The 72,089-nt window shown below is 32.9% G+C and overlaps 2 protein-coding genes across 2 annotated transcripts; both read right to left on the minus strand.

Annotated features, from left to right (window-relative positions):
- Positions 1-6,840: 6,840 nt before the first annotated feature.
- LOC139489753 (uncharacterized) lies at positions 6,841-34,445 on the minus strand. The gene is made up of 8 exons (XM_071276522.1): positions 34,339-34,445; positions 23,762-24,031; positions 21,525-21,794; positions 19,314-19,364; positions 18,454-18,504; positions 15,911-16,216; positions 10,946-11,017; positions 6,841-9,212 (listed from the first exon to the last, which is right to left on the minus strand). Exons 1-8 carry the CDS (start codon positions 34,412-34,414, stop codon positions 8,281-8,283), a joined length of 2,028 nt encoding a protein of 675 aa, XP_071132623.1. The 5' UTR covers positions 34,415-34,445; the 3' UTR covers positions 6,841-8,280.
- A 6,519-nt stretch (positions 34,446-40,964) lies between these two features.
- Positions 40,965-54,095, minus strand: LOC139488532 (uncharacterized). Its single transcript, XM_071274235.1, has 4 exons — positions 54,072-54,095; positions 53,305-53,610; positions 52,401-52,472; positions 40,965-42,207 (listed from the first exon to the last, which is right to left on the minus strand). The coding sequence occupies exons 2-4, from the start codon at positions 53,537-53,539 to the stop codon at positions 41,276-41,278; spliced, it is 1,239 nt and encodes a 412-aa protein (XP_071130336.1). The 5' UTR covers positions 53,540-53,610; positions 54,072-54,095; the 3' UTR covers positions 40,965-41,275.
- Positions 54,096-72,089: the final 17,994 nt, after the last annotated feature.

The following is a 72,089-nucleotide window of genomic DNA, read 5'->3' on the forward strand; positions in this document are numbered from 1 at the left end:
TATGTTTCGTATTTGCACAACTTTTGAAAGTGGATTATGCATTCGTTCTAAAATAAAATTAGACCAGATAAAAGTTAAAAGATTACATAACTCGACAATCGCAATTGTTAAATCCGAAAAAAGATAATCAATCAATACATGCATTCAGTAAGTCATTCTTTTTTCTGAAAGAACATGGCTTTGCGATATCTTATTATGAAAATTGATTGTCGAAACATAACAAACACACAAGTAAAGGACGTTTAATTAATCAATATAAATCAAAACACAAATTCCTGATTAGTATTTCGAATTATTTTATATAGGCGTTGAGAACCTTTGGTGACCCCACGGTTTAAATGTTTATATTAAGGACGTCGTGAGCAATGGGCGTTATAGACGATCGATCACCTAATCTGTCCCAGTCAATGGGATATTAAAGTGCGCCAATCAATGTCCATAGCCACACTGTTATGAATTCGATACTATTAACGTTTAGCCCTACGGCACCTTTTTATTAAGAATGATGATGAGAGTAATATAGGTATGTACTTTCTTACGTTATGGATCAATGATTTTGTTACCTGTTGACCCGGTTGATTACTAACACGTGCCATTGAACTCGACCATTTTAACCAAAACAGATTTTGTTTTTTAAATTAACGCCATATATATATATATATTTATATTTATACTAAGTACTGTATATATATTATATAGATTAGAAAATAAATATTAGAAGGAAACATTGTTCGAATGAAAATTTGTATACGGTGATACTTTAACACCGTCCCGGCAGAGACTGACTGCAGTATTATGATCAGCTTTCGGAATCCGGAAAGTCTTTTTCGAATTTCCGGATGTCGGGAATATTTTTTTCCAAGTTTAATAGAGTAACTCGCACGAAAAAAAAAATAAACATACGGTAAACTAGGATTAATCAACAGACAACGAATTAAAGCAACTGTCATATACATAAAACAAAAATATGCATGTGTTAATTTGCCTCCGCTGCATTTCTGTGGATTGTCTCATTGGCAATCATACCACATCTCCTGAAGTAACTTTTTTTAGGTTACGTTAAGGATTTTCCGTTACTAATATTCAAATACGAAAAACTATTTCACCGGTGTTCACAACATTTTAAGGTTAAATTTATGGCATACATATTGGAGTGTATACAATTAACATACGCCCTTGCATTTAATTTATTTTCAATATATATTTATATAAACTAACATTTTATATTAAAAAATAAACAACATGTATAGACGAATAATTTATTTGTTCCTCAACAGAACAAGAAAAGAAATAAAGAATCAACAGAAGATTTAATCTTTTTTATTAAATAATCCGGCAAAATATACTTCAAATTCTAATATTAAAATACATATATACATATTAATCTAAAATTCATTATCGAGTAGAAGGGGCGCAACTCGTGGTATCAAACCGGTATACTGAACGATCTAAACAGGGTCTGAAAATTTTGAACGTAATTTTGTATCCATGGTCTGTTTTGGTCTGACACGCTCTTAACGGATCTAAACAAGCCGCTAGACGATTCAGTCTTTTCCGTCTTGACATGCCTTAACGAACTGATTTACCTGGTGAGGCTATCGATCTGAACGACGACTGAACGACCTTAAATATCTTGACGAATTTCTCTAGCGGTAAATCCAGTCAATCAAGATGAGATCAGACCAAAATGACCGTTTCAGACTGAAATCGTGCTACTAGTGATGGCTTGAAGACGAAATAAATCCATATTTATAATGTGTTTTGTGTAGCTTCGGAAGCCAATACATAGTTGGGACTTTCATTGTTTTTGGTTCTGCTTGTAAAGCTGTAGCTAAAAATTTATGTTTGTGCCAGATGTCGTTTTCTGAAAATGGAGTCGGTTGGAATGTTGGTGAATTGGTGATTTCTGTTTGTAAAACCTCAATGTAAAATTTACTCCAAACAATTATAATATAATTTGCAGCTTTATCGGCCTGGGGCCTGTTTATCGAAGCTCTCTTAGGATAAGGACGTGTCCTATTAAGACCAACTTAGGACACATCTTAGTCCTAAATGGGTTTATCAAACATGTCGCCACTTAGGAAAATCCTAGGAATTGTCCTAACTTTAGGATACCAATTTAGGTGTCTTAAGATGGTCTTAGGATGGTCCTAACTTTAGGATACATTCGAATTTCGTCTTTTGTTAATTTTCACGCGTATTATTTTTAAAGCAGTAGTAAAAATAGTTGAAATTCTCCGTAATGATTTGAATAATGCACGAGCTTTGCATTTGAACTGTTAAAGAATGAAAATGTGACACTTCGAATTCAACTCACTCAAAAATCTGTTATGATTTTTACGTATTATATATCTTGTTTACAGTTAGTTTGTTATTTTTTTATTTTTGTATCATGTTTTGTTTCATACAGTTTAAATGTACAATTATTTTACAAAAATTATTTATTACCTTTAATTTAAAACTACATATTAGTTATTAGATTCTAATTAACCATATTTGAAATAAAATTATTGATAAAATATGATACCATAATTATTATTTTTTTCATATTCGGTTTGATTTTTCTTTTCCGCTAATACTTAGGACATCAGTTAGGACGTCCTAGCTAAGATAATCCTAAGATAGCTTCGATGTGCATGCTGAGACGTGTCGTAAGTCGGTCCTAACTTTATCCTAACTTCTGTCCTAAGAAATTCTTAGGACCGATCTTAGGACATTTTCGATAAACAGGCCCCTGGACAAAAACAAATTCCTTGGCTAGTTCTTTTATGTTTGATACGCGAAGTAGGTTTATTGTTGTTATTGTTAAGAGATAAATGTTCTTTAAAATGTTGAATACGTATATCAACTATATTTAGTACTGAATTAAAAACAAGAGTCCAAAGATTTTCTGTCAGCTTTTTCCCGTTTTATCCATTTCAAACAGTAAGTACTGAGTAAGTCGTGGATGATATTACGACACTAATTCCAATTAACAAAAGGCAACATTTTGATACTCATAGGTTCAGTTTCTGCTCCATTGCTTGTCAGATCATCTGGATTTTCCCTGTTACTATTAAAAAAGAAAAGATAGACCTACATGTACAATCGGAATCGACTGTTCAAATAATGCAAACCAAATTATGTCGCGAATACTTTACTTCGAGTTTATAGCGCTTTGCAGCGATTTAATTCCTCAATTATGAAATATACTTGATATAGTCTGGTAAGAAAATGATTTACCTAAAACAAAGGAGTAGGTCCGGTAAGGACCGATTTTGGCCTCAAATTTCAGTTTCATCTGACGAAAGATTTTGACCACTTTTTAAACACTTAAGTGTCTATTTCATATGATGCAATTAATTTATGTGAAAGATTTTAACTTATTTAGTAATTAAAAACGATCCGATTCTGGCTCAAATATGAGAAATCTACCAAATATGCGAAAAAATGTCACTTTTCAGATGGTTTTTGTCAAAAACGAAAGTGGCCGCATCCGTGTTCATCCTCAATCTTTATATATGTTATGTATTATCATTAAATACAACTTCCATTTCAATATTTTGGATGAACACGAATGCGGCCACTTTCGTTTTACACGGAAACCGTCTAAAATTTAACTAAAATGCTGGAATTGTGAAGATTTCAGTAATTTAGCATGAAATAATGGTGCTAGTTCTCAATATATGTGCATTGTATTGGCAAAAAGAGCCCATATTTATGTAGCAGAACCTTTCTACTATCCAATAAATGACTAAAAGTTTACATTTTAACAATTTTGTAAAACTGCTATATTTTGGGGCCAAAAAGGGGTCTTACTGGACCTACTCCTTTAGCGACTTTATAAATTCGCGAAATGTTTCACTTACGAAAGTTCAAAAGATAGATCGCGCAGGACAATTAGTTGGTTTACAGTATGTCTGTCAATATGTCAGGTTTTTGAAATTGTATGTGCGACGAATAGTCGTGTCAGATCTGAAGATATATGACCGCTGTTGGGATGGTGCCTAATTATGTCTTCTCCTGGCACTCATTTGAACATGTTAGTAGGACGGCAAATGTAAGCAATAAGGAAAACAATTAATGCATTTTTTTTCCCGCATACATTGAGAATGTCAGCGTTTCATCTCTGTATTCATAATATTGAACAGTCACTAGGGTGTGTAAAACGAAACTATTAGGCCGCATCATCCAAGTACATGTACCAACACTGACATGACTGAATTCATTTGTGATATTTAATAAAAAATGTATTTGAGGTTTTCTTCTGGTAATAGTATACTGTTAATCTATTATGTCGGTTGATTGATTTTGTTTGTAGTTAAACGTCAAGTGACAACTATTTCATTCATGTGTACAAATCTCTCGACAAATCTGACGAATTTGGCGAGATTGTTGGTAGTTTTACCACATCGTACATATCCGGACACTGTACAACTGTACAATTTTCGTTAGAATATTCTGCGGAAAAAGAATAGTAAATCCATCCAAATAAGTAGAATAACAATGAAATATCCATGCATGTATAAATGCGTAAATTAAAAATTATGAAGGGTCAGGTAAAACACGGGGAACGAAGTAACGTCGACAAAGATGTTGATATCCCATGATATATGAATGTTGTTCCGATGCGTTGGATAACCCTAATTTCTATCCGCCTTCCAATTAAAAAAATATGATAGCTCTTTGTAATTGACTAATGTTTATAAGAATATATAAAAATAATAAAAGAAAGAATTGTGTTGTTATTAATAATGTCTATAGTAGAGTATATATAGCGGTCGAGTAAAGAAATTTGCTATCAGAGGCCTTCTTGGGAAGAACAATGCGAATGTTGTTTATACATATTTTAATAAAGCTCAAGTCTGATATGAAAAGTCGCAAAAACGATAACATTTCATAAGCAGACACGTCCCAGGTCTGGTCAATAGCAGACTTGTCCACAGGTCTGGTCAGAAGCAGACCTGTCCACAGGTCTGGTCAGAAGCAGACCTGTCCACAGGTCTGGTCAGAAGCAGACCTTCCACAAGGTCTGGTCAGAAGCAGACCTGTCCACAGGTCTGGTCAGGAGCAGACCTGTCCACAGGTCTGGTCTGGGGCAGACCTGTCCTCAGGACTGGTCAAAAGCAGACTTGTCCACAGGTCTGGTCTGGAACAGACCCGTCGATAGGTCTGCAAGGTCATAAAAAAGCGGACCGTAGGTCTGGTCCACCGTAGACGAAGTTAACTTGCTGGTCTGCTTAAAAATTCTCAAGTTAACTTAAAAAGCAGTCAACAAGTTAACTCTAAGTTAACTTTTGTCAAGGTTAGGACCGCACCCATCTGTACTTTGTCTTAAATTTAGCTCAACAAAGTTTTGTCTGCAAATGTTTGTTCTTCCCTCAGTGGGATTCGAAACCCTGCAGCTAGAAACATCGTTGAAACTCCGCCTACACGGGGAACAGTGTTTTAGAACATTCGACACACTAGGATATGTACATATAGCTGTAGTTAGTCATGTAAGTTGAGTAATGTATTTTCCTGTTGGCATTATCTAGGGTTGTTTCACAGTTAATGATGTATAGTGATCTTGCAGATGAAATATATATGATTGTTTGATTGAATTATAAAAAAAAATCATATATGCCATTAAAACCTTTGTCGTAAATGCATTACAACTATGGTGGCCTTCTGCTGTTTTCTGCTCTTCGGTTGAGTTGTTGTCTCTTTAACACATTCCCTATTCCCATTCTCAATTTTACTTACTAGTGTATGTTTGTTAAATATTAAAAAGCTTAACTATGGTTGACATAGATATAACTTTGGTAAAACTAAATGATAGGTTACATCTTTTTTAATTAAAAAAAATGAAAAGGATGGAGAATACGATATATTAGTTGCTCAACCATACTACGTTGTGATGTTGAACTAATATTTCAGGTTAGGATGCGGGTTGGCGCCTGTTGGAATGTTTGGACCTGCTGCGTTTGTTTGCACTGTCCAAAGTCAGAAGTCTGTTGTTCGGTGGTTGTCCTTTGTTTGTTTGATTCATAGGTGTTTCTCGTTTTATATAGATTAGACCGTAGGTTTTCCTGTTTGAATGTTTCTTTTCACTATTCGTTTTATATCTTGCTGTTCGGTGTGAGCCAATATTATTTGTTGAATGCTGTACTTTGACCTATAATTATATACTTTTACAAATTGTGACCTGGATGTAGAAATGTCTAATTGGCACTTATACCACTTCTTCTCGTATCTTTTAAGAATAGATTTTAATCAGATGATGAGAAATCTATGTTTCTAATCAGTTATGTACGCCACTATTGCTACGTATATACTTTGATTAGTTAAAAGGACAAAAGTTACTGGACAAAAAGTAACAAAAAACTTTTTATATAATATTAAAAAAAATAGATGTGATAAGATTTACAATGAGACAATACTCCACAATAGACCGGATGACTCAGGTCACCATATAGCCTCCAATAATGAATTACAAAGCCCATACAGCATAGTCAGCTATAAGAGATCCCGAAATGACAAAATGTAAACAAAATTCTAATGATTGTTTCAATATATAAGATAAAGTTCTTGAAATAATTTCTTTTTAGTATTTACGTGTAAATTTATTTTACAGTTTGAAAATTGTTTACATATTTTTTTTACATGCAAAGGATTTTTTTTGTGGCATCATAAAGTCACTTTTCTTAATGAATTGATCACTAAAGTTGTTTTTAAATCCATTGTGTTTACAAAAGAGCTTTATATATACATGAAATTTGAGTCTGCGGAAGATAATCATTTGACATACTTAGCCTCCTAGAGCAACAACAATCATTGTGGACAAAGGGTACTGGTAGAAATGATGACCCAGACTGGACATAAATTTGTACATCTTTATTAGTGCAAAGCTCCAGTAAATGTCAAATGAAACTCACATCATCGATATCAAATACTACATTATCAATGCAAATAAGGATAGAGTTTTACAAATCGATTGTACAATTGTATTATATGCAATATTAATTTATAAAAAAAACAGTAATGAAAATGTTGCACATTGTTTTATATATATAATCTCTCAAAAAAACTTTAAGGTATAAAAGAAAATAAGACTTTCCAAAAAATCTTGGCTATAAGACTTACAAAGGGAAAACGCTATAAAATAATTGACTTGTTAACTATTTTTCGTGTTTAAGCTTCCGGGGAGTAGGAGCAACCTCATATGGAGTATACATGTACATCCTTAGTAATTTTAATCAATTGTCATTCTTATGTACATCATATTGAAATATAGCATTTTTGTTTGCATGGCATAATTATAAGAACTTGTATTTATTAATAATAATTTATCATGCCCATTTTATATAAATTTTAATGTTTTATCAATGTTAATTTTTCAAATCTTTTTGTTTTAAAAGTTTTAAAAATGGGCTTTTATATTTTATTGTTAATACTTATATATGTATATGGAAATATATTGTAAAGCGCTTAGGGTAATTTTAATATTATATAATGCGCTGTTATAAATATTGTATAATAAATAATAAATAAATAATAAATAAACATAATATATAATTCAGAAACTGATGTCAAATGTCAAATGTCAATTGTGTATGCATGTATATCCAAGATGATGACCTCGGTTAAAAATACGAATTATTCAGATGAAATATTCAAATGAAAAGCAATGCATTTATGTCGTATTGGATATTAAGAGCATTGGACGTACTGAAAAGGTCAAAGTTTTTGTTAACTATATGAACAAGGGGACCAATGATTTTTTTTTATTTTGAAGATGCGCCACTCTGCTTTAATTCACAAACACAGAAAATAATACTTTTTAAGAATAACATACATGCACGCTTTCTCAAAAATATAATGAATCCCTATCGTACTTTGATATAGAACAAAGTATTTTGATATTTTACGAAAACACACTAAATACAAACATAATATTAAAAAATAAATGTGTTGTAAAACACATAAATCAGCAACAAGCACACACAAGGAATGCATCTATTTACTTTACTAGATAAAGGTTTATTTTAATTTTCTAACTAAATTGTATTTCTTTCTTAATATTTTCATAATGGCTGACAATTCATCGTCTATGTTGTATCACTATCTGTGATACAATGAATCATTTAGTATACAAAACCGTGCAATATATTGAAAGACTGCATGTTGTACATTTTTAATGCATATATAATGAATATATATTCAATAACCAATTCCATGTTTTGTTTGAACACATTAGTGTGGAGACTCTGTTGACGCATACACGTATTTATCTGATTCTTGCAGGTTAGTAGGAGATTGCTATTGGGATACCAGTAATGTTTGTTCTGTAGATTCATAAGTATGTTCAACTGAGGTTCGATTGGTTGATAATGATTCGTATTTGTTGCAAAAATTATCTTCCTGATCAGTTGAAATTTTAATGTCATGTGGTTGTGCATGTTCTGTAGACTCATATGTATGTTTGTCAGATTCTTGTTGCTTTTTCAATGATTCATATTGATTGGTATGGGTTGATTCATAGATATGCTTGTCTGAGTTTCTATTGGTTGATAACGATTCGTATTTGATGCAAATATGTTGGTCCTGTTCAATGTCATGTGGTTCTGTAAGTTCTGTAGACTCAAAAGTATGTTTATCAGATTCCGGTGGCTTTGTTAATGATTCATATTGATTTGTATGGATTGAGTCTGATTCATAAATATGTTTGTATGTGTTGGTTGACAATGTTTCGTATTTGTGGCAAATATTTTGGTCCTGTTCCATTGAAGTTTTAATGTCAGGTGGTTGTACAAATTCGGTTGATTCATAAGTATGTGTATCTAATTCCTGTTGTTTTGTTAATGATTCACATAGATTGTTTCGCATTGAGTCTGATTCATAGATATGTTCAAGCGAGTTTTGATTGGTTGACAATGATTCATTTTTGGTGCAAATGTTTTTGTTCTGTTTAATTGAAGTTTTAATGTTTTGTAGATGATGTTGTATAGTAGGAATTTCATTTCTTTTCTCATTTATCTTAATAATGCTAATATCTGACATTTCATTATAGTTTATTACGTTATAATTTGACGAATCGGTCCTCTCTGTTGTAGCTGTATTCTCTTGAGTTTGACATGGTTTAAAACTTTCGGCTGTCTTTTTTCTGTAGCAAACAATTAAGATGATCACTAAAGCAGCAACTATTGTGACAAACAGACTGAGTGCAGATACGATAGTCACATGGATACCAGCTGCAAAAACAATAAATAAGCCTGAATCAAAGACCATGTCAATTGTAAAAGAAAACGAGCCATAATGAATTCATGGAAAATGCATTTTCCAAGTTGTTCTGGCCTTATTCGGTAATAATATATTGATACACATTTCGTATTCAACCGAAACCAATACATGTTTTGTGTTGCACGCTTCCCTAATACCTTGGTAATGGTTATTGGTAGTCTGTCAGTAGGCAACCAGACAAGTAAAGTTAGTTGGTTACTCTATCAGCTTAACTAATTATAATTATTTCAGAGAATAGAAATTTTGAAAACTATTAAATGAGTGACCGAACAATAACATTGATGATGGAAATGGGGAATGTAGCAAAGATACAACAACCAAACTAAAGAGCAGAACACTTCCAAAGTAATGTTCGTATTTTTGTTTGTTGCTATTTTGTGGTTACGGCATTCATACAGCATGCAGCTATTGCTTTTGGCTTTGTTAATTTGCTTATGTTAAAGTTTGTGTTAACCGCTTTAGTTATTTTTCGTATATTAGAATTGTTTATTTAATACCAGTCGTTAAGTGCATATGTACTAGACTTTGTCAGTTACACTCAACAATATAAGCATATTGTTGTAAATACATGCAGAACAGTTTTAATTATATTTCAAATAGTAAAACATTTGTTTATCATAATACATGGATAGAAACCTATGTACCAGATTATTTATTTGATAAACGGTCAGAGACTTACTATTGTATTTATTTTGTAGGGTATCTTTTTATATATTTGTTATTATCCTGAAGTTAGTCCAGAAATAAAAGGAACCACCTTCAACAAACGTATTGTGTTTTAATAAGCCCTTGAAAGTGCTACTACAATAATATCAGTATTGTTTGACGTAAATTATACATAGAGGTTCTGCAAAAGGAAATCACGAATTCACCAACATTCCACTTGACTCTATTTTTAGAAAACGACATCTGTAACAAACACAAAATAATATCTACCTCTTTACAGGAAGAACCAAATAAAATTAAAGTTCCTAATATTATTGACTTCCGAAGCTACACAAAACTCCTTACAAATACAGATCTATTTCTTCTTCAAGCCATTGTTCAACTACTAAACTAGTGTACTTGGTACAATCAAATTTCTGGTAAATAAACTCATCATTGATACTAGGACTAAATTTAGTATATACGCCAGACACGCGTTTTGTTTACAAAAGACTCATCAGTGACGCTCGAATCCAAAAAAGGTAATAAATTGTTCAAATAAAGTCTTTGGAAATGGAGGATATAATTGCTTTTGGAGTGTAAAAAAATCGTTGGAAGTATTTGACAAAAAAAAATGTTTGATAAATTGCATGGTTATCTTGGGCATTTCGAATCTGTTCACAGTTCTGATTTTTCTACCGTATAGTAGTAATAATATATAAAAAAGAAAATAACTGTAAAATTTTTGAATAGTTAGGTTTATTAGAAATTAATTTGTTTCTTTATATTGTATATGGTTTGGATGTTGATTGTATCAACATTCGATATTTTGAACTGAAAAATCGCATTTGTTTTTGTGTGATTTATAACACCTTTCACAAAATATTATAATGAAAGTATATTTCAAAGTGATTCGTCAAAACCGAACTATACTTAGGACTTTCATCCGAATCATAACGCTTAAAAATATCCTCTATGCTAAAACCAAAAACATTATCTCGATCGTAGACAAGACTATGTTGTAATACGTATTACAAACCTATATTTGAAGATTCATTTGAAACCTTATCAGAAGAGGAATTCATGACACATTCTCCTGGTTTGTCTGTATCTAGAGAAGAAAAAGAAACATACCAAATAAATTCTACAGGCAAATGTGTGCCGTATAAAATTTGATTCGAAACTAATAATATAATAATAAGCATACAACTAGCTAGGCTGTGACTTTTAACATCTTACAAATCTTACAACAATTACCACATGCATATAACAGACAATCACATTAACAACTAGGCAAAATTAGTATACCGCTGGTCAATAGCAATAAATCGATTGGGAGAAAACAAATTCGAGTCACAAAACCAAACCAAGGGAAACACATCACCTATAAAATAAAACAACTGAACGACACTGAGCTTTTGTAGTAACATACTAAATAAATCTTTTAAAAAATTCCGAAAGCCGACAGTAGCTTTCCTTAATTTTGGACTCACCAATCGATCGTGTTTTTGACTTCGTTTCGTCTTCTAGATAAGGTTGAATTGTTTCAAGTTTTGATTATCTGCATTGTAAGAATATTGTCTGGGTGTGATACTTTTTTTATGGATCCGGTCCACTTTATCGAGTGCCGATCATTTTTTCAAGGAATATTACATATAATCGATTAACTGTTTACCGAGTATTATATTTTCATTCTTTGCAAATTTTGCTTACTTTATATTTTTTTAGCACAAACACAACTATTGCCTTTAGTACATTTGTCATTTCTGGGTCTATTATAGTAGTGAGAGATATTAGCAAGCAAAATCGAGGGAATTGTGCAAATGATGATACAAGCATGAAAATTACCACAAAGCATCATTATTATATACTTTTTAAGAATTAACTGCTGGCCTTTAAAAAAAAATGATTTTTTCAAGATGGCCACGGCCATTTTCTTAAATGGCTGGTTTTTTTTAGTTTGAAAATACTGATTTTTCTGGAAAACTTTTCGTTGAACTTCTTTTTAGTAAAAAACAATTACCAGGTACGATTGATACATTCCTTACATCACATATTAATTAAAAATGAATGTTTGACATATCTAGTATTTGCGCATGCGCTAAAATGTAACAAAATTCTTTCGAAAACATTTGAATTATTTACCATATATTTAGTGTTTTTGGATTTCTAATAATGTTATGAATTGGTTTAAAAACATTTTTCAAGGTTATGCTACACATGTGTTTAACACTTTTGCGCATGTGCAAACTATTTATAGACATTAAGAGCGATTTGTATGTACTACCAGGCAATTCTCAGGTATTCGATGGTTAAGGCGAAAATGTTGTTAATCCCGGAAAAACATCAATTGTAACTGCAGATCAGCCACTTTTTGAAATTCAGTAGGAATAGCCTGATTTGTACGGAAAAGAAAAGTGTATCGTCATGTTTGGTGAATTGCACATTGAAATGACTTGTTATAAAACTCTGGGTGATATATAGGGGATGGACATGTTGTCTTACTAAAGCCAATATTGCAACACCAAGAACGGCAGATTCTTTTTATGTATGTTCAAATGTATCTAAAACTAGACAGGCCCATCAGACAACCGCATGTAGTTTGCTTGAATTGTTAGTTTCAGATTATGAAAGCTTAACTCAGAGTATATAATTATGTCATGACTCTGTGGCGTTTAGTGATTTAAAAGACTGGTGTAAGGAAATAGAGTCATCTCGACCACATTTTAATTCCTGGCGTTCAATTATAAATTAAGAACTTCTTTTGATTTTGGTATTATGCTCATTTCATGAGTGAGACTTTGTACTTTTCAAACAGTCCATATAAAGCATGATAGCATATTGTTTTAGGTCTTGATCGTGTGAATTATGATCGATCGTTACCGACCCGTCTCCGAGATATGACTTCCCTTCCCGAACATCACCCACAGGTAGAGATGGACTTTGAAAATGATAATTTCACTGTAAGTAAGACCAGCACATTTCTTTCTTATAACACAATTGATCAGGCACAAACACAGAATAATGCAATTGTGAAGGGAGATATTGGTGCCATAGGATTAACCAAATATCACTTTTAGACAAATGGATGGTAGCTGGACCAGGAGTCAGTATACTAAAATATGAATTTGAGAGATCTAGTGGTTTGGGTCATTCTACAACAGACGAACGTCATAATGAAGACTCTACGAAAACACAAAAAAAAATCTTTAAACAGCTTTAAAGGATTTGCAAAGTGATGAACGAGTCTGGAAATTCATTTCTAGAAGAGTCGTTAAATTTGTAAAAAAAAATATTTAGGAAATTGTTGATTCGTAAACAGGTAAGATATGTAAATAAACTGCAAGATATTGGGTTCAAACAATACGAAGATCTTTTGAAGTAAATGCAAAATGTCTTTGTCAAAAACAAAGCTAGAAAACCTTTAAAATGATTGCGATATCTTTTCTAGACTTTTCATTTCTTGTCACAGTAGACAGTTTTACTTGGAATATTTCTTTATCCATAAAAAGTAAACTGCTCCTCCGTCTTTACCTCAGGATGTCACTTGAACTAGTGGTATTAAATCGCTGGAAATGGGTTTACTTGAAACATTCTGCGATTTTCTGATCCATTTCGGACGCATTTATCGTTGGTGGGGTAGCAATGGTTAATTCCAGGTCACAAAGTTGGGCAAAATATTTGATGATTAGACTAATGATGTCATACTGCCTTATATAACATCTTGCATCGATAAATATTCAAAAGTAGAAATGATGTTTACTAAAGGTTCTTGTGGCAGATGGAAAGGTGTTGGTTCTGGTAGAACACCAAGGGTTTGTAGTAGTGAAGATGACAATGAAACGAAATTTTTCAAGTTTCTTGATGACAACATTGCTTCGTGAGAGACTAATACAAATATGTATGTTACTCATGGTGAAAATATTCTTTGCAATTTCAATAAAGATACTTCATATCTATCCTCTTGTTATCATGAAGAAGCAGATACACGAATGTTTGTCCATGTTCGACATGATTATGAAAAGTGTTGTAAAATGTAATTTTAGGTAGTACTGACACATCTGTAATAGTATCAATAATTGCAGCAATCGGAAAATTAGGTAGAACAAATTGTAGATAGGTTATGGAAGGAATAACGACTTTTGATGGTTTTCTGTGCGTGACATATGAAATGCGTTTGGTCCTTGTGAAGCTGCTCCTACTTTCGTCCATGCATTCAGTGGATGTGGCACTTTGTCGAATTGTCGTGAGAAAGGGAAGAGGTCAGCTTGGTTAAAAATGAATTTTTTTCAGATGTAAAGGACGTTTTATTTTTTGGCTTAAGTATGAAGCGAGGCACGATGTGAATTGTTTGCCAGGAGGCAGCGGCATTGTGATGGAATTCCGTCTGCAAGAGGTTCTTTTCCAGAGCATACCAAAATGAGAAGTATATCAAGAAGAAGTTCTTTGGGCTCAGCCTGATTCATGTATTCGACAGGTACATGTATCAAGTCATAAACATTGGTATTGGATGAAAGAAAGAATCAATGACATTTGGAAACCAAAATGGACTTCTTTGACTGCTGTTGCATCCTTGTGTCATGAAAGTTGGAAATGCGGAGGCGAAAATCCAGCTGTGTTGGTAGCTGTAGATTCTACCGTTCTGGTCTTCCTTGTACGGGTTGTTGTATAGACAATTATCAGATAATTATAAGATAAGCAACCTGTCTTTCTAACCAAACTAGGCATTTAAACTTAAGAAAGAGTGTTATCACTTGTTAAGTTGATGGATATTACAAAAATATTTTCTACGTTTTTATCGCCATTTTTTAACCGGAAGTCACTATTTTTTTCATTTATGTGTTGTTTTGTCGATCTTAGGAACTGCTTTTAACGTTTTATCATAACTTACATTGGAATATACCTATAACACAACTTTCAAGGATTTACATCCCTTGTGAAGTTGCTTGAAAGTATAAAAATTGAAATTGTTGACTTTTTTGCCGGCATTTTGAAACCGGAAGTCACCTTTAGTTTCATTAATGTGTTGTCTAGTCGTAATTTAGAAACTGTCATTTACTTTTTTTTTTATCAAATCTAACATTGGATTTTACATATAACACAAATTTCAAAGGATTAACGAATTATTGCCAATTGTAATGATGCCATTTCCAAAATGTGTGGTGGCCATTTTAAAAAAAAATATTTCTTTTTCTGGCCAGCAGCGGATTTTTTTGAAGTATCATTAAGTCAACCTTTATACCAAATTTCATGCTTGTATTACGATTTGCACAATTATGTCCATAATATCTCCCACTATAGCTGAGCATGCAGTATCGTTTTTTTATTTTATTTTGGAAGGCCGTACAGTGACCTTAAGTTGTTAATTTCTGTGTCATTTTATATCTCATGAAGAATTTTGCTCATTGGCAACCATATCACATCCCATAATTGTAATTAAATCGAAACGTTTTATAACATGTCTAAATAACTCAAATTTTCTTTTTAACAGGAGATACAAAGTATTGCACTTTACTTGCACTTTACTTGCAAAAATGTTTAATATATTCTTCAGTTCTTGTTTAATAGAAAAACAAAGGTTATGTGGAATTCACCGAAGAGACAAACTCACAATATCAGTTCATGCACAGCCAAAACAAACCAAACAAAAAAGAGTAAATTAACACCACTGTTATTGCTGTTCTTCATTTCAAAGTCACAGTGACATCGTAAATATTGCCTCTTTTAATATGTTGCTCCATAACTATTATTTATTTTGATTTGCTTATGAAGAAACCAGTGAATTCTTGTAAGTTTTATTCATTGTTGCAATCTAAAGATTTGACAATTTTTCGGATGACCTTATATAAATTAACTTTGATGAGTTCCGGTTAAAAAAATCCTAAAAGAGCTTTGAAACCACTCGACTAAAGTATATTTAACTTTTATGTTTCATAGTAATACTATCGGTTCCTTAATGATAATTGACCAATATTAACATCAAAAATAGGCAACGTTTACGTACCTTCACAACATATGGCTCCAGCTACTTTTCCTATATTACAACCCTGTTCATCCTTCGTATAATTACACTCAAACAAGCTTGTTTCAAGTCCGCCACATTGCAGGGAATAAGGAGCAATCTTCAAGTTTTGTATGTTGTTCACAACTGTAGCTTTTCCTATCCAATTTCTGTTCAAAGATTTACAGAGCACTCCAGCATCGAAATTATCCCATCCTAGACTACACATGTACAGCGTTCCATTGAGTGATTGGTGATTGATTTCTATACGGTGTCCTTTATCAAAACTAAATACAGGCAGGTTGTCGTCTATAAGTAGAAAAACAAGCTTGAGGAAAACTGTGATATCTCAGACATACTTACAGCTCATGTAAGAATCCTTGGTTTTGATTGGTTGATTGCCAGTGAATTTTTCACCAATTTACTGTTATCAAATGAACATCGTTTTTTAACGCCGCCGGGGTATATGCAAAAAGGATATGCATTTTTTATCCTCTCTTCCGTGGTATTTGCAAAAAAAATACTCTATGCAACTGGTTGCTTGTAACGTCATGATCATCAATGCGTTTGTGATTGTTAACATTCCGAATGATTAAACAGATATAGCATGTTATTGAGGGGTACTTGCGAAACAGACTAGTCTTGAGAATGAATTTTCATCGCCTAAAGCCCCGGTCACAACAGATCGTACGATTGTTTGTCGTGGATGATCTATAAAATAATTGTTGTGGCGCTGTCGTGCAAAATGTCAAAAAAGTCTTTCGAGTGGTCACATCAGCTACGACATGTTCACGATGGTTCCATGATCGGTACAATACAGAAAAGAAAATAATTGTAATTGTACTGTCGTGGGTTTGTCGCAAGTCGGTCTAGTGACCGTCGTGCGACAGTTATGCGATAATTGTACGACAATCGTGAGTTGTTTGAAGCTATTTTTCAGGTTTTGATGTCAATGGATGCGCGTGTTACTGTCGTGTCACTGTCGCGACTCTCAACAAAAGCTCTGGAAACATATCAGGCTCCATACGCATGGATCCAACGAAATCATGGGCAGAATCCCGCTCCAACTCTTACATCATTGTACTATACTGCCCAACATCAGGAGCCTGTCGATCCATGGCCTAACCCACCAATGTCGGGCGTTTCACTGGTTTCTATACTGTTCACGGGCTTGAATCAACGCTAACATGTTACATGACCATATTTTGCTCTTGCTGTTGTCCGTCAACGCGCCTATTTAGCAGGGTCAAGCATAGTTGTTCTGATGAAATAGCCATCCTGTTTAAACGGTAGTCGGTATGTTTTTCCAAACATTCATTTCCATCGAATTGTATTCTTCTAAATACAACGAAAACATGTTGCACGACGAACGTACCACTGTCGTACGACGGACAATCAATGTTGTGCGATCATCGCACGAAATTTGGTTTATGTTTGACAATCGTGCTACCGTATCCCAAGTGTCTTGCGACAGTCGTGATATTGTTGTACGACAGCCGTGCGAATTGTTTGATTAAAATGCATTATATTGATACCTACGACAATGTGTTTATCGCACGACAGTCGCACGACGATTGTAAGACACTTTCACGACAGCCACAAGACAGTGACACAATAATGATCGTAGAGCAAAAAAGGTGCATGTCCAATTTTCGTCCCACGACACACGACAGCGCAACGATGCTCAAAATATCGTGTCGTGCGATTGTCGTACGACGACCACAGATGATCGGCGATGTAAACAAATTTCGTGTCGTGGCGCTGTATAGATGTGTCGCAGGTTCGTTGTGACCAGGGCTTTACGGCTCGCGAAATTTAACATTCTCTCGACTTGTATTTTTCGCAAATACCCCTCCTTAACATGATATATCAGTTTAAAATAACATTTCCTTTTAAATTATATATTTTGACAAATACTGCAAATAGTTCATTAACATAAGCATTTAAGTACATTTGTATCCTTACAACTTGTATGTACCATATTCTAAACAATCATATCAATACGACCAACAATGACCACGGACTGTTTTGTTTTAACCAATTAAGCATTCAGTATATAATTCTGCCGGGTAAAAATAATAAAAAAAAAAAACAACCATTATATTACCAATATATAACTATGTGTACATCGATGAATACTTATAGATAATCGTTGATCATCTCAACGAGAACGATTTTTCTCACATAAACCTTGTTTATCGCTATAATTTTACCTATACCGACGTTGTCAATTTCATTTCAGTTTCATTAGCAACGCCACGTACCTCCTTAGTCTCTAGCGATAATTTTCCATCTCAAGCGAGTAGCATGATATGAAAAAAAAAATTATTACAAAAAGAGATCAATGGAAAAATGCACAACATAGCGATAAAGGTATTTATCAGCTTTGAACTAGCTAAGGATATAAGTTAATTTTCCAGAATTGTAGTATTTGGTTGTACATGTTGTAAGATAGATATATTAATTTGAAGACGATTATTACATTTATATTATAGGACTGTTATTAACAATCTCATAGTTGAGATAAGAATTACATTTTAACTTACTTTCAGTAGTAGCATTTACAGCGGGGATTGTTGTAATATCTAATTCATGATCTGCAACGAAATGACATATTGTATTATAGATTTAAGTTGTATTGTCTATTAATAAGATAAAAGATAAAGCAACATAATCGATGCTTGTTAAAAGCACGATGCCATTCATCTCTGTACTAATCTGAACCCAACCTTTATAAACATGACATGAAGAAAATATCTCTTCAATCAATCAGAGTAATTTTGTACAGGATTCAGATACAGAAAAAAGTATTACCTCAACCAAACTGAACTACATTAAAATCAAATGTTTATTTGTTTACACAATTGATCAAAAATATTTATTATATGACTATAACAGTTTTGTTTAAACAGATTTATATATGTGTGTCTGACAAATGAAAAATATACAACATTGAATTTCAAATGGTTACAAAAACTAGAGAAGTAGAAAGAAAACAGACATAGGTGAAAGTGTTAAGGTTTATATCTATCTGTCAAATAATCGTCAGACCAATAAAACAACATATTTTGTGGTTACACAATGTACAATCCAGAAAAAAATAATTTTTTTTAGGCAAATTACAGTTTTTGGTTTATGTTTCATCATTAATATTACTATAGTAAGAGAGAAATTAAAATGACAAAATGGTTCAGCAGAGTAAGATATATAAATAAGTAAATTGTCTGAAACTGAAATTAAGGTGAGCGAAATCAGGCTCTCGTGAGCCTCTGGTTTGTCAAATATTATGTTTATGGTATAAGCAGAAGAAAACAGATCATCGTATGTTATATCTGAAGTGAAAACAAGATTGAAAACAAGATTGAAAACAGTCATGAAAAACACTATACAATACAAAACTATTAACCTGATGATGTGCTTTGATGTATTGTGTCTGTAACTGGGGACTCGTTTTGTCCTGAAAAGGAAGAAAAACAGATTATCAGTGATGACTCTTCGAAGAATAATATCATGCAAATGAGACAAAAGAATCAAAAAAGTTGCGTTAGCCTGACATATGAAGACAATAATTCACTTGTTTAATAAAATATGTGATATCCATAACGTTGCATATACCAATATTTTGACTATCTTACCTATTATGTCTGTTTTGTTCAATGCCTGGTTGTATATCTAATGGAATTTGATGCGACTGTCATACATATGAGAGGTTCAGCGCTATGTAACCAGGTTCAATCCACCATTTTCTACATTTGAAAATGCCTGTACCAAGTCAGGAATATGACAGTTGTCGTCCGTTCGTTTGATGTGTTTAATCATTTGATTTCGCCATTTTATTAGGGACTTTCAGTTTAGAATTTCCTTCGGGGTTCAGTATTTATGATTTTACTTTTTGCATTACAACGATTGGAGAACGCACCAGTCGTCAGTCATTGACTTTGTTTAACATAAGAAATCATGTGCATGACAAAATGGTAACATATAAAGAGGAACCACAAAGACCTGATTTTTACAGTAAGTACTGATAAAGACACTTTTCAAAGATTATTAGGAATTAGGAATTAGTTTGTTCTAATGACATTTAAATATATGTAAATGTCTATGGATCGTATCTGAATAACGATTTTAAAATGAAAATCGCCGTAAAAATGCGAAGAGATATCTGTGTTGTTGTTAGATTTCTAAAGATATAACAAACTTCCAAAACAGTCGTTATCTTTCAATCAGCTTAATTTTGGTCTGGAGCTGGCATTTCAGTAACTGCTCGTGGTCTTTTGTTAATTTATGTATCCTTGTCATTTTCCTTTCCATGTTAGTGATTTACCGAATTAGACTATTTATTGGGTTTGTAAAAACATGAGCAAAACAACGGGTACTACATGTGGAAGCAGGATCTGCTTACCCTTCTCGTGTACCTGAGATCAACCCCAGTTTTTGGTAGGGTTCTTATTGCTCAGTCTTTAGTTTTCTATTTTGTTTCTTGTATACAATATTTGTCTGTTTGTCTTTTTATTTTAGCCATGGCGTTTTAAGTAAACACCTTCTGATGAATCTTCGTAATATCATTAAGAAAATTATTGATCATATGTTTGAATATTAATTTAATATATAATAAATTTAAAACAAGTCTGATATCATGAACACCTGTATAAAAATTGACCAAAGGATCTCAAACATTTCACAATACTTGATTATCAAAATGTCGACAATCACAATCATTAAATTAAATCTTAATTGTTATCCCAATCAAGTCCCGATAAGTTACCAAACAAATGCATGCTTTTAATCACTGGTAGAGGTTTTAACCAAATGCTATTTTCATAAAGATTTGTCTACGGATAATTATATTGTATTTAAGTGAGGTGATTAAATATAACTGTTAAATTAGATAGTGAGAGTAATTTTGATCAGCAAACACATATACCATTATCTTCACTGCTAAAAACTTCTATTCAATTATTTCAAAAATAAGCTGTATTACAAAACTAAGAGTGCATTTCTTTCTAACCTAAATTATGTAAAAGTTGTGTGGCGTTTTTACGTATATGAATCAGATATGTAATACAACTTAGAATGGAAACTGTAAATGTGTCAAAGAGACAACAACTTGACCAAAGAACAGAAAAACACCCCAAAGCTATCAATTGGCCATCAACACAACAAGAACATCCCACACCAAGGGGTGGGCTTTAGATGACATCTAAACTAACAAGTGTCCTATTTTAGTTAAAATGAACGTCACACATAACTCCATAACCCAAAAATGAACTGCAATTAAAAAAATACAACACTCAAAAGAGCAAGAGGCTCCGCCCTTAGGATAGGCGCAACAATTGGCGTTGTTTCGTGAAAAAGACTGGTACACACGTTTATTATGTTCCAGCTTGTATAACAAATTGCAAATACCTAATTATATGTGGTTATATAATAACACCGTTGACAAAACAATAACAGCAGTATACCAGTGTTAAAAATTCATAAATCGATAGAGAGAAGAAAGTAATGCTTATGGTGTTTTGGATATTTCTTCCATAATCATTGGTTGAAACTACCGAAACACATGTTTATTGCTGCCGTTTTAACATGACGAATCAATATAAATATGTATCATGCTTACCTTGACATGCATACTGAATGCGAGCAAATCTTTTATGATAAAGACAAGAGGTCTTAGTTTCATCAGATATGCAACTCCGTTTTTCATCACAGAAACCTTTAAGTGTATTTGAAGCACACTTTGTGTCAATCATATCACAGCTATTTGGCGTGCTATAAAACATGGCACCTTTAAAATGAATATAGTAATCAGAAGGACAATTAACCTCTGTTAACGTATTCGCACAGGTCTCTACGGGAGAAGGATGTCTATTTCTCTGCCACCAACCTCCTGAAGATAAATATAAAAAAAATGATTCGCGAATCATATTGCATCCATCATGTTCATGTTTACAAAACAAACCTGAAAGATAAGGATCATCAATAAATACATTCAATTGAAGTTATATGAAAGTTCTTTGTCCAAATCAAGCCATTAAAAATACATCTGTACACATTTCAGTGTAAGGCTGTGAAAACATTCAGGACGTCAACACTGAAAGTATTGCCCTTTTCTAAGGGAAATGCAGATGTTTAAAATCTAATTTCAAAAACATTTCTCTGATGTTGTAAAAATCAAGATGATTTGTTATTAAGTTAACAACATATTGGTAATGTTTGGTGGACGTATTGGTATGCGAACAAATTGCTCTCCACTCGCAAATCTATACCTTATACCTGCTTGACCTGACTCAATTCATTTAGTATAAGATCTTTTCCAGAAGAAGGAAAAACAGATTCCGTCATCCGCAATCCATCGTTCTGTTATAAAAATGTTTACAAACTATAAGATTTATGTTTAAAGGGATTAACTCAACAGATCAACATAATACACACATATCAACTAATAAAAACATAACAAAATTAAAGTCCTTGCAGTTACTAAATTTAGGTACAAAACAGTTATTCTAACACAGTAACAATGTAATAGTAGAGTTAAAAATGTATACATTGATCGTATTGGTGATGAATGGGAAAAAATCTTATAAAAACTTAATTGGTGACTAATCACTGACGCACGAATCAAAACAAGTTAAACGGGCTTAATAAAGTAGAAATTTATAAATCATTGACAAACCAAAATGCAACACGGAACACAGCTAGTTAGTGCCAATGTTTAGCTCAATGAATTAAGAATAGATCTGAACATTTTCAATGATTGCTTGCCATTTCCTTGCAATATTTATATTTCACGTGTCCTGAAATTTATTACTGACAACGATGCCTAGGTTATTTTCTCGGAGCATTGCGCTTTAACTCCAAAAGTAAAGTTCAATCTGCATCCTGATCTAATTCAGATGACCTTCGGTAATTTAGCTGAACACAAACCTATTTTGGGGGTATAGTTAATATTAATAGATATTTTGTTTTATTTACATACGGTTCCATTATGTATAATTGTGATCTTTTTGTTACATCTCATAGAGACACAACTAAGAAATTTCTAAGTAAAGGTTTAAACTCGAAGAAGTCAGAGGCATATAATTGTTTAACATGTACCACAGCAGCATATGGTTTCAGATTCACAAACAGTATAAGTGCATGAGAACTTTCCGTTCTACGGAATAAACATTTTAAGCCGTAAAATGAGTTCCTATTGGCATTTACATCGTCTTCATTTTAAGAGGGGCAATCTATATGTTTATTTTGCTGCCAGATTGGTTTCGATTGGATCCCAATAACTCTTGTTTATGGTATTTACAAAGGAAACACAGACGTTTATGACTCATAGTTTTTATCAGCATCAAAACAAGTTTGCACTACTTTTTAAAAATATACACATATTTGCACTTGTTGACAAATGTTGCATCTCTTAAGCTGCATGCGTTTTTGATTTATTATAGATCTTGATATGATCGCTAAAAAAGGGACAATTATTTCACAATGTATCATGAAATATCACAATGCCTGTACATTTTTTTTAGATAAACCATGGTACATATAAACGAAACTAATCTTTTTAGCATGATTTTGATAAAGACAATTTGAAAGCAATGCCTATTAACAAATAACAAAATTTAATATGCTTAAAGTTCAACATCTGATAAATCATCTTAAATGTGTTATTTTGTTATACTTTTATCATCGTGATAGCTCATGGATTTTTATAATTTGTAGATATTAGTTGCAATATATCAATATATCATATAACATGTACCCAACATCTTGTACATGTTGTATAAAATAGACAAATTTTAAACAAATATTTCAAATTATTTGCATTTGTATATTCTTTAAGTTCCAGTTTTAAATACTCACCAGAACACGTAAAGGATACTGTTACACGTATTGGGGATCTCTCGCAGCTATAATTAGACAAAATGTCTAAAACTGGAAGTGTACAATTATTTTGTCCAAGACAATGGTCATTAAAGAATGTATTTATATTTGAGTGACACATTGCTCTGTTGTCGGCATTCTGACATGAAAATTCGCCGTAAAGAATTGATTTCCAAGTTATTGTTTTGTTTTCTGGACAGAAGACTTCTGCATTTCCCGAATTTTCACATAAGGTTACGTCTAAAAGTTCTACAAGTAAATGAGAAAAATATCATATCAGCATGTACATTTACGCTTGAGAAATAATTTTATTGCCAAGTGTCCTGTGTTTTGCAGTCTCATAACCGAAGTTACCCCAAAAAATCAACTCAAATGAAGGTTTACAGATTGTGTTCTATTGGTTTATTGTTTATTGCTAATTCTGGACAAGACACTTTTGCATATTTTTGTACAAAATTTTCTCATTTAGCTGCTTCTTAATTTCTACAAGTAAAAAGATAAACATCGTACTAGTATGCTTATTAACAGTTACGTATAGTTTTTAAATGTGTGCTAACTTACGTCTTCTTAATTCGGTTCTTTTGAATTTTGTTTTCGGGAGCTGTCAAACAATATCAAGTTGTTAGAATATAAATACCCTTCCGGAGCATATGATATTACCTTCAGTTAGTATACGTACAAACAAATGTAGTAGTGGGTTTTTATTGCTACATGTAAGTCTTAGATTAATAATAAGGTATCTTAAAAACCCTAAAATGCTTCAAATGCCAGAATATTGTAGGATGTTTTTTCGTTTATTCCTTGATAGATACATGTACCAGAGAAATTAAACTGATAATCGCAAAAGGCTACCTACTGCTCAGATGTCAAGGCTTTGGGTCGATTTGATTGATAATATACTTTTTATTAACATTCTACGACGAAAACATACCAACCATCAATGATTGGTGCTTAAAAATATGGATTTAAAAGAGTGGTTTTTATGTATTTCTAATTGCTGTTTCCTTCTGAAAAAATATTGATCGCATCCGATGACAAATTACAATTGGAACAATATCAAACCTATTGCATGCTTATATTTCTATATATGAATACTAAAAGAACAAGTGAATCTTTATAAACTTCTATATAACATTTCGCTCTAAGACTTTAAGTTCATATTAACAATAGTTATCATATCAGATACTTTTCAATGCATTAAATTTTAATATACATTAAGCATGCATATACCTAGACCAGATAAACGCTGCGATCAATTTTATTTGATACTAATTATGTCAAAATGTTCTTGAATGGGCAGAAGCTGTCAAATCCAAGTTCCCGGATAATTCTCATATGTCGTGTATGTTAGAAACGTATATTCTTATTATAATTACAATGTAGTCTATAAAAAAATTAACAAGCAGTTAATCGGTAATATACACATCAGCATTCCGTGTGTATTTTAGTCTCCGACAGTTATGTATTCCGACAAAAACATAAATATTAATATATAGCGACCACGTGCAATAAGATTATTCTAGATGCGTTTGATTTCATGCTATATCTGTATCAGAATAATGTGTGTGGATCGAAGTCATCAACGAAATGTTTCACCCTTGTTTCATTTTCCATGTTTACCATATTTTCCTTTTAATAGCCGAACATTCCTAGCACATGTGAGAACCATGTATAGCTAAAGGGTTAAACTAAGTTTTACGAAAGTACGGATTATCATGTGATCGAAATATGCACTGGCAAGTCCATTATACATCACTGATATTTTTTAATCTTATTCTGACTAAAATTCCGTTTTCAACAATACTTGAAACACAATATTTGTATTTTAGATTTGTGTCCAAGTCGTAGCTAATGTCCTTGACAATGAAGTTTTTCGAAGTAAAGATCCCCAAAACACGATTATATTCTCTTGTTGAATGTATCTTATTTGGTCAAAGGCAAATACAACCTTTTTAAAAGTCACGTACCATCCTCTTTCATCCATCAAATTTTGAAATGAAATAAAAGCTTTAAACAGATTAAAAAACTTAGTTCACAATATACAATCAGTTTTGAATACAATAATAAGTGAGTCAAGTGAATTTTATATTAATTCATAATACTTACGTAATTGGAAATTACATTAGGATTATCTCCCCCTAATTAGTATTCACACCGCCGATCGCGCTTTAAAATATCAATAAAGCGCTCAGGTATATCGACTCCCACCACGCATGCGTGATTCCCCAGTCTTCTTCTTCGGCGAAAAGTGTTCACACGCTTTATTTTTTCCTCTCGGAAATGTAACTTTTTTGATTTATATATCGTGTATTTTCAAAGTTTAATTTTAAGTTTTGAGATAGACGCTTTTCATTGTCAACATGGCAGAAGCTTTCATTACGGCCATTAATTCGGCAAGTGAAGAAGCAAATTCTCCTAAAGCTACTCCGTCTCGCTCTGATAGTAAAAACGAGAAATCGTCAGGTAAACAGACCGGAAGTCGTAAAAAGACGACAAGTTAGTCTCGTAAAGCTAGCAGCACGTGTGCTAAAGAAGTATCAGAGGAACCGGAGACAATGTCAACAACAGGTTTGTCTGTAAACATAGAAAATGAATTGAGGGCAGAAATTTCTAGTGTCAAAGAGACCGTTAATTCGGTGAATTCTCGAATGGACATTTTTCTACCTCTTTTCGAGAAGTTCGTTTCTCAAACTGTCACTTCAGGTGGACAAATAGAAACGGACAGAGAAATTGCCACTTCAGGTGGGCAGAACATTTCTCAGGACTCGAGGGACATTGCCACGTCAGGTGGGCAAAATTCTCTCAGACATGCTAGTGTTGCAAATCATGATAATGGCATTGATGATGCAATTTCCCTTCAACCGGATAGAGACGAAAGAAGGGGTCTTGATTTAGATTTAGATTCTGACAATGAATCCCAACATTCTTCTGTGAAAAACAGTACACACAACCGTTTTCAGAGATATTCGGTAGTTGATAAGGACTGTCTTGATACTGAAAATGTCAGTAGAGATATCCTTGGTGACATTTTTGGTGAAGATGCCAAAACTAAACCAGACAAATCTGAAGCTGGTATTGTTCTGGATCAAAGTCAGATTAATATTTTGAATCAATCATGGCACTGTGATAATCCTTTATTATTGTCAACCTATAAAGAGGAATATAGGGCTAGTTATCCAGTGAGTGATAAATCAGCTGATATTCTTAACTTACCAAAACTAGATGACATTACTCAAACTTTACTGTGTAAACGACATGGTCCTAATGCTGGTAAAGCTCATAATAAACTTTTTTCTAAACCCGAGAAAATTTTTGAAAATATGGCTTTCAAAGGTCAGTCAGCAGCTAGAATGGGTTTGATTATAACGGCATACATGCAACAAGCCTTGGGTTCATTAATGGAAAAACTCAATGATTCTGAACCAAATATTGATTTACTTGTACAAATGGTCAAAGACATTTTTGCCATGTCAGTGAAATCTATGGATCAAACAGCTAGAACAGGTGCATTTCATCATCTGATCCGTAGGAAAGCTACTTTGTTAGATACAGGTCTAAAGGACATAACTGAGCTTAATGATAAGTTTTTATCTCTTAAATTGTCAAGTGATGGTGTTCTTGGGAAAGATTTTGAAGAGAAACTGAAAAATCGTACAGAGACAAACAAACAAATCAAAGATTTACTACCAGAGTTAACTCGTAAATCAGCTACCTCAACTTCAAGTTTTAAGAGGAAGAGTGCTATCATTCATACTAGCCAAGACACTAATGGTCCTAAAGTAGCTAAAAATGACTTTTCCAATTTTCGCATTCCTAAGGTAGCAGCTAAACCTAGTGAAAACAAAGGTGGATTTAAACCTAATTTCAGACGCTTTGGTTCTGGTAGAAAAGAGGCTGATGGTGAAAAGAAAGGTTCTTTTCGTGGCAATGGTAGATCTAAATGACTACAAAAAGCAGGTAAATATTTTATGTCAGAATCCAGAGATACCTGTAGGAGGTCGTTTAAAACTTTTTTGGCAAAATTGGGCAAAAATAACAAACGACAGTTGGGTTTTAAAAATAATAAAAGAGGGTTACAAATTGGAATTTTCGGGGAAAATCCCAAAAACAGGAATAAAGAAAACAAATGTTCCTGCGAAAGATTTACCTATTCTGTTAACAGAAATAGATCAACTTTTTGGAACAAACGCTATAGAAAATGTACCTGTAAAAGAAAAAAACTACGGTTTTTACAGTATGTTTTTTCTAGTACCAAAAAAGACAGGCGATTTGAGACCTGTCATAAATTTAAAACCTCTGAACAAGTGTCTCCAGAAAAAACACTTCAAAATGGATTCTCTAAACAGTGTCTTAAACTTAGTACAAAAAGGAGATTGGGCAATTTCTCTAGATCTGAAAGATGCTTATTTCCACATACCAATTCACGAAACACACAAAAAGTATCTAAGATTTTGTGTCAACAATCAGTGTTACCAATTTCTGGTGCTGTGCTTCGGCCCAACATCAGCACCACGAATTTTCACAAAAGTGTGTTCTGTAGTGGCAGCTCATTTACGAGCCCAAAATATTCGTCTAGCAACTTATCTAGACGATTGGTTTTTGCTAAATCAGACCAAAAAAATGCTGATTTCAGATCGAGAGAAAACGCTAAAACTCCTAACAAATTTAGGATTTGTAGTAAATCTAGAAAAGTCAAGCCTAATTCCAACACAATCAATAACATACATAGGAGCACTGTTTTCTCTAAAAGAGGGAATGGTTCGTCCTACATCAGAAAGGGTGTCAAAACTCCTTTCTGCAGTAGAACTTATCTTAAACAAGCAAAATCAAGCAACAGCAAGAGATTTTCTACAATTATTAGGTATTATGGCTTCATGCATAGAATTAATTCCAAATGCAAGACTCTTTATGAGACCAATTCAGTTACACCTCCTTTATCATTGGAAACCAGTTTGTCAAAATCTAGGAATAAAAATTCCTTTTTCGAAACATCTAAAAGGTCACCTCAGATGGTGGTTAAAAATAGAAAATTTGGTCATAGGCAGATCAATAACACCTTGGGAAACGTCAATAACAGTAACAACAGACGCATCAAATTCAGGGTACGGAGGTCACATCAACAACAGTCTCATAGTTCAGGGTACATGGTCAGTAGAAGAAAAACTTCTCCACATAAATTCTTTAGAAATGGAGGCAGTTTTTCTTACTGTAAAACATTTTCTCCCAAATTTGATAAACAAAAATGTTCTTATTCGGTCAGACAATTCAACCGTTGTTCGTTACATAAACAAACAAGGAGGCACTCGTTCTCCTCAGCTGTGTATGAGAACTTGGAAACTTTGGCAATTAGCGCTAGAAAATCAAATTTTTCTGAAAGCTGCACACATTGCAGGAAAAAAGAACATTCTAGCAGACCATTTAAGCAGGGTAAAAATTCAACCAACGGAATGGTCATTAAACAAAGAGATAACACATGCAATGTTTCAGATTTCGGAGACACCTCACATAGATCTTTTCGCCTCTGCGAAAAATCGACAAACACAGATCTATTGCTCCTGGAACCCAGACCCTCAGGCTTATGCAATAGATGCTCTAACAATTCCTTGGAACAACATGTATGCATATGCTTACCCTCCAATTTGTCTAATACCAAAAATACTACAACACATGACAAAGTACAATTGTCAGTTAATTCTAATAGCCCCACATTGGCCGAGCAGACATTGGTACACAAATCTTCTGAAGTACATAATAGATTATCCAAGAGGGAGGATCTATTACACCAGCCAAAAACAAACATATTTCATCCAAATCCAGCAGTATTCAATCTGACTGCATGGTTTTTATCGACAAACAGTTTAAAGAGAAAGGTTTTTCTAAAGAAACTAGAAAATTACTCAGAGCCTCATGGCGCTCTGGGACTCAAAAAGATTACTCTGTCAAATTTCGAAAATTCAATAGCTGGTGTAGTAGACGGGAAATTGATCCCTATAGTGCCTCTTTGACGGAGGCGGCTGAGTTTTTGACATATTTATTCTCAGAAGGTCTTCAGTATAGAACCATAGCTGGTTATAGATCTATGTTATCCTCATTCCTAGCTCCAATTGGGAAAATTCCAGTAGGACAACATCCTTATATAACTCGTCTTATAAAGGGTGTTTTTAACTCGAGACCTCTTTTACCTGAATGGGACTTACCCTTAGTTTAAAAAAAATTAAAACAAGCACCTTTTGAACCAATGAAACATGCTCATTTGAAGTTTATTTCTTGGAAAACTGCATTTTTAATTGCAATTACTTCTTTCAGGAGATGCAGTGACTTACAATCTTTGTGTATTGGAGAAGAGTCGATTGTTGTGCAGAAGAAAGGGGTGACTTTTGTTCGCCATGGACTATCAAAACAGGATAGACCAAAACATTTTGGCAGCAAGATTTTTATTCCGTCTTATCAATCAGATAAATTATTAGATCCGAAGCGGTCTATTTATTATTATTTGAAGAAAACTGCACCTTTTAGAAACTCTGACAGTGAGTTTGAGAACAAGTTGTTTTTATCTTTTATTGAACCGCATAAACCGGTTACATCACAGACTATTTCGTCTTGGATTGTTAATGCAATTAAATGTGCTTACAATGAAAAAGACAAAAAATTTCGTGCTCATTCTACAAGAGCCTTGGGCCCATCTTGGGCACTTTTTAACGGCGCATCTGTGAAGTCTATTATGGACACAGCAGACTGGACAAAGGAATCAACCTTTACTCGTTTTTATTTACGTCACATAGATGTTTTAAATTCTGTGTAAATAAGAATTTTGTATATATATGGAAGAAAATTCTGAAAAAAAAGAAAAAAAAAAAAAAGGAGAAAAATTTATAGAAAATGGAAGAAAAAATTTTAACTGTATAATGTTGTGTTATTTATATCTGAACTGATGTGAAGAAAATACAGTATACAAAGTACAGAAAGATTCTTCAGCTGTGGATAGCTTAGAAATCTCCTAATGTAATTTCCAATTACGTAAGTATTATGAATTAATATAAAATTGGGAAATTTGTTCTCAAATTTTAATTTTATGATAGAATAATACTTACGTAATTGGCTCCCACCCACCTCCCCTTTTGAATCTTTTTTGGTGAACACTTTTCGCCGAGAGAGACTGGGGAATCACGCATGCGTGGTGGGAGTCGATATACCTGAGCGCTTTATTGATATTTTAAAGCGCGATCGGCGGTGTGAATACTAATTAGGGGGAGATAACCCTAATGTAATTTCCAATTACGTAAGTATTATTCTATCATAAAATTAAAATTTGAGAACAAATTTCCCAATTTTTCATATACCTTACATAATGTTATGATCATTTAATAATTATACTTTGTGTCTATGCATAATAGATCCTACAGCAGACTATATTCAAGCTAAATTTGCCAACGATGTAAAAACAAACCCTCCGTATTTATAGTAATATTTATCTACCTAGGTATAGGCAGATGTGGTATGAGTAACAATGCGACAACTCTCCATTCGATTAACAATGTATAGGTCAAGCTACGACCTTCAACACGGAGCCTTGGCTCACACCGAACAGCAAGCTATACAGGGCCCAAAGAATTACCAGACGAGTGTAAAACAATTCAAATGGGAAAACCAACGGTCTAATCTATATTAAAACGAGAAACGAGAAACACCTATGAACCACAATCACTGAACATACTTTCATATCTTTTTACAAGTCTAGCTTTTTTGAAAATTATAGTTATTGTTGACATGTTATAATAAAATTTTAGTGGTTGTCGTTTGTTTATGTGTTACATATTTGTTTTTCGTTCCTTTTGTATATAAATAAGGCCGTTAGTTTTCTCGTTTGAATTGTTTTACATTGTCATATCGGGGCCTTTTATAGCTGACTATGTGGTATGGGCTTTGTTCATTGTTGAAGACCGTAAGGTGACCTATAATTGTTAATGTTTGTGTCATTTTGGTCTCTTGTAGACAGTTATCTCATTGGCAATCATACCACATCTTTTTTTTTATATATGTAACAAAAAAGATCTGACAAATACCTTGATGTAATGTGGATCAATGTGATATACTTGCATTGTGTTACCTAGAAAACATACCAGTGAAATAAATCTACACACTAACATTATACATACTAGAAGACACTCGTGAAATCGCTGGTCCGTGACTGAATTAAAGTATATAACTATGTGTAAGCCTTATTTTAGCCTGGATATTTAGTATTGATATTATCATCTGATAAAGTCATGCTGATTATAAGGTGCACAGTATTCTCTACTTTTAAAAATCTTTCTGTTTGAAACCGTCGACCTGGTACTTATCAATTATTGTTAATATTAACAATTTGAAAAACAAAAGGGCCTGGAATGGATTTTTTTTTATTTATCAACAGCATTGTCCAATATTAGTTATAAATAATGTTGAATTCTTTGTTTCGCTGTTTTGTGTCATGCCGGCTAACAATTGGAAACTGTACCTATACGCCTTATTTTAAGTCTAGAATTTTAGTATTCGTATTGTCACCTTTTAAAGTTATAATAATCAAAATACTACTATAGGAAACAATGTGACAAGGATAAAATTTAGTAATGTAATCCCTATGATTATGACCCGTGTATATAGCAAATCCTAAATACACCGTTTTGTGGTGCGCCTGTCAGATGCGGAACGTACAGATAAGGTATAGGTAACAGATGAATATACTATTGGTATCGGTATCGGATTCGACCCGGAACTTGTTAATTATTGCCAATACTAATTATGTGGAAAACAAAAGGGTCTGGAGTGGGATAATTTTTATCAACACCATTCTCCTATATTAGCTATATATAAAGTTGAATTCTTTGATTTGTCGTTTTTACCCCATGACGACTGACAAATTGGACCTCTTTATTTTAGTATTATAGATACATCGAAAGGATCTTTTTGTCTGCTTAAACGTTTTAAAATAGGAAACCAAATCTGTACAGATATATGTTGAAGGGAGATTATTATAAACGATTTTCATAGAATAATTATCCAAAAAGGAAATAACTGTAATCGAATAGGTTTTTGATTTAAGACACAAAGTAAAACGTATAGACTTCTCATACGTTCAGGTATTTCACATCCAATTTTTTTGGAAATATTCTTTATAAAGCACAAAGGTGTCAGTATTCACCTCAAAAACTTACAAAACCTTTGAATAGACTTATTAAGAATGGATATAGTTACGATACTGTTGTCAGGTCATTAAAGATTGCATATTTTGGCGTTAATATTGATTCACTTATAGGGTCTTTGCATCGGAACTAAACACATTTTTTTCAAAAACCAGTTGTTGGCATGACACGGGTTACGTTCTTCTCATATATGTTATGATGGTATGATACTAAACCCCTAACGGGAAGGATTGTGCCTGATGTTCATATGATGAAATCATAATCTTTCAGTCAGTTCAATTGAAGTCTGGAGCTGGCATGTCAGTTAACTGTTGTTATTTATGTATTATTGTCATTTTGTTTATTTTCTTTGGTTACATCTTCTGACATCAGACTCGGACTTCTCTTGAACTGAATTTTAATGTGCGTATTGTTATGCGTTTACTTTTCTACATTGGTTAGAGGTATAGAGGGAGGGTTGAGATCTCACAAACATGTTAAAACCCGCCGCATTTTTGCGCCTGTCCCAAGTCAGGAGCCTCTGGCCTTTGTTAGTCTTGTATTATTTTAATTTTAGTTTCTTTTGCACAATTTGGAAATGAGTATGGCGTTCATTATTACTGAACTAGTATATAATTGTTTAGGGGCTGAAGGACGCCTCCGGGTGCGGGAATTTCTCGCTACATTGAAGACCTGTTGGTGACCTTCTGCTGTTGTTTTTTTCTATGGTCGGGTTGTTGTCTCTTTGGCACATTCTCCATTTCCATTCACAATTTTATAGCTTATCGATGTTACAATGTTTTAATATAAAATGAAGGAATGGGATCCATTTAAATAGGAGTGGAACCAGGTACGCAGAAGGGTAAGGGACTCCTCGTATGCATGCGCTTCATCTATCACGTGAAACCAAATTCAATCAAAATATCGCTATAGGGAACTTGTTAACGGGAGTTCAACGAAACATAATAACTCAACACAATGTCAAGGTAAACATTTCAGTTGGTTTGGGAATCAAATAAGGCAATATGGATTTATTTTAAATGAATTTCACCTTTTGCCATTCTTATTGACATCAGTTTATATCTGAATCATTTTTAAATTCTTATCTTATAACGCATAGTACCAACAAGTATTTTCACAACTTACTACAATACAGAATTGACCTTGCTTGGACACTTTGTATGGCACCATTTGTTCTAACCGGTCCGATTTTTTTTTAAATGTTAAAGCACATGGTACGTATACGCTTTACAATAAACATGATAAATACTTCATCAATTTAGTTATGTACCAGGTAAAATGCAGTTGTATATACAGACAAACTTATTTAGAACACAAATACAGGTGTATTTTATATAGAAGACGTTATCATCTGGTCAATATGTATGTTCTTACCGGATTCTCCCGAAACAAACACAATTGTATATTCTAAAACAAACCAAACAACATTGCACATTCGTATTTTTCCCATCTTTGTAACAAGTGTACACAATATATAGAAATGAACTGTAGTGTACGAACAAGGAAATAGAAACATCATATACATGTATTTAATACATAAAATTGTCAAGTACTGATTTCAACTTTCCGGTCACATAGATATATGAAATACTTAAAGTTTCATACGTTTATCAATGTTATCAGGACGTATATCAATCGATTAAAAGACAAATTAAGGTTACAAAACTATAGTACTTGCATTATTCTTTCATTTCTAAAATCAAGATTCAGTAATCGAGAAATGATATAATAGTTTATTATTTACAATTAAACTTTAAGCAATGAATAATAAAATTCCTTAGATTTCACTATTCTAGATTAATATTGATTAATGCAATAGTTATTTTCCGTGTGTCGCTGAGATCTTTTTGTATTCGATTGATTTATCTTCGTATATTTCTTATGATGCACTTTCGTTATCGTTTATTATTTTTAAATAAGCAAAGGTGCTTTCGTTATCATGTGTATTATAGTTACGCCAAGACGTGCAAAAATAAATACGAATTATACAAATGAGTCGTAATGTCACATAAAATGCTTAATAGCAACCAATTATCATCGAGGTCAGAATATACGATAATAAAAACCATGACATATCTTCTTTCTTTTTCATACTGCATAAAAAATAATTTACTTATAGAGTGTAAAATAAAAGCAGCAGAATTAAAATTCTATACAACTAATATAATGTTCTATTATTGCAGGGATGAAAACAAAAGCTCAAAATATAAATATAATATCATATCCCTGATTTTTTAAAACTATGAATGGTGAATACATGAAATGTTAATGGGTCTAATGAAGAAAGTTTTTGTTAAGTCATGTACGTGGCAAATCAAGAGTGCGGAGAATAATAATATACACCAAGTCCGTTATAGAATTGCTTATTCAGACAAAAATAAAGGAATGTTCCTAGTAAAAATTTAACGGACGACTTACACTGTACGACTACATTATCTTCTATATAAAAAATTGAAAACAACACGTTTAATGATTTCTTGCGTCCGAAGCGCTTTTCTGGATTTACCTTCATCAGGAACGCTCAAATCCAAACATTTAAAATCCGAAGATGTATAAGTACCGAAACCGTTTGAGAGCTATATGTCAAAAATACCTAAAATAAATAGCCAACTCCATCTAAAACCAACTACCTAAGGGAGGAGTTGAAACCTTAGTTTTGTTTAATAATTTCAAAATTTATAAACGGACAATTTTAGTAAAGTTTGTTAAATCATGTCAGTACCGACGTACTGACTACTGAGTGGTTGATACCCTCGGGAACTGATAGTCCATCAACAGAGGTATCGACGCAGTGGTGTAAAAAATTGAAAACAACACATTTAATAATTTCCTGAGCCAGAAGATAAATTGATCAAATGAGCTATTACTGAAATTTTAGTCCAAGAAATATATAAAATAAAATTTGCACAATCCCTGCGCCGTTTTATGTGACTGGGATCTATTCTGATATATGGATACTGAATTGGAAGTCACTGCCTGCTTTTCACATAATAACTTGCATTAATAGCGATCCTACTTTCAAATACTCCATTCGACATCAAAACCAAAAATTAAATAGCAGCCAATATTTTCTATAAACAAACTTGGAAGACAATATTACTAGTTGATAGTACGTAATGGATTCGTAATAAATGTAGAAAAATGTGCACAGAGGAATGGGATTATACTTAATACAGGAACTTCTGAGGAAGATTGAATAGAAAAAGGCAATTTCCTAACTTTACTTGATGTATAGATGATGTTTTTTTACTATATAACTCAAAGTTTGATGAATATGTTGCACATATCTATCCCATTAACTTAATGATAAAAAAATGCATCAGACACGGTGCAATCTGCATCATATAATGACTTACATCCAGAAAATGACAATGGGGATCAGTTGCATACATATTATATATCTTCAATTTGATATGATATGTCAATGCTTGTATTCTAACAGTTACTGTTTAGCCTACGTTTGTGTTATCATGTTTTTGTATTCTAGTCTTTCGTTTTTGCGAATGTGTTTTGCACAATGTTTTGTCTATGTGGTATTTTGTTCCCTTTTTTTGTTGACATTTTTGTTTGTATTTAGATTGATCAAGATTATAATACACTGTTGACTACTTTATCCCTATTTTTGACTTTTTTACCTATTATGTCTGTTTTTATAGTTTACACATCGTTGTCAATATAATAATTTGATACGACTGTCATCCAAGTGAGATGTTTAGCTAATTGTAAAATAAGGTTTAATCCAGTATTGTCTACATACGAAAACAGAAATATGACAGTTGTTATCAATTTGTTTTATGTGCTTGCAATTTTAATTTTGCCATTTGCCTGAGTATTTTCTGTTTAAATTTTCCTCAGAGTTCGGTATTTATGTGACTTATTATGACAAACCTAATCACGAGCTATTGGTATATATTATCGTTTTAATGCACATGATGCAGTGTAAATTGTTTATTTACGACGTTTTTTATATACGTTTTAGTATGACACACATTAAAATATAAATATTCGATTCATATCCCGGATAAAAGAACTTGAAAGCTTATCTCCCGTTAACGCCCATTGAATACGTGGATGTCTTGTTTATTTAAAACATTCAAAAGAAAAGACTGTTCATCCATACAGAGACCTTTTCAGCTGGTAATTCAGATATAAAATGGTTTTATCAGATAAAGAAAATAAAAAAGAAGCCTTGAAAATAGAGTATGTGTTAAGCAACTAATTTTATAGATAATTCAAACTAATGTTTAATGTCTTCCCTGTTTTTTAGCTTTGTACTTTTGTACAACAAAAATGTAATTTACTGTTTCGTCATCACGTTAAAAGAAACAATAAGCTCATTCAATGTTTGACGCGTCTTGTTCGTGTCATTATTATTTAGTATTCTTTAAAATTGATTGAAGAGATAGTGATTTGTAAATTCAGATTAGATTAGAGCACTGTATATTTATCATTGTATCTATTGTAGTGGTGTGTTCCTTGACCTGCGACTATATGTAAAATGAATGGTTCATAACATATAAATCATATTACTTCATTGTGTTCGATTTAATTTCTGAACTAGTAAAACAAAAACTATAAATGTTGTTCATTTGAAGCAGAGTGTATCTACTTAGTGAACTTATTACCAGGGCAAAATTACCTGAATAACACATTTTCCTCAAAAACGATCTACTGGGAAATAAATGTTAGTTTCACAAATCTACAATTAACAGGAAGAGATTAACAAAATATATATATTTTATTTTGAACGAAAACAGTAGAAAAAATAAAGACCCTTCAAAACAGATTCGTATGCTAAACTGTTAACATAATAGGGAATTATTATGTGGAAAACTGTAAAATCATGTAGTTTTTTTAAAAGATTAATTAAGTTATAGTTCCATTTTGACAAGGCATTTGTTTCAGGGGTTATGTCAAAAAAGCTGTCTTAGAACAATACTAGGGCATGTTTTCAGGTAATCTTCGGACATTTAATCGTTCTCAGTCATATCAATAGAAGTCCTCTAAGATAGAAATATCTTTAAGTTTAGTAAATTAAGATAGCCTGTTTAGTGTCTTTAATTTTTTTTTAAATTCAAACCCTAACTATTTTACAAGTAAAAACAGCTTCAAAACGGAATAAAATTCCTGTACCAATGTGAACATCAGCAAGTACAGTGTATAGAAGTCACTAAAATGAGTTAACAATCGATCAAATCTTTAATACTCATTGATTAAAGGACGATGACAAACAAGGTCACAACTGTTCGTCTTTTCTTAGGTAACATTTTTGTTTCTCAAGAGACAAACATTTTTATTTCATGTTTGTTAAAAATGACCTGGTCACTTCAAAATCATGTAAAAACAATGTCTTTTCAATGTTAATTCAAATGTTTTCCTGATTTTAACTGAAAACAAACCATGTTTTACTTTTCCTTCGAAAATAAATACTTTTTTTTGTTTTATTCCGAAACAATTTAGTATGTAAAAAAGCACGTCGTAATATTTGACAGCTTTACGGTACCGCAGTCGTTCTGCATCGAATTCCCTCGTCCATACATGGCTAACACAATAATTCATATATAATTTGTCTCAAATTTAGCTCAACAAAGTTTTGTCTGCAAATGTTTGTTCTTTCCTCAGCTGTATTCGAAATACTGCAGCTTGAAACATCGTTGAAACTCCGCCTACACGATGAACAGCGTTTTAGACCATTCGACACACTAGGATATGTACATATAGCTGTAGTTAGTCATGTAAGTCGAGTAATGTCTTTTCCTGTTGGCATTATCTAGGGTTGTTTCACAGTTAATGATGAATAGTGATCTTGCAGATTAAATATTTATGATTGTTTGATTGAATTATAAAAAAACAATCCTATATGCCATTAAAACCTTAGTCGTAAATGCATTACAACTATGGTGGTCTTCTGCTGTTTTCTGTTCTTCGGTTGAGTTGTTGTCTCTTTAACACATTCCCTATTCCCATTTTCAATTTTACTTACTAGACAATATTAATAAGTGTATGTTTGTGAAATATTAAAAAGCTTAACTATGATTGACATAGATATAACTTTGGTAAAACAAAATGATAGGTTACATCTTTTTTAATTAAAAAAAAATGAAAAGGATGGAGAATACGATATATTAGTTGCTCAACCGTACTACGTTGTGATGTTGAACTAATATTTCAGGTTAAGATGCGGGTTGGCGCCTGTTGGAATGTTTGGACCTGCTGCGTTTGTTTGCACTGTCCAAAGTCAGAAGCCTGTTGTTCGGTGGTTGTCTTTTGTTTGTTTAATTCATAGGTGTTTCTCGTATTTATATAGATTAGACCGTATGTTTATTCTGTTTGAATGTTTCTTTTCACTCTATATTTTATATCTTGCTGTTCGGTGTGAGCCAAGATTCTTTGTTGAATGCTGTACTTTGACCTATAATTATATACTTTTACAAATTGTGACCTGGATGTAGAAATGTCTAATTGGCACTCATATCACTTCTTCTCATATCTTTTTAGAATAGATTTAAATCAGATGATGAGAAATCTATGTTTCTAATCAATTATGTACGCAACTGTTGCTACGTTTATACTTTGATTAGTTAAAAGGACAAAAGTCACTTGACAAAAAGTAACAAAAAACTTTTTATATGATATAAAAAAGTAGATGTGGTAAGATTTACAATGAGACAATACTCAACAATAGACCGGATGACTAAGGTCACCATATAGCCTCCAATAATGAATTACAAAGCCCATACAGCATAGTCAGCTATAAGAGATCCCGAAATGACAAAATGTAAACAAAATTCTAATGATTGTTTCAATATATAAGATAAAGTTCTTGAAATAATTTCTTTTTAATATTTTCGTGTAAATTTATTTTACAGTTTGAAAATTGTTTACATAATTTGTTTACATGCAAAGGATTTTTTTTGTAGCATCATAAAGTCACTTTTCTTAATGAGTTGATCACTATAGTTATTTTAAAATCCATTGTGTTTACAAAAGAGCTTTATATATACATGAAATTTGAGTCTGCGGAAGATAATCATTTGACATACTTAGCCTCCTTGAGCAACAACAATCATTGTGGACAAAGGGTGCTTGTAGAAATGATGACCCAGACTGGACATAAATTTGTATATCTTTATTAGTGCAAAGCTCCAGTAAATGTAAAATGAAACTCACATCATCGATATCAAATACTACATTATCAATGCAAATAATGATAGAGTTTTACAAATCGATCAATACAATTGCATTATATGCAATATTAATTTATAAAAAAACAGTAATGAAAATGTTGCACATTGTTTTATATATATAATCTCTCAAAAAACTTGAAGGTATAAAAGAAAATAAGACTTTCCAAAAAATCATGGCTATAAGACTTAAAAAGGGAAAACGCTATAAAATAATTGACCTGTTAACTATTTTTCGTGTTTAAGCTTCCCGGGAGTAGGAGCAACCTCATATGGAGTATACATGTACATCCTTAGTAATTTTAATCAATTGTCATTTTTATGTACATCATATTGAAATATAGCATTTTTGTTTGCATGGCATAATTATAAGAACTTGTATTTATTAATAAACATAATATATAATTCAGAAACTGATGTCAAATGTCAAATGTCAATAGTGTATGCATGTATATCCAAGATGATGACCTCGGTTAAAAATACGAATTATTCAGATGGGAAACAAACAAAAAAATGAAAAGCAATGCATTTATGTCGTATTGGATATTAAGAGCATTGGACGTACTGAAAAGGTCAAAGTTTTTGTTAACTATATGAACAAGGGGACCAATGATTTTTTTTTATTTTGAAGATGCGCCACTCTGCTTTAATTCACAAACACAGAAAATAATACTTTTTAAGAATAACATACATGCACGCTTTCTCAAAAATATAATGAATCCCTATCGTACTTTGATATACAACAAAGTATTTTGATATTTTATTATATTAAAAAAATAAATGTGCTGTAAAACACATAAATCAAGCACACACAAGGAATGCATCTATTTACTTTACTAGATAAAGGTTTATTTTAATTTTTTAACTAAATTGTATTTCTTTCTTAATATTTTCATAATGGCTGACAATTCATCGTCTATGTTGTATCACTATCCGTGATACATTGAATCATTTAGCATACAAAACCGTGCAATATATTGAAAGACTGTATGTTGTACATTTTTAATGGATATATAATGAATATATATTCAATAACCAATTCCATGTTTTGTTTGAACACATTAGTGTGGAGACTCTGTTGACGCATACACGTATTTATCTGATTCTTGCAGGTTAGTAGGAGATTGCTATTGGGATACCAGTAATGTTTGTTCTGTAGATTCATAAGTATGTTCAACTGAGTTTCGATTGGTTGATAATGATTCGTATTTGTTGCAAAAATTATCTTCCTGATCAGTTGAAATTTTAATGTCATGTGGTTGTGCATGTTCTGTAGACTCATATGTATGTTTATCAGATTCTTGTTGCTTTTTCAATGATTCATATTGATTGGTATGGGTTGATTCATAGATATGCTTGTCTGAGTTTCTATTGGTTGATAACGATTCGTATTTGATGCAAATATGTTGGTCCTGTTCAATGTCGTGTGGTTGTGTAAGTTCTGTAGACTCATAAGTATGTTTATCCGATTCCGGTGGCTTTGTTAATGATTCATATTGATTTGTATTGATTGAGTCTGATTCATAGATATGTTTGTCTGAGTTTCTGTTGTTTGACAATGTTTCGTATGTGTGGCAAATATTTTGATCCTGTTCCATTGAAGTTTTAATGTCAGGTGGTTGTACAAATTCTGTTGATTCATAAGTATGTGTATCTAATTCCTGTTGTTTTGTTAATGATTCACATATATTGTTTCGGATTGAGTCTGATTCATAAATATGTTCAAACGAGTTTTTATTTGTAGATAATGATTCATTTTTGGTGCAAATGTTTTTGTTCTGTTTAATTGAAGTTTTTATGTTTTGTAGATGATGTTGTATAGTAGGAATTTCATTTCTTTTCTCATTTATCTTTATCATGCTAATATGTGACATTTCACTATAGTTTATTACGTTATAATTTGACGAATCGGTCATCTCTGTTGTAGTTGAATTATGCTGAGATTGACAGGGTTTTAATTTTTTGGATCTCGATCTTCTGTAGCAAACAATTAAGATGATCAGTAAAGCAGCATCTATTGTTACAATCAGTGGAGACATGATAGTCACATGAATACTAGCTGAAAAAAATAATAAATAAGCCTGCAGGAAAAAAATGCCGTTTGTAAAAGAAAATATAGCCAAAATGAATTCATGGAAAGTGCATTTGCAAAATAAGTTGTTCTGGCCCAACTCGGTAACAATAAATTCGTACTTTATTTGGCCTTTTTAACCTTTTTGGATTCGAGCGTCACTGATGAGTCTTTTGTAGACGAAACACGCGTCTGGCGTTTATACTAAATTTTTACTAAAGTCCTGGTATCTATAATGAGTTTATTTACAACCACTGGGTCGATGCCACTGCTCGTGGCGATTTATTTCCCCAAAGGGTATCACAAGCCCAGTAATCGGCACTTTTTGTGCTGACATGAATTGTCATTAAATATGGTTATATTTATAAATTTACTGTTTACAAATTTTTGAATTTTTTTAAATACTAAGGCTTTTCTACCTCAGGCATAGATTACCTTAGCTGTAGTTTTGGTTTCTCAATGCTCTTCAACTTCGTACTTTATTTGGCCTTTTTAATTGTTTTAGATTCGAGTGTCACTTATTAGTCTTTTGTTGACGAAACGCGCGTCTGGCGTATATACTAAATTTAGTCCTGATATCAATGATGAGTTTATTTAATACACTTTCTGTCTTCAACACCTAGAGGCCGGCTTCATCTGGTCCCGAAACAACTCGGTCTTAATGATGATATCATGGGAATCGGTAATGTATCAAGAACCGATAATGTTAACATTTTGAATATAGTTTCTAAAACTGATCGTAGAAGGCGTTCTGATGGACGTACAATAAAAATCAATCAATGAAAATTTTGTACCAAGAACACAAATATTTCTGACCCTTATTTCTATTTCAAAAAAACAACGGCAGACATTATCTATTAACTCTGTGCTTTACCTGTTAAAAAATTACATCAAATATAAGAGGATTGCAACACAATTCCATAGTGCAGTCCTAAGTATGAAATCGTCAAAATTATTATTGCTTACTGTTATTCTAAACTCTTTACCAAAATTAATCGCCCTGAAGATCATTTCGAACCTTTTATTGAAATCAAATATGGCAATAAAGATTTTGATTTTGTAAATACTGCTGGTATTTTTAATGATCATTCTTCTAAGGAAAAAATCCCTAGTGATTTGATAATACTGAACTTGCTCTGATTTGTTAAGTTGACAAAAAATTTACCCGGAAATATAAAATTGATTATAGCGAAGTTTGTCAAGATGTCAATATCAGTGCCAATAAATCTACGTCATGAAATTGCAGTAATTCCGAATACATGTTATAACAAGAACCGGAACATCGTTCATGACCGGGAGTTGAAACCATTTATAGTAAATGACATTAATATTGTCCTCGTCAATTATTAATTGGAATGATTGTCGTAACATCATCCACGACTCACTCCGTAATTCCTGCTCGAAATGGTGAAAATGAGAAAAAACTGACAAGAAATCCTTAAATTATCTTTTTAATTCAGTAATGAAAATAGTTGATATACGTATAAAACATTTTACAGAACATTTCATCCTAACAACAACCATAATAGCATATTTCTCGTATCAAACATAAGCTAAAAGAACTCGCCAAGGAATATCTTTTTGTCCTGGCTGATAAGGCTGCCAATTATATCATTATTGTTTGACGTAAAATATTTACATAGAGGTTATGCAAAAGGAAACCCCGAATTCACCAACATTCCAGTTGACTCCGTTTTCAAAAAATGACATATGTCACAAACATTAAGTAACAGCTACATTTTTACAAGCAGAACCAAATACAATTTAAGTGTTTCTAATAGTCATGATAGTATTGGCTTCTGAAGCTGCACAAAACTCCTAACAAAAACAGATTTTGTTCGTACTCAAGCCATTGTTAAATTTCTAAACTATTGATTTTACTTACAAGTACGTATACACTTGGTACAATCAAATTCCTGGTGATAAATTGTTCTTATAAAGCCTTTAAAAATAGTGGATGTAATTACTCTTGAAGTGTAAAATATTCGTTGGAAGTACTTGATATACTTAATGCTAATCCCTTTTTCATCAGCACATTATGATAGTGACTTGGAAAATCTTGAAAATGAAATTAGTTCATTTTCTATTGAAGGACAAATTATTTTAATAGGGGATTTTAATTCTAGGACTGCAATGAAAGCAGATTACATAGAAAATGACTCAGATGAAATAAATAATTTTGATGGTATTGACCTTCTTCCAGAGAGCTATATAACTGATATTGATATCAGAAGAGTAAACCAAGATAGCACTTTGAATACATTGGGGAATAAATTACTTGAATTATGTTCGTCCTCAAGGCTTCGTATACTTAATGGTCGTTTTTTGGGAGATTCCCTGGGATATTTTACTTATATGTGTAATACTGGGTTCAGTACAGTTGATTATGCTATTGCAAGTGAGAGTCTCCTGCCTGAGGTAAAATACTTTAAAACAAATGACTTTACATATTTATCAGATCATGTTCAAATAAACTTATATATGAATTGTTCTATTATATCAGATACATGTATGAAGAAATGTTTAGATGAGAAGAGATGGCATTTGATAAAATCATACAAATGGACAGAATTGTCATCTTCAAAATTAATTGATGTTCTATCAACAGAAAATGTTAAAAAGGAAATTTTAGATTTAGAGATGGAACATTTTGATAGCAATAAACTAGGCGTTGATAGTGCAACTGAAAAACTAAACAAAATTTTACAAACTATTGCAGAAAATACATGTAAAGTCATATCTAAACCAACAAAAAAGAAAAAGAAAAAAATTAAACAAGTATGGTCAGATAATGTAGTATATGAAACAAAAAGACAAATAAACTATTTAGGAAATAAAATCAAGAATAACTTAAATGACAAAAGTTTAAAATCTAAATATTTTGAATTATGTAAAAAACTAAAAAAAATGATTAAACAGAAAAAATTTGAATATCACCAAAAACTTTATAAATCACTTTCAGATAATTTAAAAAATAATCCAAAAGAATACTGGAATGTTCTAAAGGCAATAAAAAAGAAACCAAATATTGAAGAAGATATTCCTGAAATTTTAATGAATGAAAATAAAATCATAAAACATTTTCAGGATCAGGGTACACCAGCCTCATATGATAAATCCTTTGTAAATAAACTGGAACGTGAACTAAACATTATAGAAGATAATATTGAATTGAATATGGAAACTGATGCACCAATAACATTTGCTGAAGTAAAACTGGTCATTTCAAACCTAAAAGTAAACAAATCAGCAGGTCCAGATAGAATTGTGAATGAAATACTCAAACACTCACAACCTGTGATAATTAATTCTATTGTAAAAGTTTTTAATTTGATTTTAAAGACAGGTAATTATCCAGATTCTTGGAAATTATCTTTCATGATCCCTTTACATAAAAAAGGTGACAAGTTAGACCCTAATAATTATAGAGGCATTTCTCTTATAAGTAATCTATCAAAAATTTTTAATGCCATATTAAATAATAGGCTAATCAAGATTGTTGACAAACAATTAAGTGATTGTCAGTTTGGTTTCAGAGAAAATCACAGAACAGCTGATAGCATCTTTTTATTAAAGTCCTTGATTAATAAATATTTACATAAAGAGAAAAAAAAGATTTATGCCTGCTTCATAGATCTGAAAAAGGCTTTTGATTCAGTATGGAGAACTGCTTTACTTTATAAATTATGTAAAATGGGAGTTGTCAAGTCTTTTTATAGAGTTATAAAACAACAATACTTAAATACTAAATCATCTTTAAAATATAAAGATTATGTATCAGAATATTTTAATATTGCTAGAGGGGTTAAACAGGGAGACACACTAAGTCCCACTTTATTTAATGTCTTTATAAATGATATTGTAAAAAATTTTGAGGGAAATGATTCAAGTCCCCTTAAACTTATAAATAGTAAGGTAGGATGCCTTCTTTTTGCGGATGATCTTTTAATCCTATCAGAATCAAAAGAGGGTCTACAAAACAGTTTAAATAACGTTAAATTATATTGTAACAAATGGCAACTCTCTTTGAATACAAACAAAACTAAATCCATGATTTTTAGTCAGTCAAAACATAAAAGTGAAACATCACATATTTACTATGAGAATAAAGCCATAGAGAGTGTAACAGAATATTCATTTTTGGGAATGTTGATAAAATGTAATGGAAATTTATCACAAAGTACTTTAGAGCTGACAAAAAAAGCAAAAAAAGTATTTTTTGCAATAAAATCATATACTAAATCATTGAATAATCTACCTATAAAAGTAGCAAATAATCTTTTTGATTCTTTAGTAAAACCAATTATGACCTATAATTCAGAAGTAACATATTTGGATACATATATTTCTTTTCATCGAGCCAAAAGCAGAGCCTTAACTTCAGGAAAAGAAATTAATCAACTTGATTTTATAGACAAAACCCCCATAGAAAATATGCATCTTAAATTTTGTAAATCTACTCTAGGGATAAGAAAAAATGCATCCAATTTAGGAGCAAGAGTTGAATTAGGAAGATTGCCTATAGAATGTTTTATTAAAACACAAACCCTTTTATATTTAGCTAGACTATATAATAATAATATTAATCCATTATTAAAGGAAGCTTTTTCTCTAGCACAGTCTTTAGATTTGACAGGAACTTACTCATGGTATACATATGCTAAAAATATTGTCAAAGAGACTAACGTTGACCTTAATATTCTTTCTGCTTGTAAGGACATAAAAGATGTAAATAAAATAAAAAACGATATAAAGTTAAAAATGAAAAATAGATATGAAGATTTAATTCAAAATAAATTTCAAAACATCGATGATAAAAGTAAATTTTTTCTCTATAAAAAACTTAAAAAAGATTACAAACTAGAATATTATCTAAATACATCTAATTTTCAGATAAGGAGATTAATCACTAAATTTAGAATAAGTGATCACTCCCTCTTGATTGAAAAGGGGAGATATTTTAAAATCCCAAGAGAGGAACGTCTTTGCCATAAATGTAAAATACTAGAGGATGAGAAACATTTTTTACTATATTGTGAGTATAATAAAACTCTAAGAAATGAATTTTTTCATCACATATGTACAGAAAATAATAACTTTAATAATTTAAATGAAGAAGAAAAAATTCATTATTTACTAAATCCATCATCGCCTTTACAAACAAATAAGTTAGGATCCTTCTTGAAAAAGTCATTAGAACTGAGGGCAGGGGACTCTTAACAACTTGTTTGTTGTTATACATTTTAATGCTGTTGATATTTTGTATGTTTAATATGTATGTATATATGTTTATTGTGTTTATTGTATTAATATATGTTGGTCACAAACTGTAAAGTTTATATGACAATAAAATATTTGATTTGATTTGATTTGCTAATATTGGTGATTTTGAATCTGTTCAAAGTTTAAATTTTTCTACCCTGCATACCACTTTCTCTTATAAACTTAAAAAGAACAAATTCACACACCTAATTAATTTAGCATTTAAAAAGTCAGAATGCAAATATATATGTTTCACCTCTTTTAGGTCATTTTTAGTAATAACCAACAAAAGAAATATGTCATTTGTACCTGCTTTGATACTATAACTGTCCTTGAATATTTACTAGATAACATCATGAACATGTGTGTTCGCTAAGGAGATTCCATATATCGGAATTCCAATTGGGACATACTGTGCACCATTTATTGCGGAACCGCTTCTTTATTGATATGAGTTATGAGATACAATTTATGATTAAACTTAGCAAAGACCGATCGAAACAACATTTGATACAAAAAGTTATTTACACTTTTAGATATTTGGATGATATATTGGCTCTAAATAATGACAACTTCAGTGTTTACACTAAAGAGATTTTCCCGGCTGAACTGAGTTTAAATAAATCTAATACTGGCAATGAACACTGCCCGTTTCTGAATCTTGATATCTATATCTGGAACGGGAAGCTTTATACCAAAACTTATGATAATAGAGATAATTTTTCATATCCTATTGCATGTATTGTTAATTTTCTTTTTTTGAAATGGTGACGTTCTCTTGTCACCATCCTATGGTGTTTATATACCTCAACTTGTTCGATTTTCTCGTGTGTGTAGCAAAGTGTTTGATTTTAACGAAATAAATCTCTGTATTACACCAGGGTTTTCGGTATCGCAAACTACACAAAACTTTTACTAAATTTTATCATTGGTACAAGGACATCATTCGTAAAATTACTACAAATCAACATGCAGACATACATGTATAATGCAGTTCATGTATTTCACATCCAACATTTTATGGTAATATTATTTACAAAGCACAGCAAGGTCGGTTTTCGCCTCAACAGCTAACCAACCTTGAAACAGACTTATTCGGAAGGGAAATAGTTACGATACTGTTGCAAGGTCATTAAAGGTGACATAGTTTGGTATTTACATTAATGCACTAATAGGGTCTTTGCATCGGAAATAATTCTAAAACTTTTACAACAATGAAGAAACTAAGGCAACATTAACCTTATATACATTTGACTACACTGGGTCGATGCCACTGCTGGTGGAGATTTATTTCCCCGAGGGTATCAAAAGCCCAGTAGTCAGCTCTTTTTGTGCTGACATGAATTGTCACTTATATACATTTGACTACAAGAATTATCTTGAGGTCCTTTTTGATCATAAAGCTCTTCAACTATTTCTGTTTTTATACATCATTGGCTTTTTACATATTCAGAGTTTAGCGATCCCGTTGAAGGTAAATCCCCAAAACAGCTTCGGATGGTAATATTAGGTAATACAATTCGAAATTGTCATATTTGACCTAGCAATTGTCATTCACATATATGTGACAAACCATTAAATTCTCAGATCAATGAAGGAACGAGGTCACGATATTTTTTTTCATTTTATGAAGAAACATATATTCAGAACACCCAAGTTATTTAGCTGGATTCATCAAAATTACAGAATTATAGTTATCAAAGGTACCGGGATTATAATTTAGTAAGGCAGACACGCTGTCTACATAAAACTCATCAGTTACGCTCATATCAAAAAAGATTAGAAAGCCAAACAAATACGAAGTTGAAGAGCATTGAGGATTTAAAATTCCAAAAGGTTGTGCCAAATACTGCTAAGGTAAACTATGTCTTGGATAAGAAAATCCTTAGTTTTTTGGAAAATTCAAATGATTAAAAACAGGAAATTTATAAAAAAAAAATGACCACATTATTGATATTCATGTCAACACCGAAGTGCTGACTAATGGGCTGGTGATACTCTCGGCGACGAAACGTCTCCTAGCAGTGGCATTGACCCAGCGGTATAAATAGTTATCAAAGGTACCAGGATTATAATTTAGTACGCCAGACGCGCGATTTATCTACATAAGACTCATAAGTGTCGCTCCTATCAAAAAAGTTAGAAAGCCAAACGAATACGAAGTTGAACATTGTTGAATAGCATCGAGGATCCAAAATTCCAAAAAGTTGTGCCAAATACGCTAAGGTATATCATGCCTGGGATAAGAAAATCTTTAGCTTTTTTTTAAATTCCAAATATTCTAAACAGGAAATGTATAAAAATGACCACCATATTGATATTCATGCCAACACCGAAGTGCTGACTACTGGGCAGATGATACCCTAGGGATCGAAACGTTCACCAGCAGTGGCATCGACCAAGTGAAGTAAATAGGTACCAGGATTATCATTTAGTACGCTAGACGCGCGTTTCGTCTTCATAACACTCATCAGTGACGCTCATATAAAAAAAGTTAGAAATCCAAACAAATACGAAATTGAGGAGCATTGAGGATAGTCATTTTTATAATCTTAGATGAAAACATTTCATTTGTTTCAATTTTTCACATGTATATGTATTTATTATAGGGGGGTTCAAGTCATTTACAATCAATCATTTAGCATGTTTAGGAATAAACTTGGAATGAGACACTATCGGGGTTCTATTGGGCAAGTACATCTTGCTTGATTCACATAAACCTGTACATGCCAATACATATTTGCATATGTTCTCTTACAAAGGGAAACAATGAGATTTACTCCAAAAACTTGGTGTTCACGCTGCAGTCTATTTCGGGAAAGTTGAAATATCTCTTAATGGTTATATGATTTTCGGGGGGGGGGATAACATATATGTACTATTAAAGTAAGATATATAATTTAGCACGCTAGACGCGTTTTTGGTCTTCATAAGACTCATCAGTTACGCTCATATAAAAAAAGTTAGAAAGCCAAACAAATACGAAGTTGAAGAGCATTGAGGATAGTCATTTTTTTAAATCCTTTCAAACGGATATTTAACCTATAGCGACATCTCTAATTTGTATGAAACATCTGTATTCAAAATGACAAGGCTGTGGCTTAACTCCTAATGGTAATGAAACATCTCAGCTTAAGGTCAGTTTGAAATTTAAACGTAATGTTAGAGGTGTTAAACTCTTCAGCAAGTATATAAAATAAACATAAACCATACAAACTAAAACCATACAAACTAAATACCGATACAAGTATCTGATATAATGTATTCTTAAAGAATATTGTGCAATAAGCATGATAAGGGCATAACAATTTTCTAACCGAAATTTGATCTTTTTTTTTATTCCATGTTTACAATATGAATGTTTCACCCTAACGATTGAATGGTGAATGGGTATATGGTCATCTGTTGGGATCTTCCGACCACCAGAAACATACTTGTCAACGTTGTGTGTGCATTTGGCTATGAAGGAAGTAAACATTTCAAAGAGTGTCACGTTTTCCGGAGGTTGTGAACACTTAAGTTATAACAATTCATTAACTGGTCCAAAAAGGGGGGGGGGGGAGGGGGGTTCATAACCAATATCCCTAATGTTCAAGCTAGAAGTGGCACAATCCATTTCGCCAATAATTCCAGTTTTTAATTTGTGTTTTAATTTATTCTCGTCCCGAACATGCATGAAATATTTTCTACTTGACAAAAAGAGAACATAAACCAATCAGGCCTACCAGTGGGAGGTTTTGCTAGCTATAAAACTAAGTTTATTCCATTATGTTCTGTTGATTTAATGAACCGCTCACAAACAGCATTCAGTCAACCGTTATACCAAATGCCATGCATGTATCACATTTATCACGATTTGTACAACTATTTGCAAAATAGCTCAACTAAGATGACCGGCATCTTTATTAGTATACACATTTTACCAAGGATTTGTAGTGTTTGTAATTAAATGATTATACGTGAATTTTGTTTTGTTCTGCTCCAAGATAAAGTTAACATGACCGAAAGTTAACTTGTAAACAGGACTACTCTGATTCGTGAATATCATTGCAGAATCATCACATGAATGTATTAACAAGTTTGCTTAAAAATAGTATTTTTTATGGACCGATTTAAAGGAGATCAGTCCCAACGATTGACATTACTGTTCTGTAAAATAGCAGACTTTTCCAAAGGACAGTGTAACAGCTGATCCCGATGTCGTCTTTCATGCTAAAACAAGGACTTAGCTATTTATGTGTGTTCTACATGAATCACCTTCCTGGGGAGCAATTAAAACAAATATCTTAATAACATTACCGTTCAATGAATAATTTACCGCATAGTTACAATTGGGAAATTGGATGATTAGTAAAAGGAGGAAAATGTATTTTAAGTATTTGTGCTATTTATATGGATTTGATCTAAATGAAACCAAGCTACATTTACAGAGGATTGAGTTAGACATATTGTTTTGCACTGGCATCTACGAAAATTCAGTGATCTTTGAAAAATTAATGCCAAGTCTTGGACTAAACACATTTAAATTCTGAATTCAAATTATTAAGTTATTAGGTAAAATCATGTTTACACATTTGTCTTTCGTTCATAATTTTGTACTTAAATAAGTTTTCTTGAATTTGTCTGAATTGTTTTACATTTGTCATTTCGAGGATTCTTATAGTTAACTATTCGGTATGTGTTTTGCCCATTGTTGAAGACCGTACGTTGATCTATAGTTGCTTATGTCTGTGTCATTTGGTCTCTAGTTGAGAGCTTTCTTATTGACAATCACAGCAGATTTTCTTTTTTTATCAAAAGATAAAACTAAAATGTTATATCAAATGCTAACTCAAACACTTACTCGCAATCTTAAGTGTATCGAGCTTAAATATTATCTTGTTAATAAGTAAAATTACGTTATGTTATGTATCGCATACCTAATGTAAATGATTCTTGGGATTCGTTTCGAGGAGAAGGATTCGTGACACATTGTCCTAGTCTGTCTTTACCTATGGAAAAAAAAAGACCCTTCGGTAATTTGTTAAATCAATGATTCATGACCTGCTATAATTGAATTTTATTACGACAAGAATTATATACTGATGATATAATTGATGACTGATATATGGCTGATTGACATCATGATTTGGTTGAATATTATGACAATAAACATCGTATACCTCTTGCGTTTTGTGAATCCTCTTCTATTTAACAGTTTTGGGTTTTATGCTTGCGAGAGATCCGACTATTTGGAAAGTTTTTTTTCTCATTGTTGAAGACCCTACGGTGGTCTATCATTACTTTTGTCCATTTTATTTTAACTCTGGTAAGTTGTTCACTCATTAGCCACCATACAGCTTCTTATATTTATGTGACAATGATTAACATGGTAGATGACACACGCATAGCAGAATGTGTCTTTCCGTCAGAAGTACCTGATATAACCCCCGAACTCTTCAGGGCTTGTGTTGTTTTATAGTTTTGTATGTTATGTTTTGTAAATGCTTGTTTGACTTGTTTTCGTTGTCTGTGTTTTTCCAAGCTTTTGGTGGTCTCTGTTCGACTTATCAGTTTGGTGTCTTTCTTTGGTTCCGTCCGCCTCTCAGTAAGCATTTAAGTTGTATTTCGTTCATTTATGTCGTCCACATCGCTGTAAGTTTGTAGGTTTCTGTATTGGTCTTGTGTACTATAATTGTCTGTTTTCGATCTATGAGTTTGAATGATCCTCTGGTATCGTTTGACGAACGAACTTTACTTGACGAATAATCGGTTAATATGATAGATGTCGTATATCAATAATTGAAAAAAATACATGCATTCAGTTGATTAACATCGTTTCACCTTGACAACACACAGCACCAGCTACTTTGGTTGTATTACAGCTGGTTGTATCCTCTGTATAATTACATTCGAACAAACTGACTTCAAGTCCATCACAATGCAGTGAATAAGGAGCTATCGGTATATCATTTAGTTTGTCGACAACTGTAGAGCTTCCTATCCAGGTTCTGTTAAGATATTTACAGAACACTGCAGCATCATTATCATCCCATCCATGACTACAAAGGTGATACATTTCTGTTAGTGATGGTTGATAGACTATTATTCGATGGTCCTTATCAAAATCATATACCGGCAGTTCTGGATCTGAGCATAGAAAGACATTTTTGAAACTTATGTTTTATGCTATTTCTCATTCTCTTAATATATACATTTAAAAGCCGACCAAGTCTTATCAAATACTTTACAAAAGCCCAAATAATTTAATAACTAAAAGTAAATGGAAATCTTTCCATTTTTTTACTAGTTCTTATTAAAGCAATGACAACATTGATGTGTGTTCTTTGTGAATTGATTACTCAGTTGATTAGTGCAGCTAATTTGCATTTTTTCATCCGTTTTATTGGTTTCCAAATAGCAATGTAACTTATTTCGATGTACATATTCGGTGCATAGAGTGATACTTTGTGTTTTACAAAACTTATTATATTGTTTGTTTTTCTCATTGTTGTGTAAACTTTTTTAATTGTGTATTTTTCTGGTGTATGACAACCTTTACGGAAATACTAATTGTCAAACAAGTTAAAGAAAACTGACAAGTAACTTACATTTAAAAGTATCATTTGTATCTGCAGTAGCTCCCTTATACTGTTAACCATGTACTTTATTTTTTCTACAAACGTTACAAGGAGAAACACGTTTTTTCTACAATTGTTATTTTTACCAATTTTTTTATTATTGGTTATAACTGTTTGTTAAATCTATTGGAAGATTGTAATAAAATTGATAGGAAATTTGAACTCATGATTTCATCAAGCAGATATAAAAGATGTGTTTTATACCCATACGACATCAAGTGTGTTGTATTGGTTTACTGATCGTTTGACCAATATAAGAAATACATGTAACTATGTTAAATTTTAAGAAAATAAGATAAGCTGTCCTCAAGTTACGGTGCGACATGTTTATGCTGGACAGACGGATAGACGGATAGATGTACGGACGGACGGACCGAATGACTGATTGATCAAGGAACGGAATTTTAAGATCAGTATCCCTTGGTCGCAACAAAACAGCAGGTTTGGCGTCAGATACACATTGAGTATCGGTATCCTTATATGGAATGTTTTGCACAAGAGAAGTCATTTTTCTGGTAAGTCTTTTATAAACTGTTAGTGTTGTGTCACTTTTACTTGGTTTTACAGCTTTTCTTTGTCTATTGTAAGGCACAGTTCCAGTTGGAAAACCTGAATTATTTCCTTTTCTAAATTTGGTCATTTTTATATGTAGAATTTATCTTTAATCAGTGAATGTAACTGTTTAAGAAAAAAGTTTGTGAAAGTTTGGGATTCTGTCTTTACTTTGATATTGACAATTTGGTTAAAATTTGCATCTTTTATTTGAAATAAAGGCACCAAACAGAACTCTCATAAACACTTCTCATAAACAGAGAGAGATAGCAGTACAGATATAATTTTTTAATTCTTACAGCTGCAGTGACAGATATGATAAAATAATTGAGTTATCATCTCTGGTCAATGTCTTATCTGTTTGGTGTAAGGTTATGGTTTTTTAGTGCATTAAGTTGTTTCAGATTAAACTTTTAATTCTTCAAAATTGAGAAAATTGTCATTTTTTCCTGTAGTTTTCAATTCTTGGGTAGAATCTACCCCATTTACCTGACAGCTGATGTTAGTGTTTTATGTGAAAGGCCTATCCACTAGTCTACTGATAAAACACACAGACTTATTGCTTTTGCATATTTAATAAGAAAATAAATAAGTTTTATTTGTAAAAAAAATCAACTCTCAGCTTCACATTTCCTCTGCCGTCATTTGGGTACATGTTGAACTTTTCTTTTTTCTTCGCTTGTAAGTGATCGACATCTTTTTCCTACAACTTTTCCATTACTAGATATAACAAGTATTCATTTGACCTAAAATTTGCTAGATTCTGGGCCCTTTTTTTGATTCTATAGGTTATAATCTACCATTAGCTCCTTTGGGACCAGTCGAAAATGAGCATAACATAGTTTTCAGAAACAAAAACATGGCAGATTTTGATTGGGTGGAGTATGCCACAAATAATATTTTTTTTTTCCTGAAACCTTATTGATTCTTGGTTGTAGCAAAGACAAAATAAAATTTGATTCCTCCTTCAGAAATAGTTGAGATTTTTTTTTTCTTCCTGTTGTTGAATGCATAAATTTTACTGTTATTTTTGTGCGAGATTGACGGTCACCCTTGACAACTGTAAATTACACCTAGAAAAGCAACGCGACCATATCATTTTTTTTTATGAAATATGTTAACACAATAAATATTCTTTATTTTAAAAAAAGGTTTTATAATAAAAATCAACTCAATAAGATCAGTACAGCAAGAAACATTACTATTGTCGGCAATGGAAAAATCAATTGTTTTTTACATTCTGTAAGAACAGATCATATGCCATTACTATATTTTGTAAAGAACCCCTATTAGTTTGAAACATTGTATACTTAAGTCAAATTGTTTTTTTATACATAAACAAATATTAAAATCATTATTTATTGAAGTGATTGTTGATTATGTATCCCCGCTTATGTATTTAGTGACTTTCGTGAAATTTAATTCCCATCTAAGGTTGAAATCGGTTAACACATTAATTTGTGTGTGTTTTTTTGTTAATTTTAGCCTAGTCCTGGAACACAAAACTCTTGTAGCGATATTTACATTTTCCTTAATTTTCGTATTTTCTTTTCATTCATTTTGCAAATTTGCTATGTATTTCTTTTATTATCAAGCTTCCACCGAGCTTCGTTTTTACAAAAAAAAAGAAACAAATCACGAAAAGATCAGCTTAAAATCATTCATGAAAAGATGACTCCGAGGCATATTTGTAAGACTAGCTTGACCGATAAAACTATGTAACCTTTTATATTTATTCCTGCCAGTAAGGTAACTTAAGTACCAAATGTATGACCATGTATATATATTAGAGTAAATTTATTTTGAAATTGGTAAATCTGTTATGTATGGTAAGCGTTTCTTTCTTTTAAAACATAGTATTTCAAATTTTACATTCACTTTTATTCATATATGACTATGCGGTATGAGTTTTGTTCATTGTTGGAGGCCATATGCTGACATTTAACTGTAAACTGCTTAGTCATGTTAGTGCTATATTATTTGGTCTCAGTCAGGTGGAGAGTTGTCTCATTAGCAATCATACCATTACTCAGACTTCAAACGGCTGTTTTGCAAGACAAGCTAGGCCCATGAGCATAGGAAGTCAAGACTCAGAGTAATCTCGGACGGGCACAAGTTAACTGGTCAGCCCCCTCCTTTTTCGTGTGAAAAAAAAAATGGTTTATTATACAGATAAACACTAAAAGATGACTTTAGCGGGGACCTCTGTTATGGCAGTCAGTGCCCCCCCCCCCCCCCAAAAAAAAAATTCCCATTTATAGAACGTTGTAGAATCACCATAAATTTGCAACCACAAACGGATCGAAGTGCATCCCTCCCCGACGACATGGGAGAATCTGGCGACTGACATTAGGCTAATCATTGTTGCCTAACCATTTAAGCCTGTAATTTTCCCTCTGGAAAGTAATCAGAATTATATTATCCGGCTGGCGTATCAAGTCACTGAAATATGCGTCCGAGATTACTCGGACTTCAAACAGCTGTTTTGCCAGACAAGCTAGGCCCATGAGCGTAGGACGTCAGAGTAATCTCGGACGGGCACAGGTCAAATCGTCTCCTATAGAAAAATTCGACATCTGATAATATATTAATATATATGAAACCATTACAGACATGATACAGCTGTTGAGTTGAGTAGAACATTCCTTATGAATAGCTAAATCTGAGAAATCTCGGACTACGAAGTGCATGTAAAATATAAGCAAATCTACTTACTGTATGAATAGCGTTCTATTACGTAATTATATGTTTCTGTTATATCAAAATGATAATAATAATATATATATGAAACCATTACAGACATGATACAGCTGTTGAGTTGAGTAGAACATTCCTTATGAATAGCTAAATCTGAGAAATCTCGGACTACGAAGTGCATGTAAAATATAAGCAAATCTACTTACTGTATGAATAGCGTTCTATTACGTATATGTTTCTGTTATATCAAAATGATAATAAATTGCGGCATACTGGCCAAAGAAGTGTTTTTCGTCCTTCCCCTTGCAACCATGTCCACTTCGCCGATTTTAAACATTCTTTTTACATGACGTCATGCGGGTGGGATTTACCGCAATTAGCGTAAAAAAAATAGTGCAAGCGCTTGCAGTATTAAACATAAAAAAAACCTAATAAATAAGAGAATATTAAAAGGGTTATCTGTTTTAATTACTTTTCAAAAAATATTTATATCGGTCTAAGTGATTCTTGAGAATTGATTTATTATCATATGTTTACTGTGTCTGCACGAATCTCTACGCATGATGGTAAACCACCTCTTACGTCATAATATCCCTGACGTCATTAGATAAAGTGTTGGGAAGAAAACAACAAACGGATTTTTGTTGTTGTTTTATTTTTTGCATTACACAAAATTATGCATTGGAGTACATCTATAGAAATTCGGCCAACGGTATATCAAACAGTACTTGAAGGATTATACTGCATTTGGATATTTTGCGATATCTGCACTCCTACAGTTTTGGATGCCAGCATCCAGCTTTTTCGGGATGCCAGCATCCCAATATAACGGGATGCCAGCATCTCAATATAACGGGATGCCAGCATCTCAATATAACGAGATGCCAGCATCCCAATAAAACGGGACGCCAGCATCTCAATATAACGGGATGCCAGCATCTCAATATAACGGGATGCCAGCATCTCAATATAACGGGATGCCAGCATCTCAATATAACGGGATGCCAGCATCTCAATAAAACGGGATGCCAGCATCCCAATATAACGGGATGCCAGCATCTCAATAAAACGGGATGCCAGCATCTCAATATAACGGGATGCCAGCATCTCAATAAAACGGGATGCCAGTTATCTCAATATATAACGGGATGCCAGCATCTCAATATAACGGGATGCCAGCATCCCAATATGACTGGATGCCAGCATTTCAATATATAGGAAATCCAGCATCCCCAAAAAATAAAAAAATATTTTTTTAAAAATATATACGCAAAACTAGCATCCCAGTAATAGTAAGATGCGCCAGTACATTATTATTTCAACAACAGCATCTACATCAAATTTTAATGCTGGAAGCATATAAAATAGAACACACAGCATACGTACTATAAAAAGATGCTACCTTATGCAAAATATGAAAGCAATTAAAAAATTGAGAAATACTTTGAAAAATTATTCAAAATTAGCATCTTTTCATTGAAATATGCTGTTTCCTAGTTATTTCACGGAATGTATGAAAAAAACTGTACATGAGAATTTGAAAATTTAGTTGAGAACTCATTTATTACATCAAGGATCTATATGTTGTAGTCCAGTGTAAATATAAGATGATTGATAAAAGACAAACCTAATGCTAACTTATAATGTTATAAAACTAAAGTGATGTAATAAATGCACCATATATATATATATATATATATATATATATATAAAATAATACAATAAGTAAAAGGTTAACAGTTCTATTCTATCGATTTCATCCTTCCATTGGGACTATTCAGGATAACTGATGTATTGTCGCTATAGGCGACGTCGTTAAGGAGGTTTATGACGTTCCGCCATTGTTCGTTATTAAAAGTTCTCTGGATTCAATTTCGATCGGAACGTTGTTATGAAATAACGTTCCAACTCTTTTCTATATGCTTCATCCCGTCTACATTTTAAAATAGGCATTATTTGAAAATGCTTTTTTACCACAAATGTCAAGATGGGCACTAATTGGCGAATTTCTGTATTGTGAGTGTTTCATTTGTTTTTTGTGAACTCGCACCCGTTCACAGAGACTAATCCCAGTCTATCCAATATCATTTTCGTGCAAGTCATATTGGCATTCACATGAATTTTTTTGCCATCTTTAAATGATTTCATTTTACCCGTTTCTAAATAGTTTGTATCTTGACCGCAAACACCGCATCTTGAATCTCCGCAAGACTTTATTTCAAAGTCACTTACTTTCGGTTCGAACCGAGCTCTGGCTAAGTCTTTCTTTAAGTTTTTAGGTTGTCTTCGGTTGTAGATTAAGTTTCCTTCCGGTATCAATTTTTTCATAGTTTCACTTTCGTGTAGAATCGGAAGGTTTGATACAAAACAAACTATACCTTACTGTATGGCCAGGCGAATTTGTGCTAGAGTATCTGACCATAACATTCGAGAAGTACGTTTGAAGGAATTACCAGGCTATTTGACACAACCGTTATACCCAGAGGGTCTAATCGAAAGTGGAATTCGAAAATCTAAACTCTTGACACTTCAAGAATGACGAACCCCGAAAGTGAAAGACACGGATGAAAACTTAAAGAAAATACCGTTTGTAAGTACACATGACCCGTATTTACCAAACGTTTTTAATGCAATTAAATCAAACCTTCCGATTCTACACGATTACATTGCTTATAAGTTCATTCGGGCGTATTCCGTTTTCGCAATTTTATTAAAAATCCAGTTTGCGTTTCCGCATTTCGTGCATTACTTTTCCGAAAAGAAAAAGATATAACATTTCCGCATTTTAACCTGTATTTCACATGTAAAAAACATGGTTATAATGATATGTAAGACTTTATTTTATTATTATATAATTTTTTTTTCTTGATTTGTATGTATAATGGATTTCTTTGGTATAAAGCGAAGATATTAGACCGTGAGTTTTCTCGTTTGTTTTGTTTTACCATGTTTACGTTAGTGATTTTGGTGCCTTGTATAGCTTATTGCTTATTGCTTATTGTTGAAGGCTGAACGGTGACACATAGCTGTCAATTTCTGTGTGATTTGCTCTTCAGTTGTTTAGTGGTTGTTGATGGTCTCTACTCATATTTGATATTTTGTAAAATGTTTAGTTATGTATAATTTTCGTTTGAATTGTTTCACACTGTTCATGTCGGTCCTTTTCTAAACGACTTTACAGTATGGGTTTTGTCATTATTGAAGGCCTAAAGGTTGCCTATAATTGCTAACATCCACTTCACACTGATTTGAATTCCGGTGAGATATTTGTCACTGGGCGTAAAAAAAAAAGCAACAAACAAACAATCAATCAAATTACAATTAAAAAAAATTAGCGACATATTAAGACGAAAATTAGTGCCAAAATAACCCAATAGTGTTTTAAGTAGCAGTTAACACCAAACACTACAGAAGAAAAAAAAACACACCCAAGGTTTACCTGGCAAACGAAGGAGGCATACATAAAAAAATAAAAATGTGGAAACGTAAACAACCTTTAACAAAATCAATGTAAAAAAAATGCGGAAAAGAGTACTACAACATTGCGGAAACGTAAGAATGTTAATGCGGAAACGTAGTGCCAAATTGCAGAAAAGTAAAACGCCGGTTCATTCAGACTGACGAAAGAAGTCCATTAATTATAAGTGGTATAATAACAATTTCGTCGTTCTCCCTTTGACCAGGAAATAAAGTCCGGACGTATACGGATTACCTGTGGATATCTCAATAAGTTCCTTCAGACCAGCGAAAGTAGTCCGGAGTAGTACAATAACAATTTTGCTAGGTTTCCTTTAACTTCCAATGAATATCCGGATATGACCGGACCATGGGTGAAATTTTATTTGATTTCCTCAGATCGATGAAAGAAGTCCGGAAATATCTGGAGTGGTAAACTATTAACAAAATTTCGTTTGTTTCCCTTTGACGAAAGTCCAGACGTATACCGATTATAGGTGGAAATCTCAATAATTCTACGGATTATAGGTGGAAATCTCATTAATTTCCTCCGACCGGATAAGAAAGTCCGGAAATATCCGGAGTGGTATAAAAGCAATTTTGTAGGTTTTTATTTGACAAGAGATAAATGCCAAGACATAATTTTATTATACGAGTTAAAAAAGAAAATCTCAATACTTAGACCGCTTAAATATTCTGTCCTGAATATCGGGAGTGATATGATAATCATTTCGCTATGTTCTCTTTGACCTCCATTGAATGTCTTGACATAACCGCATTATGGGTAGTTGCCTTTATATTGGTTTTCTAGGCTTTTATGATGGTTTATCGTGTTTTCTCCATAATGCTGTGTTGGAAAACACATCTTAAAGTTAGCTAAGGCCTTTATGATGAAAATGATGAAAATGACGACTTGTATAGACTAATAATATGCTCAGTTTGGTCCCTAGGGTGAAAATATCCGGGGTTGGTATGGTCAATTCAGTCTCAGAATATGATGCATTCTGGGTAATATCAAAACGTCGTGATTGGTTGAAAACGTCCAAAACAATGGAAATTCAACCAATGTGGCGACGTTAATTTCATTTTGGGGTACGAACAATGAAATGACCCATAGTCCTTTAGATTCTGAATCGGCCAATATTGGCGTGTGGCTATCAAAATTGGGGGTAGGGGTCGATTAAATATATTTTTGGCTTACGTTCACATATTTTAGTATAAGTAAAGATTTATAATATACTCCAATGACATGCCTGGGCGGTGCTTGGGGAAGATTTTCACTCTTATGGGTAGTTGCCTTTATGTTGGTTTTCTAGGCGTTTATGCAGATCGTATTTCCCCCTCAAAGGGTTTTTCAAATTGGTCTTTAACAATATTCAGTGGTTGTTGTTTGTTTATGTGTTACATATTTGTTTTTCGTTCATTTTTTTACATAAAAAAGGCCGTTAGTTTTCTCGTTTGAATTGTTTTACATTGTCTTATCGGGGCCTTTTATAGCAGACTATGCGGTATGGGCTTTGCTCATTGTTGAAGGCCATCCGGTGACCTATAGTTGTTAATGTCTGTGTCATTTTGGTCTTTTGTGGATAGTTGCCTCATTGGCAATCATACCACATCTTCTTTTTTATACTTTAACGTATAGATAGCGTGAAACTCTCACTACACTAGGCATCGGATATACGACATTTCTTTTTTTTTCGACCGAACGAAGCTGCGTATTTATACATTTGAACAGCTAAATCGGACGCATACAGAGTATACACTCTGACGGAAGAGGACCAGAGATGTCAATATTTCTATACCAAATTAAATCAAACATTTGTTTTTCATTACAAATTTTATTTATTTCCTTTTGCAGTTGTTACTTTATCATATGGTACGAAAATCATTCAAAACAATCAATTTGTGTTGGCCCCAGATGACTTTCAAAATGTATACATCATTGAAAAAGTTCCAAATTATCTCCCTTTGGTGGAAAAATGCTATTTTTTGGCTCTAAAATTGAAATATCTTTTTCAACTCATCGGTGACCTATTTTTTTAATATAATTTCCATATAAGCTGTATTAATCGTAAATTATTGTAAAATTTTAGCGATTTCTGTAATAAATTTCTTTTTTTTATTTCGATATTACCTTTATTTCTCCTATTACTTCAACAGAAAAAAAAAAACACCTTTACAAAAATGTATGCTTCTTTCGAAGGCAGATTGTGAGCGCAAATGAACGGTGACCCCACTTTTTTATTTTATTTTTCTATTAACTATAAGATAAAGTTCATTTATAGAAAAATATAGAGAAATCCTATATAAATGATTTAGACCCGCGAACCCCCTTAAGAGTCAATATAGTGTTTTGTTATAGAAAGATGTGTATGCAGAATAATAAGCTCAAATTGTCCCATGACTAAACCAGATGCTCCGCAGGGCGCAGCTTTATACGACCGGAGAGGTCGAACCCTGAATAGTTGGGGCAAGTATGGACACAACATTTAAGCTTGATACAGCTCTAAATTTGGATTGTGATTAAAAAGTTGACACAACATAGGTTTCTGACACAGAATGAATGTGGTCTAAGAACATAAACTTAAAAACTTAAATTTTTTAAATTGGACATTTTACCTATTATGGTCCAATATCCATAATCTAAATACATGGTTAGATTCAGCATATCATAGAACCCCAAGAATTCAATTTTTGATGAAATCAAATAATGTTCAATTGTAGAATGTTATACCTCAATGTGGACCAATTTGATAACCAGGCCCAAATATTAAAAATCTAAATACATGGTTAGATTCAGCATATTGAAGAACCCCATATATTAAATTTTTGTTGAAATCAAACAAAGTTTAATTTTTGACCCTTTGGACCTTAATGTAGACCAATTTAAAAACGGGACAATACTGCTATTACGCAATACTGTGCAATCGAAAATTTCTTGCTATTGCACAATATTGTGCAATTCAAAATTTCTTACTATTGCACAATACTTACTATAATAATTTTGGACCCCGATTCGGAGCAACTTGAAAACTGAAACCATAATCAAAAATATAAGTACATGTTTAGATTCAGCATATCAAAGAACCCCAATAATTCAATTTTTGTTAAAATCAAGCTAAGTTTAATTTTGGACCCTTTGAACCTTAATGTAAACCAATTTGAAAACAGGACCAAAAATGAGGAATCTGAATACACGGTTAGATTTGGCATTTCAAAGAACCCCATTAATTCATTTTTTGATGAAATCAAATAAAGTTTAATTTTGGACCCTTTTGGCCCCAAATTCGTTGGACAAAAACTCCCAAAATCAATCCCAAACCTTCCTTTTGAGGTCATAAACCTTGTGTTAAAATTTAATAGATTTCTATTAACTTATACTAAAGTAAGAGTGCGAAAACCAATAAAAATGCTTATTTGGGCCCTTTTTGGCCCCTAATTCCTAAACTGTTTGGACCAAAACTCTTTAAAAATCAATCCCTACATTTCTTTTATGGTCATAAACCTTGTGTTTTAATTTCATAGATTTCTATTTACTCTTACTAAAGTTAGAGTGCGAAAACCAAATGTCTTTGGACGACGACGACGACGACGACACCAACATCATACCAATATACGATCAAAATTTTTTGCGGTAGTATTAAAATACCAATATACGATCAAAATTTTTTGCGGTAGTATTAAAATACAGAGTTAATATTATACTATTTAACGTCAAAGTTATTCCAATAGGCACATTGCTTAGATATTGATTACCGTTAAAGATATCCCAACAGGCACAAATGTTTGGTTGAAATATCACCTGCCCTATTTTAATTTCGATCAGTGGAAATAAATGGAGGTGTAATATAAACCAGCAGAAGAAAAAGACTTCCTTAACGATAACAAAAATGATGATAATGAATGACGTACCGCGGCAACTTACATGAATATTCAGGACGATAACTTGTGAATATAAAATGTATAATATGAGTATTAACCCTGCTTGTACTAGACCGAGACGCTCAGTCGGTGTTTTAACGCATAAGTTCAAAAGAAATTAGTTCGTAGTAAGAACAGTCACCCTACCTGGAAACATTTCTGACTCCGTGCCGACAAGTATGTGCCCTTACTCTTAAATGCCGCTAGTTTAGCGTTGAAACAGCAAATACCACAAATAATGTTAACGTCTTTGTTTGACCCGGTCGGGATTCGAACCAAGCGAGCGAAAAGTATCTAACCTAAATTAGATGCGTGAAATGATATTTGAAACTACACGTAAATATGGATGACCGACTTCAGAATAGATTTCATGGATCAGCGCTCTCTGCAAATTAGAAACTCTTGCGCCAATTATTAAAAGGGTGTGTACTAGTATGTAGCCGGATGTGGCCAGCTGTTGCGAATTTCTGTCCTGATTATATATACCCTCTAATTTCAGTGGTATTCCAAGTTTCACGTCCAACCTAACTGTCGACTTCTTATTGCAAGACCTACCTATTGTATTTAAACATTTTATGTTCTCGTTATGAACATGCATGAACTATTTGCCACTGGACGCAAAGCAAACAATAATAGTTGTAATGCCATTTAATCGGGCCGTTTTCAATGCAATAAGGTAACTGTTATTTGTCTATATCAGTCTGAGCACTGTTTAACTATCATTTGAGTTGAACATATTTAGACTCGTCCAATTCAGGGCAATAAACCTTCTGCAAGTGTTTTTGTGTGTGCTTTTCTTGTGTTTTTGACGGTATGTAACTTGTAAGTCAGTAAAAGTTCAATTATTAAGTTAATATTGACAGTAAAAGACCTCCTCACAAAAAGGGCTGTTCAATAAAATTTCAACATCCCTTTTTGTTTGAAGGTCTTTTGATAGCAAGATTAACTTATCATTGAGCTTTTACTATTACTAAAAAGTTAGAAACCGTCGTCACTCCACAATTAAACTTTCAAAATTGATATTGTGAAATAGTTACATGGAATTTCAGAGAGAAGCAATAGTATTGGAACACATTTATTGTTTCAGTTCCAGCTGAAGTCCGTCTCCGGTTGCGGGATTTTCTCGCTGTGTTGAAGACCCGTTGGTGGCCTTTGACTTTTTTCTTCTCTTTGATGGGGTTGTTGTCCTTTTGACACATTCCCCGTTTTCGTTCTCGATTCTACATACTCAATATGCAACTGCATATTTAGACAGTGAACATTCAACAACGGTTTGATCTAGCCACTAACATTTAAATCCATAGATGAGCAGATTACGTTTTAGTCATGCATCTTTATGAAGTGCCAGTCTTTGTAATGACCGAAAACAACCCACACACCTAACCATTCTATTTTGAAGTTACTCTCCTCCTGAGTTAGAAATGGTAGGTCTTTCGTTTCTGGTTGTCTGGAAATTCAAGAAATCTCTAGATAACTTTTGGTTAGAATGATTGAAAATTACATAGTAAGCTCCCCTTTATTTGTTAATTTCTAGTGCATTTCAACCAAATTATGTCTTGAATTACAAGAACAGGAAAAGGAAATGAATGTCATATTCGTGCACCATTATACAAATTGAACATAAATAAATGTCAATTTGACTAACTGTAAGTGTTAACGACCTTGACTGGCTTTTCAGCCCTCGCACGGTAGGCTCGGTGCCGGAAGGCGTTTGGTGATATTTATCATATTTTGATGCGTAGGGTCAGGAACAGGTGAGGACGCCATATATAGGCCACCATCTTGGTTTTGATGAGTTGTTTTTCTTTTGTTGACTATTTTGCTGTTTCTTTTACTTTACAACGGCTGTTTTCAAGGCCAGGTTGATCAGCTGGGCAGCCCGCTAACCACGGCGATGTGTTCTTGGCAGATGAATCATTGACTCTGTAGTAAATGACTGCAACCTGCAATAAGCTAAATACACATAGCCCTCGGACGTCTTGACAGCATATGACACTCACCCATCCACAATGGGTTTCAGAGTGTCGCTAACGCGGGTCTACTAGTAAGGTAACATCATAAGCTAGTTTGTCGTTGAACCATCTGACCAGCGTAACATGTTGTAGCCAACGGGTAATCAGGAGCTGATCCAGCACGTCCTTTCAGCTGTAAGGACTGAGACGTGACTGTGTGTCAACTGGAGTGGATTTTTGTTTGTCTTGTTTTTACCACTGCCTGATTATAAGACAAATGGGTACTTAACTATGTTATTATATACTCGATTATCATTTGTTTTCTATGAAAACATTTTCACTTTTAACTCTTTCGGGCATAATGGTTGACGTACGTTGCGCACTTTTGTCACGTTTGTGTCTAGACAACTTATAATTGTATACATGGCAAAATTATTTTCAAACAGTTGTTACAAAAGTACGTAGGACGTTTAAAGATTGACTAATTAATTCATTAAAATTACAAGGAAGCAACGCCATTTTCGTAATTTATTCAGCATTAACTTTTGCATCTGTCACTATAAACACGAAACAGTGAATAACATATTTCACAATACATAAAATCCATATTTCAGTTTTATACTAGTGTTGTTCTCTTCTTTGACACCAGGGAGGTATTGCTACCAAGAATCGACGGATATATGACAAAATCACATAGATTCACGTCAATTAATTGTGGTCTGTGAATAAGTGGTTCATTTGAAATCAATGTAAATACAGACTGTTTAAAAATACTCCTCTGTAAAAATAAAAATTCGAATAATATAAAATTACAGAGAAATGTAGCTCGACAATAACATATACTTCAAGACGGTAAGCTTACAAAGAAAAGTTTATCCTATGTATTCAAGATCATGGGTTATAAGATTCTGTTTAAGTCATACCAGTAAACTGTAGGAGAAGTTATGATTAGGTCTTGTTTTGACCCCTTGAAGTAAAAAAAAATAATATCTTTTATCAGTCTAGTTAATACACTGCAACGCCATTCTTCGTTATTCATAAGACATAAGTCTCGAAAATCAGTATATATTATTGATTTCTGTCTTACAAATCGCTTTTACTGTGGTATGGGAGTATAAATTTGAAATGAAAGAATTTGTTCTTACTTTGTCAAAATGTAGTATATATTGTGATATGTTCAGAAATATAATAAAAAAGATAGGGCACCGGGCATTTTCTCAAGCTACAGGTTGTGACAAAGTGACACATTTTGTATGGATTATACAGGAAAAAAAACATCATTATGTGATTAGAACTAAACTAAATGATAGAATTGTAAAATAAAATACGAAAAGATAACTTTTAGAAAATGCTTTGTGAATATCAAAAGAAAAAATAGGGTCACCGTACGTTTTTTGTTTCCGACTTAAATATAAAATAGCAAAATTTCATGTAGATTCCTTCAGACAATGCACTAGTTCAGAGTTACCTCCACTTAACCCTTTCGCGCTATGTTTTTGGGCAACTAGCTTGCGTAAAGTATTGAATCTTTGACATGTGTTTACGTACAGAAGTCGTTGAGGGCTTGAATCAATCACCTATATCACAGCTGTGTGATTCATGGTGCCTAAAACTTTTCCCGAGTACGGTTTGGTATCAAATCGCCCCTAACGGACAACATTTTCTCCTGTGAAAACCGTTTATTTTTTAAATTTGAACACAATATTTCCATAGAATAAGATGGGCGTCAAGTTGGTTACCTATTCCCTATTCCCTATTCGTTACCTATTCCCTATTCCCTATTCGTTGCCTATTCGTTACCTATTCCCTATTCCCTATTCGTTACCTATTCGTTACCTATTCCCTATTCCCTATTCGTTGCCTATTCGTTACCTATTCCCTATTCCCTATTCGTTACCTATTCGTTACCTATTCCCTATTCCCTATTCGTTACCTATTCGTTACTTATTTGATTTTTAATATCCTTCCCCCTTTTTAATTATGGCATGGAATAGTTTAATATGGCTGCCGTTACCATGGAAACGGCACAATTGTGAAAAAAATGAGTTTTTGGTTTTTGGTGAACTGTTTTGATATGCTTCAACTCAGAATCATCATATTTTAAAACAATGTAGGTGCCCACTATATACAGGTGTTGGATGATTTTGGCGATCATTGGAACTACTATGTTGCCATGGAAACTACACCAAAATTTTCAAAATTCTAAAAATGCTCAAAACTTCATGAAACTTCACAGTAATGATGAGCAACATTGGAGTTGGAATTTCCAAAATAGGTCTTGTTACCATGGAAACAATGCAAAAAGGTCAAAAATTTCAAAAATAAGAATTTTCCGCAAACTGGATGAAACTTTACAGGAATGGTAACTGGCATAGGCAGAGTTGGATTTTGAAGTTAGAATTTTCAAAATGGCCGCCGTAACCATGGAAACAGCAAAAATATCAAAAATTCAAAATGTTCAAACTTAATGAAACTTTGCAAAAATGTTACTAGACATCTGTAGATGCTCTCTTTGACTTTGGAATTGTCAAAATGGCTGTCGCTCACCTGATAATAGGGGGAAGGGGTGCCTTCCGTTATTGCTAGCAATTACAAATCTAGTTGTTAATAGTCTTACATATGGTAATAGTTCTGAATTGGTTGAGGTAAAATGATCTTTTTATGACTTATTTATATGTGTTTGTGCTCAACCGATCCTTTTACTTCATGTTCGATACGCATTTGTTCCTTACTTGTTTTTTTATACGTTCTACCTTTTAACTGCTTTATGTCCGTATGTTTGAAGATGGATCTTGGTTCGACGGGATGAAATCACCGTGTTAGCGCTTGCTAAAAAACGAAGATGTGGTATGATTGCCAATGAGACAACACTCCACATTAGACCAAAATGACACAGAAATTATCAACTATAGTTCACTGTACGGCCTTCAACAATGAGCATAGCCCAAACCGTGTAGTCACCTATAAAAGGCCCAGACATGACAACCTCATACAATTCAAACAACAAAACTGACGGCCGTATTTCATATACAAAAAAAAACGGAAATATGTAACACAAAAACAAACGATAACTACTTAATTTCAGGCTCTTGTCTAGGGACAGGCACATACTTACATAATGTGGTAGAGTTAAACATGTAAGCAGGGTGTACATCGTTTCGGAGCATGCTATTACCTTGTTTAATTCGTTCCATCACTCGCTTATAATTCGCTTATAATACGTGTATCTTACGTTGCACCTTTTAAAACATGATTTTCAATTGTTTTGTTGTCTCTGGTGGAAGATTTGGGCTCTTAGAGGTGATATAACTCTATAAGTGCATTTGTATCCGTTCCAGCGGTCGGATAATACCCTGTTAAATATTCGTTACTAATTCGCTTTTAAAAAGTTTGTTGTACGTTGCACCTTTTAGAAAAGGATTTCCAATTGTGTTCATATCTCTGGTGGTAATAATGTGTTCTTATAGATGAAATACCCCTATAAGCGCATATGTACTCGTTCAAGCGATCGGTTAATACCCTGTTACCTATTCGTTACCTATTCGTTACCTATTCACTTATAGTACGTTTGTTGTACGTTGCACCTTTTAGAAAAGGATTTTCAATTAAATTCATATCTCTGGTGGTAACAATGTGTTCTTAGAGATGAAATGACCCCATTAGAGCGCATGTACCCGTTCCAGCGCTCGGTAAATAACCTGTTACCTATTCGTTACTTATTCGCTTTTAATGCGCGGGGTATACGGTGCACCTTTAAATAAATCGTGTTTTAATTGTGTTCATGTCTGGTGGTAACAATGTGTTCTTAGAGATGAAATGACCCCATTAGAGCGCATGTACCCGTTTCAGCGCTCGGTAAATAACCTGTTACCTATTCGTTACTTATTCGCTTTTAATGCGCGGGGTATACGGTGCACCTTTAAATAAATCGTTTTTTAATTGTGTTCAGGTCTCTGGTGGTAAGAATGTGTTCTTAGAGATGAAATTACCCTATTAGCGCGCATGTACCCGTTCCAGCGCTCGGTTAATACCCTGTTACCTATTCGTTACCTATTCGTTACCTATTCGCTTATAATACATTTTTTTATACGTTGCACCTGTTAGAAAAGGATTTTCAATTATGTCCAGGTCTCAGACGGTAACAATGTGTTCTTAGAGATGAAATGACCCCATTAGAGCGCATGTACCCGTTCCAGTGCTCGGTAAATAATCTTGTTACCTATTCGTTACCTATTCGCTTTTAATGCGCGGGGTATACGGTGCACCTTGAAATAAATCGTGTTTTAATTGTGTTCAGGTCTCTGGTGGTAAGAATGTGTTCTTAGAGATGAAATTACCCTTTTAGCGCGCATGTACCCGTTCCAGCGCTCGGTTAATACCCTGTTACCTATTCGTTACCTATTCGTTACCTATTCGCTTATAATACATTTTTTTATACGTTTCACCTGTTAGAAAAGGATTGTCAATTATGTCCATGTCTCAGGTGGTAACAATGTGTTCTTAGAGATGAAATTACCCTATTAGCGCTCATGTACCCGTTCCAGTGCTCGGTAAATAATCTTGTTACCTATTCGTTACCTATTCGCTTTTAATGCGCGGGGTATACGCTGCAACTTGAAATAAATCGTGTTTTAATTGTGTTCATGTCTGGTGGTAACAATGTGTTCTTAGAGATGAAATGACCCCATTTGAGCGCATGTACCCGTTCCAGCGCTCGGTAAATAACCTGTTACCTATTCGTTACTTATTCGCTTTTAATGCGCGGGGTATACGGTGCACCTTGAAATAAATCGTTTTTTAATTGTGTTCAGGTCTCTGGTGGTAAGAATGTGTTCTTAGAGATGAAATTTCCTATTAGCGCGCATGTACCCGTTCCAGCGCTCGGTTAATACCCTGTTACCTATTCGTTACCTATTCGTTACCTATTCGCTTATAATACATTTTTTTATACGTTTCACCTGTTAGAAAAGGATTTTCAATTATGTCCATGTCTCAGGTGGTAACAATGTGTTCTTAGAGATGAAATTACCCTATTAGCGCTCATGTACCCGTTCCAGTGCTCGGTAAATAATCTTGTTACCTATTCGTTACCTATTCGCTTTTAATGCGCGGGGTATACGCTGCAACTTGAAATAAATCGTGTTTTAATTGTGTTCAGGTCTCTGGTGGTAAGAATGTGTTCTTAGAGATGAAATTACCCTTTTAGCGCGCATGTACCCGTTCCAGCGCTCGGTTAATACCCTGTTACCTATTCGTTACCTATTCGTTACCTATTCGCTTATAATACATTTTTTTATACGTTTCACCTGTTAGAAAAGGATTGTTAATTATGTCCATGTCTCAGGTGGTAACAATGTGTTCTTAGAGATGAAATTACCCTATTAGCGCTCATGTACCCGTTCCAGTGCTC

This window comes from Mytilus edulis, chromosome 9, assembly GCF_963676685.1.
Source record: "Mytilus edulis chromosome 9, xbMytEdul2.2, whole genome shotgun sequence".
NCBI lineage: Eukaryota > Metazoa > Mollusca > Bivalvia > Mytilida > Mytilidae > Mytilus > Mytilus edulis.

Bases quoted from the DNA above. Each gene is read 5' to 3' on its own strand.
- LOC139488532 (XM_071274235.1), bottom strand. From the start codon at position 53,539: ATGTATCACCTTTGTAGTCATGGATGGGATGATAATGATGCTGCAGTG. The intron at 52,473-53,304 runs GTGAAACGATGT...TTTTTTCCATAG, and splicing joins TGGTGCTGTGTGTTGTCAAG to GTAAAGACAGACTAGGACAA. The intron at 42,208-52,400 runs GTATGCGATACA...TATTTTTTTCAG, and splicing joins CCAAGAATCATTTACATTAG to CTAGTATTCATGTGACTATC.
- LOC139489753 (XM_071276522.1), bottom strand. From the start codon at position 34,414: ATGGGAAAAATACGAATGTGCAATGTTGTTTGGTTTGTTTTAGAATAT. The intron at 11,018-15,910 runs GTACGTAAACGT...TTTCTTCTCTAG, and splicing joins TGGAGCCATATGTTGTGAAG to ATACAGACAAACCAGGAGAA. The intron at 9,213-10,945 runs GTTTGTAATACG...TTGTTTTTGCAG, and splicing joins AAATGAATCTTCAAATATAG to CTGGTATCCATGTGACTATC.